General features: G+C 40.5%; 3 protein-coding genes across 4 annotated transcripts in view; all 3 read left to right on the top strand.

Moving 5' to 3' along the window:
* LOC147182533 (protein kinase C beta type-like) overlaps positions 1–6518 on the top strand; it is an 86091-nt gene extending 79573 nt beyond the window's left edge. Inside the window, exon 17 of the mRNA XM_086060256.1 lies at positions 2460–6518. Within this exon, the coding sequence (XP_085916382.1) occupies positions 2460–2612 (153 nt within the window). The 3' untranslated portion in view covers positions 2613–6518. The remainder of the gene's footprint in view (positions 1–2459) is intronic.
* Positions 6519–15539: 9021 nt separating this feature from the next.
* cacng3b (calcium channel, voltage-dependent, gamma subunit 3b) lies at positions 15540–46736 on the top strand. Its single transcript, XM_086060055.1, has 4 exons — positions 15540–16534; positions 33512–33595; positions 34986–35126; positions 40663–46736. The coding sequence occupies exons 1-4, from the start codon at positions 16318–16320 to the stop codon at positions 41166–41168; spliced, it is 948 nt and encodes a 315-aa protein (XP_085916181.1). The 5' UTR covers positions 15540–16317; the 3' UTR covers positions 41169–46736.
* Positions 46737–51454: 4718 nt separating this feature from the next.
* On the top strand, positions 51455–71396 carry LOC147182531 (uncharacterized). Of its 2 annotated transcripts, none has more exons than XM_086059847.1 (19): positions 51455–51936; positions 54567–54663; positions 55283–55331; positions 58223–58267; positions 58379–58461; positions 58540–58636; positions 58745–58881; positions 58969–59141; positions 62513–62616; positions 62945–63097; positions 63191–63240; positions 63412–63514; positions 64407–64440; positions 64549–64573; positions 64648–64956; positions 65044–65154; positions 66221–68041; positions 68345–68459; positions 69514–71396. In XM_086059847.1, the coding sequence occupies exons 1-19, from the start codon at positions 51771–51773 to the stop codon at positions 71041–71043; spliced, it is 5202 nt and encodes a 1733-aa protein (XP_085915973.1). In that variant the 5' UTR covers positions 51455–51770; the 3' UTR covers positions 71044–71396. The 2 variants fall into 2 exon arrangements, with proteins under 2 accessions (XP_085915973.1, XP_085915891.1); XM_086059765.1 differs by having other exon boundaries at positions 68342–68459.
* Positions 71397–72089: the final 693 nt, after the last annotated feature.

The raw sequence follows: 72089 nt of genomic DNA, 5'->3' as shown, positions 1-72089 counted from the left end.
AATATTAGGATGTAGCTTGTGAATGACGGTCAGTGTTTCTGATAGTGTTTAGGCTGCCACATTCATTGCGTCATTCACTGTGAGGCAGCTGCACTTAATGCAAATGATTTTGAACAGAATACTGTAGGAGAGGATGCTGTCTAAAGTTTGTATTGGCGTGCATGTAATAGCTGGTGTACACAGTAAGCCGCCGCAGTGCCGGAGCGCGTGTGATAATTAATTCCAAATGTTGCGGCCCTAAAAAATGAAAGCCAGTGGCTTCGGCACAAAGCAGCCAGCGGTTATCAGCCCAAAACAGGTCAGCGTTCGATACCCGCCTTTCATTCACCCTCCTCTCCTCACTGCCTCCCACACACACACACAGTCGCTAATCCTCTGCTTCCTGAAAAGTGATGGCGGGAGGCAGGAAGTAGAAGGACAACTTGGAATAATGACTCTCAATGTAATAATCCTGTGAGGCTGTGGTTTGTACGTGCGTTCTATCGCCACATCTCCACCAAAGGCCACTGATGTTTATCTCTTCTCTCCTTCTTTCTCCTCTCATATCTCCATCTTTCTGCCTCACAGCATTAAGCGACATTCAAGCGTGCTCAGACGGAACACATTAGGAGCTGCCCTACATGGCTGCCAGCTGTGTGTGTGTGTGCGTCTGTGTGTGTGCGTCTGTGTGTGCGTGTGTGAGTGTGCATGTTTAAAGTCCTTGCTGTGTAGAAACTGAACGACAGTAAATTGATGAGCTGACACATTCTTTAGAACACCCCTGCACAAATAACAGCTGAAGACACAGTCAATGTTAATGTTGTCACAACAACCATTTTAAATGACATGCAAGTGTATTTATTTTGTGCCTCCTGCTACACTTAAGGCTACCTTTGCGAGATCTGAAAAGGCTTCCCTCTAAAAGCAGCAGTCAAAAAAAAAATGATTTAAATATGCACTCACATGTGACTACACAGATGATCCAAATGTTTCAAAAAATTGACACAGTGGAACCTCTGTCAACCGCAAGCAATGTCTCGGCACACCACCTAACTAAAACCACCAAAAGCTGAAATAAGGATGATCTTGTCTCAATATACTCAAAAATGTACGTAGTTTAGTTGACCACAAAGCCAATGTTCTGTTGTCAAGAGGATTTACGGGTTAATTGTACCTTCTGCCATCTGGTAGAAGCACAATTGTTCAGCCTGTTATTATACGTTTTGGTCCATTAGTTTTTCATCCATTCATAATTTACTCCATATCCAATAAAAACTCAATTCAAGATGACTGAAGTGATCCTGGCTACATGGTTAAAAGCAGAAGAAGTCAAACCAATGAATGCTCATGCTTAGTATGAGTTTTAAAATCATGTCTTTTTGAATGAACACTGTTTCATCAGTTGAGTGCAGGCCAGCGTTTGTGTAAGTACAACAGCAGCTCTATCACCCTTGCTAACATTTGCACGAAATGAGTGGTCCACCAAATATTCTTTTTGGTGATCCAAGGTCTCCAGTGCAAGCCATCATGCTATGGAAATAACTCGGGGGGCTTTTACTTTAAAAGGAAAGTCAACCCAAAAAACAAATCTTGATATGTTCTATGCAACCACATTAGTCTTTTTAAGTATTTTGGTCAATATTGTGTTAGTGGAATATGAGCTAAGCAGCAAAATCCAGCAGTTTTTATCAATATCAGAAGGCAGCCATTTTGCCACTTGCTGTCGAGTGTAAATGACATCACAGTTGTTCAGGTCTCAGGTAACAACCAATCACAGCTCAGCTTCAGAAAACAGGTGAGCTGTGATTGGCCGTTGCCTGAGCCCTGAGCAACTTTGATGTCATCTTTGGTCGACAGCAAGTGGCAAAATGGCCGTCTCCTGCGATGGATAAAAACAACTGGATTTTGCTGCCTAACTCATATTCCACAAATGCATCCAACACATTATTGTCAAGAAATGTTTAAGGTTGAGGTCAGAAAACTACAAACAGTTCTCCATGCATATATACCTCTTTTAAAACTCTCCTCTCAGGTTATCCAGCTTTTTAGTCATTATCTGATCAAACATACGAAACATAAGGAACAGAAATCATACAGAGATCAGATTCTGTACATGCAAAAATACTTGCCCTTTTCTAAAAAAAAAATATTATTATTATTAACTAAATTTCTTAATGTCAGACAGACTTGCATTTGAAAAATATCTGTAGCTCAAAATGTCATCAAGACAATTATTTAGTTATCAGGATATTCTTGAGTCAAAATTGACCTGCAATGTGCTATGTATGTTAGCTATAATAATAATAATATTAGTGCCGCTGTAGCTGCTCACTGTCAGTCTCTTCAGAGGGTGCAGGTGTACCTAATGAATTGTCTTTCTTCTTCTTTCCTTTCCACTCATCCCATCGTTTAATCACATTTCCGTCCACATTCACTCTCCCTCCACATCCGTGTGCTCTCTTCTCCACGTCGCCCCGCAGAAGGCCCGTCGGGACACGTGCAACTTTGACAAAGAGTTCACCAAAATGGCGGTGGACCTGACGCCCACAGACAAGCTGGTCATCATGAACCTGGATCAGGACGACTTCATGGGCTTCTCCTACACCAACCCGGCATACGAGGCTCCTAACTGAAGCCAAGTGGACTGTTGATGAGAGAGGTGACCCGCGTTAGGCTAGTCCATTCAAAACACATAAACGGTATCGTCCAACTCAAGTTACGCAATACACTGAACACCAAAGACTTTCAACGTATTGTGTAAAAATAAATCATGAATCTTTAAAGAAAATGTGAAATCATATTGAATGTAATAATGAATATGTTGTTAGTCTTAAAATGTTAATTGGGTAATGGCTCCTTTTTCCCCATCCTTATGTTCTGACTAAATTGTAATAAGAATAGAGGTTAACAGCATCGGTCAGCTTTTTTTTTTTATAAGTTTTGTCTCAAAGTAATGTTACATTTATCCTGCGGTTGAGCAGGTTGGTCCAACTTGTTATTCTCCAAACCTGTGAGCCACTCAAACGTAATGTGACAGAGGTCAAAATTGAAAAAAATATATCCATTCCTAATCGTTTGATATCCTCACTTGATGGCTTTTAATAGCCGGACACTCTACTGGTACATGACGCCTCTCATAGTAACCTGCAAAGACATGACAAAGTGTAACCCAATACAGTGAAACCTACAAAGTGTAACCTATTCCATTGCAAGACGTTGGTCGAGTTGTTCCAATTAGAAAATATTGGAAATGATCAGTTCTGTGGTCAAACATGGTAGCGAAATCAGAATGGTCAGCAAAAGACGAAATCGATGGCAGGAGATCTCCCAGACAGAGCTTTCCCTTGTAAAAAGGCAAAAGGTTACTTGCTGTTCGGTTGCTTAGCAACCAGCAACAAATACGGCAAACTTGAGCCTTGCCCGCCATCCTCCCTGCACTGTCCTGCGCATTACACTGTGGCACACGCCATTCAAAACAAGCATGATGTACAATTTTCTAAATTCAGCATCTTAGTGATGAAGTGCTGCCTCCACAAGTGAAAACACACTTTAAGTTTGCCTCTTTTTTTTCTTCAGGACTGTGGGTTGCTTTAGATCAATTCGCTACTTGACTTGTCACAATGCTATAGCTCACCGGTGACCATGGTAACAAAATCTATACTGCAGGAGAGTGGGGCGGTGTGAATTGCATGAGATAGGACTGCCCCTTTTAAAGCAGCCTTATATAAGAGAGGCAAAAATGGGGCATGTGAAATATGCTTTTTGATTCTCGGGGTAAAGTTCGGAAGAAGAATTGATCAGTTAACTAAAGGTCAAACTTGAACATGTAGCTTTCGTTGTTCAATTCTTGTATTCTCTGAACAGTATACAGTATGGTAAAGCTGCTGCTTCTTTTCTAGTTAGTATTTTAAAAAGGCAGAAAAAGCACAATGAGGTCTCACATGATGTTTTTTTTTTTTTTGGAAGAGCTTCAGTCGTGTTCAACTTTTGAGGTTCTCACTGTGTCACGAGGCAGCTTTAAAGTAGCAAGTTGTAAATGCAAGAATAGTGGAGAAAGTTCACGTTTAGGGTGTTGTTCATGCCGGTGGATCTGCAGAAACTGAGCGCTCAGGCTTTTCCTTCACTGTCCACATAAACCATGACTGTGCTCATTTGTGCATCTTGACCATTGTTGCCTTTTTCAATCAGCAGTCATTCATGGCACTGTGGAAGTGCTGGCACATCACTGAGGAAAATGCCTAATGAGGAAACTTCTTTGAAACATTTTCTCCTGTTTTTTTCCCCCCGCCACTTCTTTCTCCCAGCTGCCCTTTAATTATTTCCATTTGCTGGGTAATCCTTGCTTCTGTCGATGCCCACTGGGTAGCCACAAATGATGTGATGTCAAAAGGTTGTGGCAGTCACCAATGGGGCGCACGAGCACACGCAGCGGCTGAGGAGATGCGTTGACAACTCCCAAATGAGCCATTTTTGCAAGCAGCAATAACATCAGCAAGGCTGCTGATCCTACAACCAACACATTTGTGCGTGCGTGCGTAAAAATATATGCATGTATTGAGTAACTGACGTTTGTAAGATGCAAAATGTGTGCGGATTCAAGGCCACATTATTTCAAATTCAGCAAATCTGCCCTCCAGCCTTCCGCCACTTTACAGTATAATGCCAGCATGCCCCCCTGCATTGCACTGCACTGGATTGCAGTGTTCTTTATACACTGCCACACTGTACTGGCATGATTGAGACTTCGAATTATTAGGTGAAGCGTAACAAGGCAAACGATGTTTTCCCCTGGAGGCACACGACACACTGCAGGTCTGATGCACACAGGCACACGCAGCCTTACTTAACAAGCGCATATGTATCATGCGTAGATTTAAACCCAAACACATAGCATTTCTTAACGCTGTCGTCAATATTTTTTATTTTATTGAAATGTTATGTTCAATCTAAGATCCACTACAGGATCGCCCCCAAAACTTCATTTTTTCCAAAGACAATGATCACTTTTGATTGACAGTATCATATATGATAGGTATTCATTTAACACAACGTTGATTATTGTGGTTGTAGTTTGCAGTGATTTGGAATAGTGACAATGGAATCAGTAGCAATGATCCAAAGTACAGAAATTGTGCGATAATTGTTATTGATAGCGGAAGGAAAACCCAGTGCAGCCCTATATCCATGTAATTGAAGAAAGGGACTGTCAGACATGCACATTAAGCAAAATAAATAACGCAAAGCTGCACTCATAATATTACCCTAAAACCTAGTCCAAGGAAAATATGATTAGTTTTTAGGATTAAGGAAATTATTTTTAATGTAACGGAAAATAAATGTATTTTTAATAATAACTAAAACGATCGAAAGAGTACACATATGAGTCGTGTGTACATACATATTTTAATGATAGAAAGCAACGTCGGCACTATTTTTCCGCTTATCACACGATGTTAGCAAAGCATTGCATCAATATGTTTGCACTGCATGATATGACCATGTGTTTAAGTTCATCCAGACTAAAAGCATCACAGTACTTTCTGATACAACTTTTTGTGGTTGGACGCCGATGTAGTAGTTTGCTCAATATACAGTAAAGCTATCTAATGTAATAATTTGGCCAGTTCTCAACCACTGAGCCACATTGAGTTGCGAGGCATTTAATCTGGCCCGACCACCTTGTGTGGATGTACTGTATATCAGCTAAGTGCTGTACAATTTAAGATGTACCAGTCCCTTAAGCTTAGAGGAAGCTAATGTACAGTTCCGCATATACACTCTCCAATTATGTTTTGTCTGTGTTCCTTTCGGTAGTTCAAAATCATCTCTGTATATTCCCCTAGTTATTATAGACCTATAAGCACACTTTAATGTTATTTCTAGAGTTATACTATGCATGCATGTGTTTTCTCTCATTCATATCTTGTACTACATGAGCTGAATCGGTCCTCTATAAAATGGTGGTTAATTGATGATAACTGTGTGGTCCATGTATCAATAACTATTAAACAAGGGCAGTGTTGTTCTTCTTTTGTACATGTATACATATTATGCATTACATGTTGTGTGTACATATAGGTATAGGTAAGAGTCTTCCATGATGATAGGAGACAATTTAAGGGTAATTATACTGCGATACAGAATTGCTGTGAATGATAATGACATTTGAGCTAAATAAAACTAAACCAAATGTTAAATTCCCCACCGGCCTCTTGTTTTAGATTTAGTTGAACCCTCTATTCCACGGTGCTGTGCTCTTCCCTGCACCTTACAACCTCAACTTAATTCCTCTCATCAATCCTTCCTGCCCTCTTCTTCCGCATTCTCTCCACCTAACATGAACTCCTGAAATACTGCCAACTTTTCAAAGTCCACGCCTGCCTCATGTGCTTTGATTCGGGCAAGTTGCACATGCTTAACGCCAAGTAAGGATAGCGCAAAATTAAAGTAGAGGTTTGCTTTGTGCCATAGGTCACGAATCGGAAAATGTGTACTGTGATGTTTATGATTGTAGAATAATAAATGATTGTGAAAGGTCACACATTTGGCTTTCTTTTTCTTTCTCTTTGGTGCTCGAGAGAGCAATTTAAACACACATCGTAAGAACTTGGACAGCGTTGAAGATCAAGATACACAAGCTTTTAATGTAAATCTGATGATATCCCATCGTTAGCAAAGTTTTTGTCCAATGTAATTTAAACTACAATGTATTATTAATGGGACAGAAACTGCTACAGATTATGTAATTGTTATGTTATACAGTATGGCATTTTTGTATGGTATTCCTGGTTGAAATAATTGCAATGTAACCGGGCCAGTGTTAAGTCAGTTAGGTCCCCACAGAAATGCAAATCCTTACTTGAACTGCTCTGTGTAATTAGAGCACAATTCAAGATGGTGAAGTTTTGTTTTACAGGACATGGTGGACACGTGCATGGACAAATTGGTGATGACTTGGTGGAAGAATGAATGGATGATAAGTGTATAATAAGGAGTTTAAAGAACAGCAGGTTTAATTATCTTTGTTGTTTGAAATTTCCCAAGTCAACTTAAGTAGGAACCACCGCAAAAATACAAATCATCGTGTGTGAAGCTCTTCAGTAATTGAGGCTGATACCTGAATGTGCAGCAATATAAAGAGAAGCCCCCTCCACCTGGAAGAAAGCTTTGTGCACTACATATTATGGCAGATATTTCTCCAATCTGCAGAGAAGACCGGACGTGATCATTATTGTGTTATTAGGAGGAGGATGTTATATCTTCCAGCATATTGGTGGAAATAAGGCGCACCTGCTTTATGCTACGCCTCACTGCGCTGGGTGGCAATAACAGCTCCCCTGCTACGTTAACAGTGCTATCGAGCAGAGCTCATAAGCCACTAATTGCTGCCTTTTTATTAATTAACAATCAGATTTTTCTCAGAGTTGATCTGGACAACAAATGAAGCATTATTTCTAATGAATTATTTAAAACATGTCAGATGTTAAGCCCTACTAGGTTCAAAATGTTAACAAGACATCAGTGATGAGGGTGACCTCTGATTGATGTAAAATTACCCAGGTGAAATGGTGAGGGGGGAAACAAACGAGGCCGGGGGCTGTAAAAGGCAACACTGCTGCACATTGGGAGGAAGCGGTCGAGAAAAAGATGACAAAAGCAAAGTGACAAAAGCAAAAGAATTGTATTTATTTCATTCAGCGGATCTGGAAAACGCTCAAGAGCATGACGGAGAAGCTTATTGGATTTATTTCACACTCTCGCTCTCACTCACCCACACACAGCCCAACGCACACTTTCATTAACCACAACATACACTGTTTCACTCTACCAAACATACAGTATGCCTTCACCATTAATTCACTCTGTGCTTCCTCTCTTAATCAATATGTCAGTCTTTTGTCTGATCGCACACTCACTTACACACATTATCATTTCCCTTTGACATGATCGGCCCTCGACTGTATTTCCTCAAACATAAGCCTCAATTAGCCGCTGGGTGAACAATTTGAACAAAATAAACGACTCTTGCCAAATAGATTGCTCTTTCAAATGCAGTTGGGTAAATGAACACCGCTGGCCACTATTATTCAGCATCGTGACAAATCTTGTCTTCCCATTGTGTACGTTTGTTGTTTGGGGAACAGAGGAAAAGGTACATCACATGACCTAATGAGATCCAAGAGCAGCAGCAAAAACATAATAATGCTCTGGAATGAAATTTTTTCGATTTAAGTCTCGACTGATGAGAGGATACTCCCCCATCACATGCACACGTACGCATGGTTTCCTCAGGCCGTGTCTCTGGCCATGAACGCCATAAATCACAGCTCTGACATATTAGCTTCACGCCAGAATCATGCCACACATCACCATATGTCCTCTCTTTGCCCTGGAGTTATCCCCATCTGGTATAGCACACACAACAACACAGGGCTGAGTGCACGCACATTATTTCTCCCTGCACAAGCAACAGTATACACTGCAATTAACAAGCTACAGATGCACAACAGCGCCCAAATTGGAGTCTACTATATTGTCTCCTTGCAGGGTTGGTGTTTTCAGTTATCGTGGTCCTGCAAGCGGTTTATTGTTCACTGTCTGGTCTCTCTGAGGTTTACTCGAGTGCTTCTTCATCTCATCTTCCTCCTCCTCCTCACAGCCTCAGAGCGCTGGCCTGAGGCGTGAGAAGGTTCCAGCTCACTGAGCACCAAGCCTGCAGTCCTACTCTCTTCAAGAACCGGGCGAGCAAGAAGGATGGGAGACTGTGTCAATGTTGGTTTAGACATGACGCCTCCATTTTGCAACTATGCTGGAGTGACTGTGGACTGGATAGTCACACACACACACACACACACACATCAAAGTAGTCATTAGCTGTTTTGAAGCACACTTTCTGTGACAATTTCCCCAACAAATGTTTCACATAGTATAGTCATTAGTCATCATTCATCAGTTTTCCTAAATTGGTTAAGTAAAATGTATTCATTTATTTATTTATTCATGTATTATTTATTTTAATTGGTTTGTCTAATTATTAGAGCTGTCAAATGATTAATTGTATTATTTTGATTAATCGCAATTAATCACTACACTTTTTATCAACATTTTTTTTCATTTGAAGAGCACCAGTTATGTGTTAATTCTTTCTACATTTAATGTTATGAGAATGTCTTCCACATTTTTGATCCACATCGTCCTCTTTTTCTAATCAGTTAATTACTTGCATAATTGAAATTGGGGGAAAAAATGACCCCAATATTTTTGACGAGAACAAATATTCTGAATGTCAGACGCAATCACGCAAACATTTGTTAAATGCTTTACTAGCTAAAGGATCATCTGTAGTCAAAATTAATAGTGTGGTTAATCTGCGTTAATACAACTTTGATGCGATCATTTTTTGTGATTAATCAATGGGTTAACGCTTTAACAGTGACAGCCCTAATCATCCATCCATCCATTTTCTTAACCGCTTGTCCTCACAAGGGCGCCCTAATCACTATACAGTATAATAAATTATAATTATAGTAATTAAAAAAGAGCAATAATTATTTTATTTACCTTAACTCTTGTCGCATCAATTTAGTTTTTTTTTTTTAAATGGATACTTGACATACTTGACATCCTTGACTAATTTAGCCAGCAGTTTCAGCAGTAAAGGGTTAATATTTTGTCCAGAATTTATTTGATAATTTAATTGTTTTCCATGTACAATTAATGCCTTTAAAAACACATTTTTTCCACTTGCTGTCAACTGAAGATGACATCACGCGTGCTGAGGGAATAGGTAATGACCAATCACGGCTCACCTGTTTTCTGGGTTTGGTCAGCAAATGGAGCCATGATTGGTCGCTGGGAGGAAACACGAAGCTAAATCCATTGTTATAAATAATGTGATTTCTATATAAGGTTTGTCACCATACATGAAACATTTCTGTTCTATCTTCACTTCCGCCATGTCCTCCTCTACTCCATCATTCCTTCGGCCAACTTCCTCCCTTACTTATTCGTACTCTCCTTCCTTCAGTCCACCTCTTATCTGCCCCGTCCCTCTCTCCCTTTTTCCGCCTTAAGCACTCCTATTCCCTCCTTCCTTCCTGAATCGCTCTCACATCTTCCTCCCTCACTTTTTGCCTGCCTTTCTCCCCTCCCTGTCACTCCTTCAACATCCCACCCGCCTGTCTCTCACTCGAGGTGGGACGCCATGCTTCTCTTCCTGAAGTCATTTCTATGTTAATGAGTCTCCTTGTGAGATAATGCGGGCAGCGAGGGCCTCGTGCGTGCGTGCGCACACACGCACGCACGTGCACACACGTACACACGGCAAAGGGGGATAGGATAGGACCTGTCACTGCTCTCTCTCTTGTTGATCTGCTCCTGCGTTTATGTATCTGTAATCCCTTTCTTTTCACTTTCCCTCCCTCCTCCGTGTTTTTGATCCTTTAAATTCCTCGCTTTCCTCCTCACTGTGACAGCTGCTGTCAGTCAGAGCATCATCTGGAAGTTAGTGCACCAGACAGTCCGTTAGTTGGAGCGCTAAAACATTGAATCAGATTGGCACATGGTATGTGTGTATAATCGGAAAGTGGACAAAGACTCTGGTCTGCTGCGGCCAAAGATGGGGCAGGGTCTCTGCATTTTGAGTGATCTGTTGAAATATAATCACTTTTGACTTTTATGGGTGTCTTTATACACATACAATAATGGTCGATAGAGATTTATGGACATCCATTATCAACGTCAGTACAGTGGAATAGTTATTTTCAGGTTGGATGACCAGCCATTTATTCAGATTTTGGAGAAAAAAAAATCCCATTGTACTTAATGGGGACAGAAATGATCTGTTTTGTTCCAGGCAATGTTTTAAGTGTCATTTTAACATTCTTAACTTCCGTAGTTCGATTTTTTAACCACTCTTAAATATTAACATTTCACATTTAAAACTGTTAAATGTTAACATGTTATAATGAATGATGTAGATTGGCACAATGCGAAACTGATTTGTGTCACAGAAATGATCCATGCCAGACGTAAATTTGTATTTAAATCTATTTTATTTTATTAAAAAGCATTAAAATTACATTCAATCTGCATAATTCAATCAATTCTAACATTTATTAAATGTAATTAGTTAATATTTACTAATATGGTTTAAATAATCAAAGTGGTAAAACAAACAAGATTGTGTTGTTTAAAATTAATGTGCTTGGTTTTCATAAGAGTTATGAGAAGTGAAATGAGGAAACCGGAAACAATTTAGTGCGCAGTCTGCTGGAAATTAAAGAAGAAGAAGAAGATTTCCTACACTACTCTTCTTCAGGCACTTGTGGGTAGACGCAGTCGTACATGTTGGTAAGTAATCCGAGACAATCCATGTATAATTAATCCCAAATGTGTCCTCCACGTGCACTTTACAACACATTACATCAATATCAGTTCATTTATGATCAAATTGACGTAGCTCGAGATTATTTTAAGCAGTTGTATCTTGGTCACGTCGTGGACATGCGGCGCTCGATAGCATAGCTAACAAGCTGGCTATTTCACAATTTCCACGCTCGCACGCGTGAGCTATCTTGTTAGGTATAAAAAGATAACTATTTCACAATACCCGCGAGCATTATATTTAACAGGCTCGCTACTTCACAATAGAGGCGCTCACTAGCGTCATAGCTAACAAGTTAGCATTTTGGCTAGCTTGGTAATACAGCTTGATAATGGACTAATTTAACCCTTCGGAGTCCGTTGTCATCATAAAATGGCTACTAGTAACATCAGTAGTTATTTCATCCCCCTTGTCCACAATAATTAGCCTATTCATTTTGAAACAAGTTAGGCTCTGAAACATTACATGCGTGCGCTGCTCAGTGAGATACGGGCTTTAAAGAGTACTATTAAATACTGGCCTGGAGTATAAAACAATGTTATATGTTGATGAGTTTAATTCTCTCTTATATATCCCCCCAACCCCAAAAAATACCTTACCTAACTCTTGGTGTATTTTTCTTGTTCTCCTCAGGTTTTGCGTTCTCACCTTCTTGTTGCAAGATAGATTTTGTAAGTATAAGTTAAAAGATGTACTCATCAAACTGTTTAAATGTAGTTCATATCAACAATGAATTCATATGAATTACAGTTCATGTGATGTTAAAATAGTTCACAATATCAAGCTAAAATGTTTAGCGTAAGCATGTTAAAAGCATAAGTTTGCTTTGCATTGCAATACAAAAAACTCATTAGGCCTACAATGTCTGATATTGGACAAGGTTTGAAGTGTAGGTTTGTCAGGTATTGTTGTACATTATGAACTTTGAAAAGGATCTGGCTTTTTTAAATGCAACAAACATGAAAGCTGTTAAACCATAACAGCAGCTCATCCAACAAATAACCAATTTGATTTGTTGTTCTTTGTCTTCATTCACAGGTGCTGTGAATGTGGCCTTGCAATAACAGTTTGTTATCTACAAGGTATGAGCTTTTAAAACATTTTAGGCTGAGACATTTTCACCAGAGCCTAACAGGCCAGTATCTGTGTATTTCTCATGGCTGTCCTTGCCTATTTACAAGCTGGAAGACATTTATTTTTGAGTCATTTATTGAACTTGTTTTTTGTCTAATGTCATGTTTTGCATGCATTTTTTTTTACAATTGAAAATTCAACTTTATTTTACTGTTATTCAAAGGTTAGTGGCTATCCCAGGTCTGAATGGACAAGTGTGACTTATAATAAATCTGTTAAATCAACAAGGTGGTCTAATTGTTCATTTGTACTGAATGGAAAATAATTACTAAAAGGTCATGTATTTTGAATAATTCGGTGTATTGCATAAGATAAATAAAATGTCATTCGAACAAGTATATGCTATTCATTTTGTATAGTTAACCTGATTACTATGCAATTCAAACAATATACTTTATGTATTTTAAATAAATACGCTCATTATTACTTAATTGGAGTAATTATACTTTATTAATACTAAATACATAAATCTGAGGATTATGCATTTCAAATAAATAGGCTTTATTACACTGATAAGTATGAATCACATAAGTTTTATTTGGTAAGTTTGTGTTAAAATTATGTTTAAAAAAAAAAGTAAATGGGAATTTGTCATGTGAAAAATAAAAATAAACGGATTTTGTTTGTAATTTAACATTAAAGTTAGCATAAATTATTCTTAAATGTTTTTGCAAAAAATGCTCACATTACTAAACCATATTAATAATTTCTAATATTTAATTAAATGTACAGTCTAATGATCATGCTAAGCAGGGATGATATAATATCTTATGTTTTTGCTAGAAGGGCAGGAGGGCTTTAACGGTGAATGTCTGATGAGGCAGCACTTTTTCTGCCAAATTTTATTCTCTTCATGCTGCTCAAGTCAAGACAACAACTACGCCGAATGAAAAGGTGTGTAAAAAGAATTACTTGTTCGTGCCGTGTATTAATTCATAATCTGTTTCAAATGTAAGTGATGCTTGGTAAAGATGCCGCCATTGTTTTTGAAAGTATGTCAGTGCACCGTATTGGCTGTTAGCCACTGGCTACTAGTTCGCTAAAGCCCGTACCACCTGAGCGGCGCAGGCTTGCGAGGGTGCGCATGCGTACTGAGTGTTGCTTTTTTGGCAGGCTTCCTTCAGTGTTGCAAAATATTGCAAAGACACTTGCGACACTCCTTCAAACCCTCTCTATACTTTCAAACCATTTCTCTTGTCGCCATCAAATTTTGAACATGTTGGAAATGTGTCTGTTTTTCTCTAAAATGTTCTGTATTCTTCTGTACTGTTTATTTTCAGCTAATATTGTGTTTATTTTGGGGGTATTTTAGTTAATATTTTTTATAGTGGATCATTTTTGTCTGCTTTTGTATTTTTTTCTCATTTTTGTCTAATATTGCTTTCTGTCTAACATTTTTGTCTGCTTTTGTATTTTTGTGCATTTTTTTTTTTTACTATTTGTAATGTGCTTTTTACTACTGGCTTGTGATATATTAGGCTTACATTGAGTTTCACTTTGTTTTGAATGTGAAAGGAGTTTCTTGCTTGCACATAGGTAACAAAACAGCTCCATGTTACTATTGGGGCTAAACTGTGAAAAATATGGCAACTGTGTGCTGCCTTCTAGTACTGTGGTGACATTCTCAAATTCTACTAGTTAACATCTAGCACTTCACTATTAGTACTAGTCTGCATGTCAGCTGGTGCAAAGTTTTCCTCAATAGTAACATGTAACAATACGGCCTTGTCGTAGCGTATTGAATTGTCTTCCGAGTGAGGACAAAAGAATGCTACGTGGAGCTTAAACTGATATTTATTATATTTACTACATGCTCAAATGGCTTTCCATAGTAATATCCCTGCTACTTCTGGAATACATTTTTATTTTATTTCATTTTTAAAAAGTCACGCTAGGTGCGTGCTGAACTGAGCGCTCACGCAATGAGCTCATTATTTTTGTTGTTAGAGGTCAAAGAAAAAGCAAAACACACACCGAGGGATGGAGGAGCTCAAAAGTTAATCATTTAATGGTCTGCTTAACTGAGTTCTTGTTTGACATGATGATGTCTTGAGTATTTGTCATTATGCTTGACTTCCATGCAGGCATTGTGGGCTCAAATCCGACTCAGTGACTGTGTGAGTGTGAATGGTTCATGTTGTAGTCTAAGTCATCTGGAATAAGCTTCGGATCATCAGTCACCCTGAACAGCATAAGTGGAACAAAACAAGAGTTCTGAATTGTATAATTTCAGGACACACCAACCTCTGAGTTTCCACTGTAACTACAAAAGACTATCTAGTTTTGTTTGTTATTTAAATGTATTTTATTATGTATGTGTGTGTTTATGCATTGGGGGTTGAGATAGTCATATCTGTTCTTTTAGACTGCTTGTGGCATACACACACAATAACACTGACTATGTTAACTGAACTGTGAAGCTCACACCGCCTTGTGTAGAGGCCGTGCAGGAGTGGAATCATTAAAAACGGTCCGTGGCTCTTTAAGTGGCGTTTCTGCTTCTCTCCCGGGTGCTATTCTTCATGCATCACTTGCTTCTCGCTCTCCCTCTCTCTCCTGTTCCTTATTCGTTCTCTCCCTCCTGGTACTGGTAAGAACAGAGGCGCGAACTCCCACATTCAGTACCACGGACAGCTATCCAGACGCATGCGGCAGAATCTGGCGCCGCCGGCTAGGGGCGCGGCACGAGCGTCAAATTTGCACTTTGCTGCTTTCTGACGAAAACATTCTAATGACCTTTAGTCATGCTCTATGGTGGCTCGGAAAAAAACGCACCCACGCGCACACACCATCATACAAGTGGCCTGTTTTCAGTCAAACTGAGTGTTCCTTCTCCTCCTCATTGACACAAGCTCCCCCTCGTGGGTTTTATAGTCTTGCAATGGTGGGCGGGATGATGAGCAGAACTCGCACGCAATTGGCTACTAAACGACACTTTCCCCCCACTTGACCAATCAGGAGCGAATGGCGTGGCCCCAGGCGGACTTTGAGGAGACGCGCGGTTAGTTTTAGTTTGCGTTGGTTGGACCAAGGGGAGGAGGGGGAGGAGGAGGACGAGTACTAGGAGGAGGCGAAGGCTGTCACTGTTATTTTTCGCCCCTCTATTTGTACCAACAGGCACGTTTGTTGACGAGAGCGAGGATCTGTTCTCCGGCGGGAATACTGCACCGGTGTGCCCACCGTGAAGACGTCTCCATTTTGGTGCCTCTTTAATGAAAAACAGCCGCTGTGTGTCAAGATCAAGAGTGGACGAACCTCTCATGTGGATTTCGAGGGAGAACATGTCAGCGTGTCAACAGCTGGAGAGGAAAATACGACTAAACTCGGTGCGCTCTCACAGTAGCTGACGTGTGGGCTTCGTGTGTTGGGAAGGGGGAAAACCTTGAATTTTGGTGCTATACGACGTGTTCCACATTTACAGCGGTGAGTTGTCGTTTAGAGGAGAGGGGGGGAAAAAAGGTGAAGATCCTAGCTGTGCCGGCTGCTAGCTGAGTTGCTAACTGTAGGCGAAAGGAAATAAATGACTGAAGAAGGCGGACAATGTGTCGTCTTTTGGGCTGAGTGAGGACAGTGTGGGCTAGTCGAGGACTACCTGTGGTCGTTAAAAGCTCCGGTGTGTATGTGTGCGTGGTGTTTTGATGCGCCACCTTCCCGCCCTTTGCCACCAGCCTCACGGGACAGCAAACCTCGTCGACATGTCATCCCAGGAGCCTGTTTGTTAAATTTACCCCCTCCCCAAATCTCGCGTGGAAATAGCGGAGGGGGAGCCCATAAGAGAGGAGGTGAACACAGATTAAGCCCAAACAAGAGTCGCCTATATGAAGATGCTGATGTGTGACCGCGGCGTCCAGATGCTCGTGACGACGGTGGGCGCGTTCGCCGCCTTCAGCCTCATGACCATCGCAGTGGGGACAGACTACTGGTTGTACTCGCGTGGGGTCTGCCGCGTGAAAAGTAGCGGCGACAACGACACGAGCCGCAAGAACGAGGAGGTGATGACGCACTCCGGCCTCTGGCGGACATGCTGTCTGGAAGGTACGTGACCAGTCTGGATGACCTGTATGCGTGCGCGCGTTCATCGTTTGTCTTCCACTCGCAACGCTTCAGCTACAGCAGTGACTAAGCCCGTATCACAGTTTACTCATATGTCAACTAATTACCCCCTTTGAAGAAATGCCATTAATCCGTTCCAGACTCCCAAAAACCACCAAATAAATTTTTCGATAGGACTGAACAGTTAATCGAATTCAAATCAACATCATAGTGGAGTAGAATTTAATTTTCAAAACGTAAAGGCTGCAATTTGGGGGGGAAAGGAAAACACCCGTCGGTATGATTTGTTTTTTCATTAAGTGCCTAGATAAATTCAGTGTTTAAGAAGTGCAGTGCAGTTACCGGTACATATTGTTTCATAGAACATGAAAAGCGGAAGTGATAAAGTCACATATTTGTTTGCCTTATTGTTGTAATCTGACTCATGTCTTCCTGATTTATGTTTATGTCACACTTGTTTATCTGAATTATCTGAAGTTGTCATAGGGTAGGGTAGGATTGTGTTTGGGGGTGAGGATCCAAATGCAGGGAAGCAGGAGAAGCAAGGCAGGTGTGCTCACAACAATATATGTAATTACAAAAACATAAAAGATAAACAAGGTACTTTGGAATCACCAATAAACAAAATTAATTAAAGTAATAAAAAAAACATATTTAAAGAAACACACAGTAAAACTTACATGGAAACGTGACAACCGAAATGCAAATGATCTAACAAAGACTGAACAGAAGGAAGGAGCTAAATACAAGCAATCTATGGAGACAATGACAAACACCTAGACACAACACAAGTGGCTGAGGGAGCTGATTGGTAACACAAGGGAGCTGGGGGGCTGATGAGAATAGGTGGATACAAAACCAGTGGTGGGCACTTTAATCTCTCTGTCGGTCTGTCAATAGGTGGGTTTCCATCTACCTATTTTTATTCGAATTTTCAAGAATTGCAAAAAAGAATGGAAACGCCAGAAATTCGAAAAAAGGCCCAAAATTCTCCAAAAAGTTTTTACGCTTGGAGGGGGTGGTTTTTGAAGCGTATCGAAAAAAGGAAAATGCGCATTTTGGCGATGGAAACCGTTTTTGCGAATAAGCGACTACAAAACCGGATATACGTTGCACGTTTTGACCGATACTACGTCACACGCACATTTGTAGTCACAATAAATGGCGGATGATACAGTATGATATGTTTGGGGAGATGAAGAAACCCGATTTTTTAAATAATTAATTAAAGAAAAAAACACGACGGTAGAGATGAGAGACGGAAGTGACAAACTCTGCACAAAACCATAACAAGACAGACATGACCCGCAAGAAAATGAGACAAAACCAAATTTAAATCTAAACAAAAAATACAAATTATGAATTTAGTAAATTGTTATTAAATTATACTCTAATTGAAGTACATAAAGAAAATGTCTATTAATTTGTGGTTCATTTGCCTTTTTTTTTCTTTAGCATAAACCCAACCTATAAGACAAGAACATGTATTAGAAATCTGATATTGTTATACAAATGAACTTATTGCCCAATGCCCATGTTTGTTTAAAAAAAGACATGGGACGAGGACCTTGAAAACATAATTGCTTAACAAATCGCAATATTTAGTGAAAAAAGTTGCCATTAGATTATTTTTCCAAATTATTCTCCCTTAATTTTTTGTTACATGTTTAACAATAGAATAAAAAAACAGCACTGTTATAAAAAAAAAAGAAAGAAAAATAAATACACTGGTATCTTTAATGACTTACCAGTGACCAGACTCAGACAGAGTTTTTTTAATTACGCGTATGTGTGTGCGTGTGTGTGTGTGCGTGTACAGGTGTGTTAGAGGACGAATTACCACTGTGCAATGATGATTATAGCTTAAAGTTGATAAATCATCAATCATGTGTTTTGGCATGAACAACATGTGCAAGTTCCAACTGTCTGCGAGGCAATGAAAGTATCTGAATGTGCGCGTATGAGTGAGTATAAGAATGTGATTGGATGAAGGACTGGAGGGGTGGAGCCAATGGAACCGAGGACAGTGGAGAGCGTGACTGAACTATCAGTGATGTGATCGATTAATCAAGGTCAACTCAATTATCATTACCTTAGCGTTGACTACCCAAAAAAAATTCGCCCCATGAGAGGAGTTGCTTCAGAAATCCAGTCAGCTTTCTGCAGGCGTGCAGCTACGAAAATATCAAAAGAAAGAAAACTTTACCAATGCGCACATTTAGACCGCGCTTTGCGCTAGATATGCGTGCACTGGGAACGAAAATAGGGCCACTAGTGTGTGCATATGTGCAAATTGCCTCTCCACTGTGTCCATCATTTGTGTGATCATCTTTTCTCTTCCACTCTCAGACATATCAGCGGCCCCATTACATCAAGTGGTGTGCGTGCGTGCATGTGTTTCTGACTATGCAATAATCCTATGGATCAGCCTGTGTCCGCTATCACAGAACAGACTACGTTCCAGCCTTGTTTAGTTGTCGCTGCAGGTACAAAAACGTGCAATTGACTTATATATTTAGGCAAAATCCTGATGTGTACTTGACCAAGAACATGCAGATCTGTTTGACAGCCACATTCACACACACAATGTCAAAATTCCAGCTATTTTAGACTAGATAATCTGCTGTCTTTATTTATCGTTGTTTTATTAAAGGTCTACAGTTAAAAAATAATAACAGTATAAAAAAAAAAAACGTCCTAATGAAAACGCTTTTACAGGCTATCAAGTGCACGCCAAAGCAACAGATGGCACTATAACCCTAACTGTGGTTATTTTAGCCAATCAGTCACATCTGATACTTGATATACAATAATAACAGTGGCAAATTGAAGAAGATTTCATGTTGGACTCGACTTTAAAGTCTTAATAAAATATGACTTTTGTTAAATATGAACCAAATGTATTAATTTTTTTAAGTGTTTACGTGGACAATGTGCACACAACCAACAAGCATGGTGAATAAACAAAACAGATGTGCGGTCAAGTCCATCGATGACAACAGGTGGAAACACTGAAACCTGTCACAACATCAGCTGTGGTGAAACCTGCTCAATCCGTTTTATGGCTGACATCGTCATGACCCAGGGTATCATTTTGTATTAGTGTATGAGGAGTGGTAAGCACTGTTGTCTGACAGCAAGGAGGTCCTCATTGGTTAGTTCTTTCCTGTGAATGATTTGCATGTTCTACCCATTTTTTCTGTGGCTTATGGTTGTCTATCGCAACGTGTCAGCCCAGTGATTGACAGGCGATGCAGGGTCGGAGGCAGGATACACCCGGGGCGTTGTGTCCTGTGCCGCCTAAATCAGCGAGGATCAGCTCCAGCTTCCCTGTGTCCCTGAATAGGACAAGTGCAATTGAAAAATGAATAACCTTGTATGGCATGTCAAACGCTGTGCTAAATCCTGTGTTTGAGTGCTGTGGTATCTCTGTTTAATATGGCTTTTACTAGCAATCTTTGGGAGGGCCGGCTACAAACCTCACCTCACCTCACCTCAGTCTCACTTGAGAAGCAGTTTGTCACCGAGGCAATGTAAGAAGCAAAACAGCTTAAGTCAGAAAGTCTGCAACATTTAAGCTACAGTAGATCCCCTTCAGGAATCAAAGCAGAAATAAACAGGAGGCCTTTTGTATACTGTTATTGGAGGAGTTCATATGACTTATTCTATAGGAGGTCCATGTAACGCCCGTGGAAACGGACTCTCATAAACAATGATGACATTGATAGCATTATACATTGTTGTAGTTTCGATTAAAGCCTCTCGGAATAGTTACTGTTGAGGGGTTAAATATTTTATTTTCAAAGCGACTTCCATCCTCATATGCAGAGAAGCTGCTGAAATCGACATGAAAAATGTAATCCTTCACCATGACTTGAACATTAGAATGTCCTGTCAAATACTTGACTTTGAGCTGTCTTCTAACAATTTTCTGCATTGGCGCAGGTCAGCTTTGCATTGCCTCTAGATAAAATTTGTGTGTATGTTTTGTGCGCAGCCAAACATAACCATCTCATTCTGGGGGGCATAGGAGGCTATTACAGGGCCAGATGGTGCAGGTCTGAGGATCCACTGATGCACAGACACACACACTCTTATTCGTGTAATTGGATGAGTAAATAGACAAATTCAAGGATATTCCCAAGCTATCACATAAACAGAGCAGTGGGGGCAATACAGAAAGTTAACACAATGTCAGCACAATGTCAGTGCACATACACACACAAACTCTGGCTCACATGCAAAATGGCATGCGAGGGAGAATGTGCTCAGTCTTGTGCAAACACACGGTCTCTGGTCGTCACTGTTTTATCGTTCACACCAGCTTCATCATTTGACAGGAAATTGACATCTCTGATTGATGTGCTGTCCATGTGGCTTCAGAGACAGACTAAGTGGGAGACAAAAAGTAGGGGGGGGTGTATAACATTTTGCGTATAAAGCATTCATGCATACCCAATGCAGCACATTTGACCATGCCATAGTCTCGCCCTCCCCGTCACACAAGACAGTTAAAGTACATTGAATTTGTTCTCCTCCACTTACAAATGAAGTCAAGATAGTTCTCATTTGGGTTGAGCTGAGCAAAAAATGGAGTGGTAAAATTCCAGACTTAAAATTGTGGGCGTTCATTTTAACTCCCAAGTAGTAGTCATTTTAACGTTTTCTGAGTTAAATGGTGCTTAGAGTAGGTGTTATTTAACCTAGAGTTAAATTAACTCCACAGAGTGTTTTAGCCTTTGCACCTTTCCTCCTTGCTTATCACTGGGACACAATGACATTCAAACAAAAGGTGTTTGGGCCCATGACGTCATGATCTCTTCAAAAAAGTGTTCTGAGCTAGTTGATTGTCCTCAAATCAAAGTTTTGCTTCTTGTTTGTGGTGAAATGAATGATGCCATACCACTGTTTGGTCGAATAACTGATGTAATATTGATCACATTGACATTATTTTCAAAGACTAAGGGATGTGGTGACTGGATGGCTCAGTGGGTAGCACAGCTGACATTGTGCTGGGGGTCAAATCCTAGTTAGGGTGAACTTTTAAGCGGGAGTCAAAAAATTAACACTGACTGAGAGGCATAACGGGTGTGTCTGAGATGTTACTTACTAACTCTGCTTATAGTGAGTTAAACATCTCTCCCAGTGTGAAATGTTGAGCTATTTTAAGTGGTGATTTAACTTTGGAGAGTGTGAAGCTATATAAAGTCTGAAAAAGTGCTCAAATCAAATCTGTGGGAGTCAATTCAGCACTGGCCCTTTTGCTGTGAACCGGCAGCTCCAGGGAGTTCCCACCTGCGGAGGAAGATATGGAAGTTCATATGGTCTACTTTGGAGCTTTTTCTGTTGCTGGTCCCATACTTTGGTATGACCTTCCACTGCTCATTAGACAAGCCCCCTCCCTCACTGTCCATTTTTACATTTGGTCTTAAATCCCATTTGTATTCTTTGGCTTTCAAGTTGAGTTAAGTTGAGATACTTATGTTGTTGTACCATGTATATATAAATATATATATATATATATATATATATATATATATATATATATATATATATATATATATAAGTAGATGTAAACGGTCTAAAGTAGCATAACTCAGGTGAGAGGTCGCCTGGATGTCACCGCTTAAGATATTTCTGCCACTGGCCAGGTGTGTGTGTGTGTGTCTGGAGCTAGCAGGCCAGTTAACCAAGATAAAACAGCAAAACGTACTGTTGTAGTGTATTTTTATGAAAGAGGATAATTTTTTGATTATTCATAGGTAACTACAAAAAATTGATTAACTTAGGCCCCGCCCAGACGGAAGCAAAGCCGGCTTCGTTCCTCAAACAAATCTCGTACACACAGAAGCATTACAAGACTTGCGTGTGTTAAAAAGAAGACGCCGAGGACGTTAAACGGCTGTAATGTATATGCCAAGTCTGGAGTGGCAAAACAAAACAACATGAAAAAGTTGAACACAGGAGAAGTGACAATGGCGGGTGATTCAAGTACAAAACTGCTTGTTGAACGTGGAAATAAAGAAGCAAAATATTTTGCTGCAAAAGCATAAGCAAGCTAAGGAGGCTGCGCAAAACGACTTTGACACGGCTATCCGCCATTGTTGTTGACAGACTGATGGTTCGAGCGCATCACGCGAGAATTGACGCATACGTCATCATCCTGCGACGACGCGTCGTCATCGAGCTGCGACCATTACGTCATCGCTGGAGGAGTATCCTGCATATGGTGTCCAGACGGAGGCGTACGCGGCGTGTTTTGAAATCTTTCAACTCTGGTGCCCGTTTTCAAAAGTGATCGCTTTCAAGCTCCGAAACCGCGCCATGATGTGGATGACCGGCCTGAACTGTAAGAAACTTGTAAGGATACATTGAAACTGGCTTTCATGTGAACGAGGTCTTCATTGATATTATTAATCAGCCCCAATTAATACCAAGTGTGCTGATCATTACGAAGCAAACACATAGTTTGCAGGTGGTTTCCTTCTTGCGTGGTATGCATTGGATGTTTTATTTGTACAAAGGGGCTGAGGTGATGAATGAGCACAGAAGGCAAGGATGGAAAAGGTTAGGGGACGGAACACACATGAGTGGAGACACAAACGTGAATGAATGACGCACATGGCTGGAGGAGGAAAGGAAGGTGCCAAGTGATGGATGAGCGGTGCATGGCCTCTGTTTGGGATGAATCCATGGGGAGTGTGTAACCCTGCTGTAGACCACCTGGTAATAGAGGCACTTTTTTTTTCTAAAACGATAGAGACAAAATGATCTCCCAAGTGGTAGAAAGAGGGAGGAAGAGAATCGGATGAATTGGAAATAGGCAATCAGTCAAGATGTGGGGTGCTGTCTGTCTTAAAAATAAATGTAAAATAATCAACTAACTGATGTAGAAGGCAGGAAGCAGGCTGGGTAAAGACAGAGACAGCTTGTCTAAATTATTGTGTTAGATAAATGAGGGAAAGAAAGTGTTGAAAGGTGTGTGTGTGGGGGGGGGGGTGAAGATGAAGACAAGGGATGCATCACTTTGCTGAGGAGTGAACGGGAAGAGAAGGAAGAGCCACACTTTTACTGTCAGAGTCCAAAATAGTCACACTCAATTTGGTGTTTTGTCTTTTGCCTTTTTGAAGGCTCACTATGTGTTCATGGTTATTTTTCTGTGTAGGGATTTTTCTCAATAGAAAGAAAAGAAGGCTAAAAAGAAGTTATATGATAATAAAAAAAAGTGCCTGGTATCATTGTTTGTTGGACCAGACCAATAGGAAAAAAATTTTTTTTTTAATTTTAATATGTTTGGGAAGCCTTGAAAACTATTTAGAATGAATGACATCTCACCAAAGATTCAGAAAAAGTCTTAGTCAAGGGAGACTTAAGGATAAATAACAGAGGAAATGATGGTGGAGGAAGAAAGGTATAGAAGGGGAGTGGAAAATATATCTCCTTTGGTTGAGCCCTGGGAGTCAAATGATGGCGTGAGAAAAGGCAAGACAAAGCTGGGTGGCAGAAATGACAAAAAGATGAAAACCAGGATGGAAATGGCTGACCGGAAATGATAGGGAAGGTGTGTGCGAGTGAATGACAGAGTGATGTCCTAGGCAGCAAGAGTTGTGACTAGAAGAACACAAACACATTTAAAAGGGGTTGAAGAGGCTCGATAATTTTAAGTGCTGCGTGTTACGCGGCTTTGTCGAGACTTTTTAAGTTCCAATCTGAGGAGACCATTTGGTATTCTAAGTGCGCTCTCACACTCGCACTCACTGGTTCATTTGAATCAAACTCTAGTAGAAGCCCGCTAAGATAATACCAGTAGAGGGGCTAAACATCAGAAGCAAAAGAAACAACACTCGGGCTCTGTCATCAGTCATAGCTACTGGTAAACATCTTCCCCGACCCTAACCCTGTTATGGCACTGAAACTTCATGGTAACTTCTTCTCTTCTGGTGCATATTCTTCTCAGTCCACCGTCTTTATGAAAGAAGACTTCCTAAGGTCACTTTAAAGAAAATAATTAGGTGTGTAAAAATGAGTTTTTAGTTTTGTTCCCAAAAATTTTTAACGTTCGATTGATGCCCCTTACTTGGAAAGCCTTTCCTGGGGGAATTCCAGTCGCGCATCAAATTTTAGCAGTAATAAATGTAATAATAAATGCATATATTTGTGGAGACCGAGGTCAATTTAAAAAATGTGCAGAATTTCACAAGTTACTTCATGTTAAAGATTAGATAGCACTTAATATAAAAAAAGAAAAAGAAGAAAGAACTGAGCTGTCACCGCCGTCTTGCAAATGCAATTATGCCATCTAGTGGCAGAAAATTGACCTCAACACAAATCAATATCACTCTTCTTCTTTTTTTACAGTGAAGCACATGTTTTTTTATTTTAACTAAATTTTATGAATTATAATAATGAATTACTGGAGCAATGACTAAAATATGTAGCCATATTTAGTTTAGTTATTTAGTTTAGAAAAAAACACTTATGTAAAGAAGGGTATGTAACTTAGAAAAAAGAAATATTGTACATTTAGAACAGATGTAAAATTTGCGATTAATCGTGAGTTAACTATTAAAGTCATGCAATTAATTATGATTAAACATTTTAACCCCTAAAAATAATACATATTTTGTTGGTATAATGCCTTATGATTCCAAAAAAACACTTCTATCATTTCATGGATTCCAAATCAGCGTTTGTTTGTTGGCGGTAACAGCCAGAACACTTCTAGAGTGTTGGCGGGCTCGAGCTTTACACATAGTAGTTGTGTTCCTGTTTCAAGTTTGTTAGATATTGGATACTGTATTCAACAGATCACTCCACTACCGAGTGAATTATGAATGAATCAAACATGAATATGCATTGGAAGGGCTTGTATTTTCTATAGGGAGTGTCTCTACACTTGCCAGAAAATACTTTGAAGCCAAAGGTCACACAGCAGCTTGTCTCAAAAACGTTCTGTTGATTTGTCTTTCAGAAAATATTAAAATACAGTTAGAGGAAGCCAAGGATGAATTAAAATCCATTTATTAATGTTTGCCGTGTTGTGTTACCGAATAAATGCACCCCTAAGAATTCAGGTTCAAGTACCTTGGAACTGTTGATTTGTATTCTTCAAAAGCAGTACAGCATAGCCCCAGTTTAAATGTCTGCTTTTGAATTGAGGGAGGGAGTCAACCTAAGGGGATGCGATGAGAACATTTGGAACAGAAAAGTGTTTTGGCAAGAGAGGGGTGAATATGTGTGCTTGAGGATGAACAAGCTGAAGAAAAAAATGGGGGGGGGGGGGAGAAAATGTGAGATGTGCATCCAAGCACAACGCACCTCGCTCCCTTTCATCAGCCATCACCGTGGAAACTAGCTTCTTCCTGCCTCTCCCTCTTTCCCTCTCTCCTTCTCCTGAAAGAAGTAAGAGAGAAAGCGAGGTAGACGCACATTAGGAGAGGAAGAGAGGAAGTGGTTCCGTCACCCACGCTGCGCTGTCAGAGGCGCTCGGAAGAAACAAGGGGCCCAATTTGATCTGCTTTTTAACTTGCTTTTCCTCACCCTCGCTCACCGCGTCCTCGGCGTCTTCTTCTTGGTCATGCATGTGCTTGTGTGTGCATCTGGCTGGTTTGGATCGCACGCAGCTTTTGGAACACGCACCATCTGATTAGGGACAGCTTGGAGGCTTGTTATGCCTTCATTAGTGAGCGTTATCGGTGGAGGGGAAGAGATGCGACAAGAAAAGGTCCCTTGCTGGATTTTTGAACAGATGTTGTTTGCTATCGTAGACTCCCAAAGCAACCAGGTTGGGGTGAAAGAAATTATTTTATTCCGCCAACTTTAACGTTGGGTATGTTACCAGACATCCCTTCTGATATTCCATGTACAGTAAAGTCAAACTTCGGTTCACGAGCTTAATTCATACCGAGACACACCAGCTGCCATTATTGCTGCTTTGTTCTTAGGAATAAAATAGTACAGGTGATAGATTTCACCTGACCGAACGACATAGCAACCCTTGTTCTCGCGAGCCACTGTCCTGCCTGTTTTTGAAGTCTCCCTCTACAAACACACCTGACTCAATGAACAAGATCGTTATCAGGCTTCTACAGAGCTAGGATAGGACAGTGGCTCTTAAGGAACAGGGTTCCCTACCCCTGACTTAGTGAGATCAAAAAACACAAACATTGATTCTAGGGGTGTGCCAAAAAATCGATTGTCATTAAGAATCGCAATTCTCATTTAGTACGATTCAGAATCGATTTTAAATGTCCCAAAATCGATTTTATTTCAATTATTTTGTACTGTCTTGCCTTTGTCTGTGTGTGCCTTTATTTGGAGCGCTGTTCATGTTGTACCCGGTGTGGCCACTGATGGGCAGTGTGGTTCCACACACTGTTAAGGTGTAGCCACATTAGAGAGTAAAAGGAAAAAGTCACGATCAAGTTATTTCGATAAAAGTATTTTTTTTACAGCGTGGAGCCGTTCTTTTGAGTGATAAAAGTGCGCTAATTAGCGTTAGCGAGTCAGACTGGAGTAGATCATTACAATTCCTTGCACATCTTTAAATTGAAGCAAAAATCATTGTCAATCAAATCATTTTGAATCAAAAATCGTTCTTAATCGAAAATCGATTCTGAATCGAATCGCAGACCCAAAAATCTGAATCAAATTGAATTGTAAGACATTCAAAGATTCCCACCCCTAGTAAGCACAATTAGGCTTCCTTATAGCACTATCCCTTGCACGTTACACTTTCTTGGGAGCTTGAAAGCAAAAAAACAAAACAAAAAAGTAGCTTTGTACATTAAAAATGTGATGCATGGAGAACGATATTTAGGCTGGGGGTGAGAAAGCACGGTTGAAAACCAAGACTTTTGTGTGTGAGAGTTGGAGCTTATCTGCGAAATCTGAGCAAGACATGTGTGACATCCTTGGACTGGTCTCCAGCCAATTATAGGGCACATCGGAATAATCTTTATTGAGCCAGCATGGAATTTGTCTCGGTATTATGAGTCATTCTGGGCAAGGCAAGGCAATTTTATCTCTATAGCACAGTTCATACACAAGGCAACTCAATGGGCTTTACACAAGCAAAGACACGACAACACCTATAAGCATCAACAAACACAACAGATAACGACATTCGGAAAAATAGCGGAGAAAACAATAGCATCATACAAAAATGACTAAAAGAACATACATTGACAACAAAACACCGAAACAAGAAACTTTAAAAACATTTAAGAGTAAAGAAAAAAAGAAAGATTTTTTTTTTTAACTCAGTGATATAGCATCAAGAAACTATAAGATGAACATTTAGGGTGTAACATATTGTAACATATTGTGCAAATAATGCAAAAGTGCCAAAGCTATTATAATGAATACGGTATAGCAGGGATGTGCAAACATTGGCACACATTTGCAAAATGCCACTATCAAATTGTGAGTCAACTGTTTAGGGAGTAAATGACAAGAGGGAAGAAGTGATTGGAATGTCTGTTAGCTTTAGTGTGCCATGTGCATACTTGTAGCACCCGAGGAAAGGAGCTGGATGTGAAGGGTTCCAAACAATTTTCTCTGCCCTTGTCGTAGTTCTTGCAGATGCACTTACTCAAGAGTGGTTTGGAGGATAACTGATGATCTTCTCGGCAGTCTTAACTGTCCGTTGCAGGCGGATTTGGTCCATCTTTGTGGCAGCACCAAACCGGACTGCGATGGCGACCACGGGACTGATTCAATGACAAAACATTCACACTCGTTCATTCGCACCCAAGGACAGTCATAAGCACCATATAACCTGCTATACCGTGCCTGTTTTAGCAAGAACCCGAGTACCCGGAGAAAAACCACACAAGCATAGGGAAAACATGCACCTCCAATAGAGTAAGGTTCAAAGGTTCGACTGTGTCGCTTGCTTGTGTGAACGCCACAATACAATTGGCGAGATGTTTCGATGTTATTGCTTTGTCTTTTAAATAATTAAACCGTTTGCTTGTACCAGTTTTGTGCGTGCATGTGTGTGTTTATGTGGGTAGCGAGAGAGTCATGTGAAGGGCACACAGCTGGCACCTCATACGCAACTCATCACAAACGTTGGAACATTTGGGTGCTCACACTGTTGTTTTGTGTTTGTCTTCTGTTTAACCTTGTTTGAAGGCACTGCGTTTGCCTGCTTTCGGTGCATGTGCAGCCTGTTACCGTCCAGTAATTTCACAAGAGACACCGACAACACTGATGATGCACATGACGCACCGTGACCTTTCTTTTGCAATCATAAGATAGTGTTGAAAAGGCTGTGACAGGGGTGGGCAACGGGAGGCCCGTGGGCTGCATCTGGTCCATGACCACACTCTGGGTGGCCCCTTGTAGAATCATGTGTTTATTTATTTATCTATCTATTTATTTATTCATTCATTCATTTATTTATGTTGTCTTTGATTTGATCCGTACGCTTTCTAAGAAATGTCCAATTGAGGGAACATACATGTTCATGTGTTGTAATTTCACCCTGGAGGACAAAGTGTGCCAACATGACACATGAGATAAAACACAGGAACACTCAAGCAAAGGAACACACCGAACTCTGAGTTCCATTCTCTGAATTCCCATAATGCCATAGTGCTGCCCTTGGGCCACGCTGACCTTTGGGAGGCACATGTGTCCAGATAGATGTGTCCGCTGCATTTATGTACTGTGTGTGCAATGCAGAGATGACATGCAGTTTCCTTTTGAATTCTTTATAGTCGCTGCGGGTTCCTCAGTTTATCCGAATAGAAACACAAAATAATGATGGAACATTTGCAGTCGCGTACACGGGCAACGTCCAGCGCACCGGGCCTTAATGAATCTCTATTATTCCAGTGAGTGTGTGCGCGTGCGTGTTAGCATCAGGAGGATTCAATACCAATCCGTCCACTTACAAGTCAGGAGGTGTAATGAATTTCCAGACCGCCAAAGCTGTGATTGATGATTACTTATACCTTGACGCACCCAACAGGAACGCCTCAGACCTCACTTGCCTTCTGTGACGCTACTGCAACTTTTATCATCCAATCAGATGAGGCCTAAAGAGTAACATTCAAATATGGAAATCGTTTGCCAACAAACCATTTTTAAAAGTAAGGTCAGTTCATGTTATTTTACATGTATGTCATGCGAGATATTTCGAGACGTGGAGAAATACTGTAACTTTGCTTCATTTCAAAAAACAACAACTTTGAACTTTGACAGGGTCCACCTTGGCTCCTGTCACTTGTTAAAGAATAAATTGTATATGAAACCTCAAACACAGCCGTTCCGTGACACCAAATGAGGTTGTTCCATGGGGATTCATGTGCATGAACTTGGTATTCTGATTAATATTGTGTTTGTGGAATATGAATGAAGCCGCAAAATCCATCTGGGCCGGCAGCCATTTTGCCACTTGCTGTCGACTGGAAACGACATCACTAGAACTCAGGTAACGAATCATGGCTCAGCTTGTGAATGTCACATGACCAAACTCAGAAAACAGGTGAGCCGTGATTGGTCGTTATCTGGAGCCCTGAGCAACCGTGATGTCATTTTGGCAAAAATGGGTGTATTTTGATGCTTCATTTATATTCTACAAGTGCAATATTAATCAGCCGACTGTCTGTGTTTAGACTATACCACAATCCACACCACACTTTTTGTTTTTTGTTTGTTTTGTTTTTCAGAGACACCGCACTTAAAAAGCATGTGTATATCTGTTCGGGGGATGAAGTTGTGGAATGGTCAACCTGACCAACTTTAAGCAAGTAAAACAGCTAGGCCGTTTTAAAAAGCTTTAAAACTTAAGATATTACAGAAATACAGAGTTAATGACTAACCTTCTTTTTGGTTGTGGTTTGTTTTTCTTTATGGATTTATAAAACGATGTATTTTTTGCTGATTGGCAATGATGGAGGATTGGTTACTAGATACTCGGTTCTATGGTTACCTACATTTGTATTTATACTCTCTCTCTCTCTCTCTCTCTCTCTCTCTATATATATATATATATATATATATATATATATATATATATATGGATGGATGGTATATGGAAGGTATATCGGCCCTTGCTTGGCAGTATAAGTGCTGGATAATATCGTAACATTCCCAAATGCTATATACAAGTATAAAGAGAAGAGCCCCACTGTATGATATAACTAAGTAAAACTACTCCCCCTTTGAAGTGTGCTTATAAAGGGGAGGCAATAGGAAAGTGTTACTGGCACCTAGTGGTGTTTTTTTAGAAGCGGCTGGAATTATTGCGATTTGTATGTGTCAGCATGCAGCGTAAAGAACACTTCTTGAGCTTTTTGCTTGCTTCATTGGTATATGCAGATTTAATTCATCCTGTGTTTTACGAAAGAAAAAAAAAAGTCAGATTCTCTGCCAACTGCCAAAACGTAAACACATCTTACAGACACTGTGGCCACGCTAAAAAGCAACGCGCATACTGAAATAATTGTAGAGCACCCGGGTGGATGTCAAAACGTATTCCTTGAACTGAAGATGATAGCGGCGTGCACTGATGTGCAGCAGCTGTCTGCAGCAGCGGCAATGGAAGAGTGCAAGACATCAAACGGTGCGCAGGCTGTCAGATGGACGGCGCGCTACATCAAATGTTTGGTCCCGTTTAATGAGAAGTCTCAAGTCAAGTCATTAGCTTCACAGGGTTTGCACTTTAGCTTGTTTCCTCTGAGCCACATTTGACCAATTACAGCGGCCACAGACACATTTTTGTTACTTCCTGCAGGGAATCGGGTCTCTGTTCAGAGAGGAAATTAGATCAAATTATCTCTGCTGTGAATGCGTTTGTAAAAGTTCAACATTTGAGTTTGAGAGAGAGAGCTGAAAAATGTGTCCCAATGTGAAACGACCAAAGTAACGCACCGCTTTTTGAAACATCCCAGCCAATTTAAAAGACGTTATACTGTAGTTGTGACCTGTTTTAAAACTAGCTCAGTACAACTCTGGGATGAGTGCCAAAAGAATAAAGAGAACTACTGAGACTTGTTTTTTTTCTTCTCTCAGGCTGGGATTTATTGTCAAGTCCGGTAACAAGAATAACACATTGTGCTGCAAATGGAGCAGGATGGGAAACTGTAAGACACGTAAATGATCTGCATTAATTGTAATCATTAAAGCCCTGAAATGTGTCAGTCAGCGTAGCAACCATCAAGCCATGACTGCTCCTGCTGGATTACTCAATTTACGGAGGATGTGAAGTGCGAGAAACTCTTCATATGCAAATGCTTCAGCAGCACATTTCCTCCCGGTCCTCCTCTGCCGTTCTATGGCCAAACCTCTTTCACAAGCACTTCCGCTCTTGCCACCCTCCTTCATCTCACCCCCAAACCATCACCTCCCCCCCTCATCCCCTGTGGCGTTGACCATGTGTGAATGGGACAGGATGATGGGAAGGAATTAAGCCACATGCGGCGAGCGCGTGCACACATTCCCACCTGTGAGTGTGCGAGCACTGGGAGGAGGACTTCTTCCACAAAGGAGGATGAGTCACTCTCTGGCTGACACGAGGCGTGCTCGTAGCATCCGCAGCCCAGTCGATATAACACAAACACACACTTGCCCCTAACAAACACAAAAACACACTATATAAATAATCCAGAAGCTTTCATTTACATGCGTGATTGATAGTGTTCATGTATCGCGTTATGTAGGCTGCTTTAACGTGTGCGTCCGTAATTGTGTGTATGGGCGCGTGTGTGCGGGGCAGGCATGATAAGACTTTTCATTAGTGTTTGCCCACAAATAGCCTGAAGTTTACCTGTCCGCTATCATCTGCCATCCTTTTTTTTTTCTCTCATGCTTTTTTTCTTGTATGTCTGATCACTCTGTGTAAGATTGTTGTTACGTACATGTATGACGCACACACATACGGTGCCGCTGCCACCTTAACTCAATTTAGTCGACTCGTATATTAGAGTCAAAATAATAATGATAATAAATACGGACAACGATAATAAGGAGCTTATTATACAAATATTTCATTGTTATTTTTTACAAATAAAACATCCAATGCATACCTGGTATTGCCAAAAATTACTCGATTCTCTAATTGCTAATTATGCTGTTGATTGATTAATCATTTACTGCCTGTGCCTTGTTTAGTTTCAAATTGTTCAAATACTTGAAATTTCAGTTTCAGATTTCTCTAGACTTCCATGAAAGCAGCATTATGATCTTTATGTGTTTTCAAAATAAGACAGTTGCAAAAAAATTGCTTTTATGTTACAGACCAAACCAAAAACCAGAACCTGAATCATAATTATTTTTTAGTTGTGCATTTTCTGCACTCAGTTTGAAATAATGTCCTGTATTGGAATAAAGGAATGGAAATTCAAACGTGTTTTTTTTTTTATCTGATTCATTAAAAATCGACAGAATATTTGATTATTAAAATATTATTTTAGTTACATGCCTATCCTATATCAAATTAATTTTAAACAATGCAATGAATTAAACTACCATGCCCCTAAAAGCAACACATTTGTTTTCATAGTTTTATTTTAACAGAGAAAAGGCACTGTGCTGTAAAATATGAATATTAAACATAATAAAAGAGAATGCAAAGAAATAAAATGTTTTTATAAAATGTAATTAAGCTAAAAAGTCCAACACTTTAGTTTGTGTGTTAATGCATACCTTTAAGGGGTGTGGCCTACTGAGTGACATCAGGAGCTGGAGACAGTCTGGTTGGCCATTCACCTGTGAAAGTTCATCAGCAATTGTGGCTCTCCTTTTACTGCTATTTTTTTCCTCTTACCTCCTATTACAATATTCCAGAATTTTACCACGGGTAGAAAAATAATAGACTGGAGGAATAAAGCCTCCAATGGGACTGAACACAATTAAAGCCTGGAAATCAATGTCTGTGTTTTACATACAGTTAATGGCAAGTTAAACAAATGCTATTTAACACTCAACACTCCTGTTCTGCCTCTCTAGGAACTTTCCGAGGTGTGTGTAAGAAGATCGATCACTTTCCAGAGGATGCTGACTACGAGGCAGATGCCGCCGAATACCTCCTGCGTACGTCTATCCATAAACACACATCACATTGCACCATACTTGATCCATAACAATGTTGAACTGTCAGTACAGCATCTCATTTCATTTTTAGACTGTGACTTTCTTTTCGACGGGTTGACATATACAGTTAGATTTCCCTGTGATGTCTATGCTCCACTTGTAATCATGATACCACATATTGAAATAATTGTGACAAAACCTACTGTATGAATGGCAACTAATAGCAAAGGACATCCTGTATCTAAGCTTGACAGGCCTGCCGTACTTGCAATTACTGATTGGACAGTTGCTGCTCGAGGCAGCAGCCTGGCTGGCTTAACAACATCAAAGCACTGAAGAGATGGATAGACCACTCTTACAGTACGCTGCCTTGATTCAGATAAATGTATATTGTTTTCTTCTCTTTCCCCTGCAAGGTGAAAGATTCTCCTAACCCGAGAGCGAGTGATTTTAACCAGCGTACAGGCTTTTATCATCAACTGCAGTTTGTTGGGGGTGGGGGGTGGGGGTGACAAACCGTCCTGTTATTTCCACATACATCTATAAAAGTATTAGAGGAGAAAATGGTCGGAGGGTGTGTTTTTGTCCTCTGATTGTTAACTGTAAAGATGGATGGAGAGGAAAATATTAACAGCAACAGGGGGGTGGGAAAAAAGAGGGAGACAAATCAGCTGGAGCCTCTTTTTCATTGCTCCATTGAACACAGAGCAACATCCCCAGAGGCCGCCAATTCGAGCACAAGGTTGAGAGCCGGCCAGCCAATAGGGAGCCAGGACCTAGTGACCGGCATTTCATTCAGCCCAGGGGCGTGGGCTACGGGGGCGGGGCCTATATGCTCAACCCCGTACAACCATTGGCCACTGCTCTTTCAGTAATGCTGGTTATGTTTTGTAATCAACAAAACAGTTGATAATTGCTTCCTTCAAAGCAACTCAGCCCAGTATGACGGGCTGTTTGCAAGGACCCTTCACTATGCCATCACACTGAGTGCACATATGGGATCCTGACAAATATTTCTCATTATTTGGCCCGCATATGTGTCAGTGAGTCTCTCCATCTGTCTTGCCTTCATCCAGTTTTCCTTTCTCGCTTTGCTCTGCTTTAACATGTTCAAGATCACTTGTTTTTATCATGTTTGGATGCCAGTCTGTAAACATGAACCTTTATGACGTGAAACGGGCGCATATCAATGCCATCGATTTATTGACTTCAACTCAACTTTCACCACATTAGCATGAAGTGCAAAAGAAAAAAAATCTCTTGTGGTTAAACAGCTCGGGGGCACTCACTTATGCGCTAGTCATTGTGACATCCATTGCTGCTATTTTGGTAACCTGTACTGCGGGACTGCCAAATTTCATTAAGCAAACAGCTTGTTTGAACCAAACAGGTGCAGTGCGTGCCTCCAGTATCTTCCCCATCATGAGTGTGGGTCTGCTGTTCTTGGGAGGACTCTGTGTAGCCGCCAGTGAGTTTTACCGCAGCCGACACAACGTCATCCTCAGCGCAGGAATCTTCTTTGTCTCCGCAGGTCAGTGCGCACTGCAAATGTGTCCCGGAAGTGGCATCAAGTCATTCCGAGTGCATCCTTTCTGCTTTGCACATTTCTTGCATGTTGCATATTAATTAGTGCTGTCAAAGTTAAAGCGTTAACTGATTAATTAAGCACGAAAAATGACCATAGATTATTCTTTAGCGTGACAGCGGATGGCTATGTTTAAGGTAGCGCAGGCATTTAATAAATGTTTGCGTATGACATTTAGGATATTTGTTCATGTCAAAATATTGGGGTCATGTTTCTCCTTTTGAAATTATGCAAGTAATTAACTGATTAGAAAAAGAGGCGGATGAGCGTGTGCAGTGGATCAAAAAATGGTGAAGACGTCCTCATAACATTTTCAAATTTGGCGGGACAAAAATGTTGATAAAAAAAAAAGCGACTAATCGTGATGAATCAAAATTCCGAGATGGGATTAATCTGATTTAAAAATGTTATCGTTTGACGGCTCTAATATTAATGTCAAGTTCCTTTCCTGTACAGGTGTTCAAATTGAATTGTTATTCAGCTGCCCTCTTTTAAGTAATTGGAGCGGGTTTCCCTTTTGACCTTGTCATAATAATGAACATCAAAATAAGAGCATGAAAGTATAGTGAATGCTATTATTGTAGTGTTAAATGGATACTAAAATATTAATTAATTTGTCAAATGTGAATGAGGGCCCATCTGGATATAATGAGTAAAGGCCAAGATTGGTTCGTAATGGATAATCCATTATCGTGATCCTCAGTCATTTTGATGCAATATTGATCTTTCAAGTTCACACAAAATGAGGCTGAACAATATTTCCAATTCAATCAACATTGCATTGTTGTAGAATGCAATTTGGAAATTGCAAGAGCTGAAATTTGGGGCGGGGGAAAAAATTATATATGTGCATATTTTATTTGCTTATATAGTGTCTCGATAAGTTCAGTTCACATGTTTGCATATCATTTTGTGAAAAGTTGAAGTGCTTAGAGGCATTTGTTTGTGTTATTGTTACAATCACTTGAACATTGTGAAACTGTCGTGATGACTGCAAGTGTTCAGTGAATTAACACCTATGTAGCATATTGAAAAACGTTTTTCATAATAATGCATGTTGCATTTGCCTTTATTTTAGCTTAAGCCTAACACCAAAAGATTTATACAGTACAGGCCAAAAGTGTGGAGTTATATACTTAACAACAAAACAAAAAGAGGTGAAATAAGTGAAAATATGTTTTAGATTCTAGTTTGTTTAAAATAGTCGCCTTTTGCTCTGATGACTGCTTTGCACAGTCTTGGCATTCTCCCCTCTGGGAACTCTTTCCATACTGTTGGAAAACCATTTGGGGCGAATACTCTTGAAGCTCATCTAGGGAATGCCAAGAGTGTACAAAAAAAAATCATCAGAGCAAAGAGTGACTATTGTGAAGAAAATAGAATATAAAACGTGTTTTCAATTATTTCACCTTTTTTTACGTACATAACTCCACATGTGTTCATTCTTAGTTTTGATGCCTTCAGTGAGAAACTACAATGTAAATAGTCATAAAAATAAAAAAAATTGACACATTGAATGGGGTGTGTCTAAACTTTTGGCCTGTACTGTACATAATAAATAATTTTTATTTATTTATTGCGATACAGACAATGGGGGTGATTGCAATAAGATGAATATTCAAAATCATTCAGCCCTAACACAAATACACAAATACTGCCAGACTTAGCTGAAGCCCCAAATATGCTCTATCATAATGAATTACACATTCAAATATCAGTGTCAATATGTGTGTGATGCTGAACAGCCGCATAGATTAAGCAGGTTCAGCTCTAACCATTTACTGTATGCGTTGAGGAGCATTCAAAGCTCACGGAGGAGAAGAAGGCCTGTGGAGTCCGATTGCGGAGATTGGACACAGCAGCCGAGCCCATTGAGATTTGAAGCACGCATTGACACAGACGCGCATCATCAGCCTCTGTCTCCAGACACATAGGATAGCTCATAACACACACACACACACACACACACACACACACACACACACACACACACACACACACACACACACACACACACACACACACACACACACACACACGTCTGCTCTTGCCCCCGACACACAAAAAGGGCTGTAATTGCTGTTCAGTCGGATGTGGAGGGCCCCACTGGGGTTTTGTAGTAAATTCTTCAGGCCAAATTGGTAATTATTTACCACAAAAGTGTGAGGCTGATTGTGCTTAATTACAGGCGGCTAATTGTCCCCATTCTGTACGTTCCACCACTCTGCATGAGCACTATATTCTGGACTAATAATATGGAATAGGGGAGACCAGCTGTATGTGTGTGTGCGTGTGTGTGTTGTCTCTTTCCCCTGCTCCATGACCGCTCTCCTTCACATACTTCTTGACTGCGATTCCTTGACTGGATGTCCATCACATCTCTAGCTTTACTTTTGAACCATGAACCAACTCGAACTAACTGACCAACTAATTTGAAATATATTTGCAAACTCAGAAGCTGTCAAGTCAAACCAAAGCATTTGGCAGCGATTGAAGTAGAACACCGGCAATCCCGTTAAACACATTTAAATGTTGATATCGTGCTCACGCAGGATTTTGTTACATTTTGATCTCTGAGAAGACATTTTGGATCAGGATTAAATGGATCGCAGCTGTTCACATTGATTTTGCATGTGACCTATTTAAAGCAGAGGTTCTGAATTAAAATTTACACAGATGAAGGAAATGTCCTCAAGGCAAAATCCGAAGATACAACAATATTTATAGCAACTACATTTTGTCACCTAATTGAAATGCCCCCCCCCCCCAAAAAAAATAATTAAAAAAATAATCGTAAATTGTTTTTGAATAAATCTTGTGTTTTTGATTATGAACTAATATTAAATGGATGCTTGACTGATTTAGCCATTTTTCAGCAGTGAGAAGTTGATATTTTGTCTATAATTTGATAACAACATTATTTTCGTACCTTTTCGTACCCATTTTTATCCAGCTCAGGGGGTGGCCATTTCGCCACTTGCTGCCAACTGAAAATGACATCACAGGTGCTCAGGGCACAGGTAACGACCAACCACGGCTCACGTGTTTACTGGGTTTGGTCATGTGACGTTCGCAAAATAAACCAAAATTGTTCGTTACCTGCGCCCTGAGCACATGTGATGTCATTTTCAATTGACAGCAAGTGGGAAAATGTGTTTTTGAAGGTCTGTATTGTACATGAAAAAATAATGAAGTTATCAAATTTATTGTAGAAAAAATATTAACATCTTACTGCTGAAAATGGCTTAAAGCTCTTTTTTTATCCTCTTTTATTCATTTTTTCTCCATTTATATATATATATATATTTATATATATTAGGGGTGTGAATTGCCTAGTACGATTTGTATCACGATTCATACGTCACGATTCGATTCGATACCGATTAATCCCGATACTAATCTATAAATTTATTATTGCGATTTTTTTTACCTCAAATTTAGAAAATATTAATCTGTAAACTTGTACGTGTACACTGTAAGATTTGTATGAACATTTATTTATTTATCTGAAAATTCAGGCTTATAACTGAGCCACTGCATTTAACAAACAGGTTGCAGTCTGTTTCATGTTTGAACAGCACTGAAATCAAATATTAAGGCTTAATGTTTCATTAACTCTTTGACTGCCAGCCGATTTAAGCATTTTGACTGATCTTTCAAGGTCCACAGAAAATGTTCTGTTTGGACTATGGAAACACACATGCTACCAAATGAAAGATTGAACTTTCATCTTTCATTAGAAAAAAGTAGTTTGTTTCTACCTTATTCCGTTCTTTAGTAATCAACAATAGAAAATGGTTAGTTTCACCCGATTTCGCTTGTTTTGGACCAAAATACGGAGAAATCAAGCTTTTAGTGAAACGATATTATTTCATGCACTCTAGTGAATTTTACACTTCTTTTTGTCCATGAATGATGCCACAAACACCTAAATAGTGCTTTACTTCTATAAAACACTACCACCAAGAATGAAAAAGTGTTTTTTGATAGCAAAATACGTTTATTTACATTCAACAGTGTAACAATTTGACAACAATTTGGCAAACTATTTACAAATGTGTGCAACTGTGGTGCTATTTACAAATATGTGGATGTTTCAACGACAGTTTTTCTTTTTGTTTTTTCTCCCCTGCGTGCAAGGAGACGCAACAGCATTTGCACAACAGATTGCCTCTTCGCGTGCAGAAGCTACACGTTCTTGTAGGCCGTTTTTTCCGGGGAATAGCAAGTATATACTGCAGTGTGTGTTGCCATCAAGTCTAATATCAGGATCATTTTACGGTTACGTTACGGTGGTGTTACGTCTGGCTTCCTCATGTCCTTCAGTTGCTATACCGGGTGGTAAGAGATGTTCTGATTCATCTTATCCACTCCATTCATGGTGGCATCGTAGTCCAGAACCAGTGTCTTCTCCGTGATCAGACTGTACCCGCTCCTCCGATGAATATGCATTGTACTCGGGGTACTCTTCATTGTCCGACCGAAAGTCCGCATGTGCAGCTCCGGCGTTAGCAGCGCTAGCCGGTGATGCTTTATGACGTGAGAATAAAGGCTGCGTCCAACTGTGGCGTCAACCTCGGGATTCACCATCATCATCATCATCAATGCGCATTGGTCGATGCTTTTCGACAACTCTCCATCGCCCGATCGAATCTCCGCTTGTGCAGAAGTACCCGGTCGGTTGTGCTGCGCGTTTTCCGGCGTTAGCAGCGCTAGCTGGTGAGGCTTACTACGTGATCATAACGGTCGCGTCAAGGCTTCCAACTTTGGCGTCAAGCTCGGAGTCATCATCATCGTCGACATCAATGCGCTTTTTAGTATTGATCGATGCTTTCCGTCTTTGAAAAAAATGCTCAAGCGTGAGCTGCTTGCAACCGGTCGCCATTGTTGCATCATCAGCCATTGTCTCCTCAACACTCTAGCTCCGCCTCACGTCTTCTACTGACGGCCACGGTGGGCGGCCCACCCAACCTTGTGCAAAGAGAGTCATCGCTGCCATCTAGGGGCCAAAACGAGTCATTAAACTAACTAGATCTGCTTGATACTTGATACACAGCTGCCCAAGGCTTTCCTCCACCCGTTTCCCAAAAAAAACAAAGAACGTAGTGAACGTCTTTTAACGTCCTCGGCGCCCCTCCGTAGGTTTTTACTAAACGTTTTATAACGTTTATGGCGGTCAAAGAATTAATATAACATTCTTCCAAGCTTAATGTGTGAATCCTAACCCTAAATAAGACTTTTTGTTGAATATTCCCATTAAAAATGTATGTTTAAAAATCGATTCGGCCGCATATCGAATCGATTCGAGAATTGCGCATATGCATATATGTATATGTATATGTATATATATATATATATATATATATATATATATATATATATATATATATATATATATATATATATATATATATATATATATATAATATTTAAGTATATGTTTCTATATTTTTGTTTCTAAGTATGTTTTTTTTCCTTGCAGGCCTAAGTAACATCATTGGAATTATTGTCTACATCTCGGCCAACTCAGGCGATCCGGGCCAAAGTGACAGCAAGAAGTCCTACTCCTACGGATGGTCGTTCTACTTCGGCGCCCTATCCTTCATAATAGCCGAAATGGTGGGAGTGCTGGCGGTGCACATGTTCATCGAGAAGCACCGCAAGCAGCGGGCCAAGTCCCGCACCGAGCTGATCAAGAAGTCCGCTTTCAGCCGCATCCCCTCCTACCGTTACCGCTTCCGTCGCCGCTCCAGTGTCCGCTCGTCGGAGGTTCCCAGCCGTGACGCCTCACCGCTGGGTAAAGTTGGTTACACTGGGCCCGGCGCCTCTGAGATGCCCATGTACACGCTGAACCCACGCGAGGCGGGCAACGCCGCCACCAAATCCGGCCTGGGCGGGCTGCTCAACTCTGAGAGGGAGTTCCTTCAGAGTAGCACGCTCACTAAAGACTACACGAAGGACCCCAACCGCAGGACCACGCCTGTCTGAGAGGCGTTGCCTGCCGATATCAACCAATCACAGTAGCAAAGAGGAGAGGGGGAGTGCTCGCTGAAGCAGGCAAGGGACAAGTGAGGTTAAAGGGGAGCGGTGGGTACAGGGGGGTCTGAAATACCTTGACTGTGAACTGTGAACTTTTAGCCTTTGAACTGTGAATCCTGAGCCCAGAAAGCATTTCAGTGTGTGTAGCACGAGCCGATTGGATGGAGAACTTGTTCCCATCTCCACTCAACCTCATGTGGCACATTCATTGATTCTATTTATGATCACTTTCTACTCATTTTGGGCTTTTTAAAAATGGGATTGTCCCATCTTGCGTGATTAGCTTTTTTGGCCCATTCGCCTAAAAGATCAATGTGAGGAAGGGGGCAGGGTAGGACCCCGGTCCGTCTTTGGTAGCAGATCATTCAGATGAGTGCGGCATTCGGTTTCAGGTCAGCTGACTTCAAAATATCAATGAAGGATGTCTGTGTCCGTGTACAGTATATACTCTATGCTCCTTTTTTATTGCTTTAATCATGGACTGGCTTCTGTCATGACAGACCGACTCTACTGAAGGTGAATTGAGTTCATCCCTGGCGAGATACAGTAGCTCCTTTTATAGCTGATCTCTGGTCAGTCGTTTGCTTGTTAGGGGTGTCATCACTTTTAGATGGTCATTTTTAGATCATTGGTGCTTCCTTTTACTTCTCTGTTCTCTTTATTTCTTGACTGAGAGAAAGATTTGTCTTCACTTTTCACCTACCACATTTGACCTTGTGCTGCTCACCTCACCTTTTCACTCTCGCCACTTTTCACCCTCTCACTTCCACACTCGTCTTCCATCCGTGCCACTGATAGACTAGCTGCATCGAAGAAACGGGCGGAAGGGTTGAGACCACTTAGCTGTGAATTTGGTTCTAGACAGAGCCATAAAGACATTCAACAGAGACGGAAATGCTCGTCCACTACCTCCCGCTCAATATCGTTCAACAATTGTCTAAAGTCTCTCTTGTGCAATGGGGGGAAGAATTGGCTGGTGGCACGCGATGTAAAGCAGACTGGAGGGGAGTAGCATGCATTATTCAGAGGGTTTGTGCTCCATCCATTGAGGTGCCAGTCAGCCTCCCCTCCTCTCCTTATCTACCATACATGTATGTCGCCTGTACGCACATTTGACTAACACACGTCTTCTATCTGGGACCCCCACAAATGTGTGTCCCCAATACATTTACATACTTCTCCCCGCTTACATAGACTTCAATGTACTGCAGGTTGCTGTCACGGCATAATTGAAAGCCACTGATACGCCTGCATTATCATTTCAGTGTCGGCTAAGCTTTTCAATTTATCAGGATCAAAGTTTGCAAAGCCTGATTTGACGTGATTTATTGCAGGGAAAACTCTGTGGAAGATGATGCTGGAGGAGAATGCGGCCATTTATTTATTTCGCTACACCTGAAGACATACACAAGCAGGGACAGCAACGGTCGACAATTTTGAAACATAGCAAAACAAAATAACTCAAATATTTCAAGACATTTATCTACAGTATTTTCCCATCCACTTATGTGCGTAACACTGTATGAAGCATCAGTCCATGGTAGCCTCCTGTTGTGGTTGCAAAAGGCATAAACTTATAGTCCAAAGAAAGATGCAAATAGATTCATATTTTATTTATTATTATTATTATTTATTTATTTTGCAGCATGTATGTTTTTATTTGTATTTGTTTATATTTTTATTATATATACTTATTTAGTCATTGTTTTATTTATTTATTTATTATTATTGTATTATTATATTTTTAATAAATTATTATCGCCAAGCACCACCTAAACACATCCTGCAACAGGGTATAAGGGAGGAATGTGAATGAACCCGCAAAATTGCACCGTCAGAGCTGTAACAAACAGCAAATGCAGGATTTATCTGTCTTTGCCTTTTACGCAGAACCCAGCCAAGTGGGATGTTGCCGCAACTGGATGTGCTTTCACGCAGTGTCACAGCATCCTTCAATCAGACGATGACATGCTTGACAACGTCAGCGTCTGATGTAACGTATAAACTACGGCCAGAATAGCGGAAAAGTGTGAAAAAAAAAACATTCCCCATAAAGAGAGCTTCGGTATGTCGTCGCGTCGGCTATCCTTCACATGTAAATATTAATTTTACAACATCAGCAGTTGTCATGGGCTGTGAAAGGGAAAATGTGCTTTTCTCTTAAGCAAGGGCTTTTAATTTTTAAAGAAGCGGAGCACACAAGGGCTCTCTATGCTCGGCATTGCACCAACATTGTTCAAAGGGTGTTAAGTGGATGGGATGGATGCGTGAACGCGGGAAGACGAGGGAAAGTACATTTGCACGGGAACAAGCGTTTATAAACCAGCTCGAATAGCTAACAAACAACACAGTGTCGGAGCAGCGTTCCAGAAAAGAGTGTACTCACTGGGCCACGTTCGCTACAACTGAGCCTTGACGAGATGTTTTTCTCTAACTTTAGAGTAGACGACTTTTCAAAGTAGTTAGAGGGTTAAACCTTACGCACACGTAGGATAGCAACGTCATTTATGGAAATGTTGTTCATCATTCTTGGTGCCAAATATTACTGAATATATTTCCTCCAGTAGGCTGCTCTGAGTTCTCATTTTAGACTTTGCAGTGGTAGCAATGTAGCCGGTCTCGAGGGGCCCCTCATATCCGCACGGAGGTCCGTCAGGAGTCATTCATGAGCCATGCCAAAAGTGACGACTCAAACCATGCATATGCCACATATTCGTCTGTTTTCCAGCGCTTCCTTTGCTCTCCAATTGCACCCTGAACGCCACACTGCTCCTTGTAAGACAGTTTACCGGGTGCTTTTGACGCCTGCCATCTTCCTTGTACTTTCACACAGCTTTGACTGGATAGAAACAAATAATTGTGTTATTAGTAATGCTATATATACTATTCTAAAGGTGCCACTGTGCAGAGGATGCCAACCTCTGTCACATATTTATCAATCTATTGATGGCCAGATTTGGCCATCTGGGGTGGTTGTCTATGTATATTAATCGACTTTCATTTTCTCCTTTAATGTGGATTTCGGACTGGTTTGTATGATTCACGTGTGCAGCCTCTGATCGAGGTGAACTGATTTACTGAATACGGGGGTCAGTTAGTCAGCGGGACGATCAACACGATACACAATGAACAACACTTACATGGGCTACTATACCTTCGAGGACTCACTCATTTCTATCCATCACAAAAGCTTCATGTAAACAGATCATATGAATAATGTAAGTCTGTAAAGATATGCTTTGCTATTTATTATTATTATTATTATTATTATTATGGATAAATATGGTATTACCTTTCCTTGTTTTTAAAATGTGTCAAAAATGTTTACGCTTCCCATACACCACCATGCAGCCCCCCCCCCCCCCCAATTGTCCTCGTAAGTATAGCAATGCAGGTAGCGACACACACAGCTAAAACTTCACACAAACGATGATGGGAGAGAAAAAAAATGTCTTCAAGGGATTATTTTCTTAAGGGGGACAAACAACTTTTAAAATATAAATTGAGCCAGTTAATCAAACACAGTGGAGCATTTTTGTTCTGAGAGATGGCGACAAACATGCTACGAACTCGACACTTTGCTCTTATACAAACACACAAATACTTGTGAGGAGGACTTATGTGCCTGCATGTTTGTGTGTGTTCATATCAACAAGTGTGTACAGTCTGTGTGTGCGCAGCTCGCCTCTCCTCACTTGTACACGGAGTGCCTGCCTTGTCCTGCCTTCAGACAGCTCCCAGATCAGCCGAGGGGCTTTTCCAGTGTGACGTCCTACAGCTAATTACACGTAGACTTCCTAGAAACAACACTGATAGGCAATTCTGAAATCCAGTGAGTATGTTGCTGAATGTCTGAATGTTGTGTTGTGTGATTGCGTCATGTAGCCTACTCTTTGAGGTTGATAGGGGACTGGCAGAGGGGCGTTCACCAGGGTGGGAAACAATCTGGTCGCCCTAATGACCGCTCGTCTTGAATCAGCACACGTGGTTGTAGACTTGTTGCTCATTCTTTATAATCTTGCCCAAGAATGACTGTGTTTATTTGTGCCTCTGTGCGTGCGTGTGTGTGTGCGTGAGGCTCATGAGGTAGAGAAGCCATCTGCTGGTTCGCTCCCCATCCAGACTCGGAAACTCGGATTGCTCGTGATGACCACAATTACGGTTGTATAAAAGCATTTGAACACTTGGACATCCTGTTCAGATTCTGTTGTTAATGGTAAAATGTGTACAGATGTAATCCCCCCCCCCCCCCCCCACCCCACACACACACAAAAAAAACGTTCACAGTTAATCCATTGATTTTCTAAACAATCCTTTTTGTTGCTGTTCTGGTGCGTTATCTTTGGTTGTACGTGTATTTTGACAGAGCGTGATTATGTTGTTGTTGTTTTTTTGCCTCAAGCCCTGTGCTCACTGTTGTTTACACGCAGAACATTTCCGTGGCTCTTTACGCTTGACCGACCAAGGATGAAAGACTCCAAATTACAGGGTGTGTTATCAAGCTTCGACCATCAGGTGCGTTCAAGTGGCATCTTGGGAAAATTGTTGACACTGTGGCAAACTTAAATGTAAACGGATCCTCCACCAAGGTGTTTGCGTGAAATAATAGCCTGCCAAGAATCAGATCAGATTTCTTCACATATTTTTGAACGATTCCTTCAGACTGTTATCTAACAAAGCCATCCCTTCAAAAGGCTACGCTGACTATTGTCATCCGATGCAATGAGAGGCAGTTGTAACCAAACTATGAATGGGGTTTTAAAAAAAAACACACACAAACGTATATTATTGTTATCTGGACTAACTTGCATTTATTAAAGAGGATGGGTGTGCATTGTGTTATTAGTACAATTGTGCAGTGCTTCAAAATGACAACAACAACAAATATCCAAGTGTGCATATGGAGCCTCCAGTGAAGCTGATGCAATGTGTGCTGTGAAAAAGTTGAACTTGTGTTGGGTGGGACGCAGACTTTGACCCTGCTGTATACCTCTGAGCCCTATCATGAGCTAAAAACACACGCACGCGCGTGCTTACAGACACGTGCGCGCGCACACACACACACTTGTCTTATAATATCCCAGGCAAACCCACTGGTTTCCCCTCACAACTTAACACGCACACAAATCTGTTCTCAGCAGAATTGAGTAAGATTTTGTCCAAAATGCACTCTAACCAACATTTTGTTTGAACAGAAAAATATCTTTTCCTAATGAATTATATATATGAATGTTGCAAAATAATAATTATGGCAATCACATTGTCAAATATTTGTCCAATTCGATTTCTTACTGGGTTCTGTTGAGGACAGGTTGCACAGACACATATCTGTCCGCCTGAATCTCTGTACACTTTATAACGTAAACCTCCAACTCGCAGCCGTCTGACACGGACAAATGCTGTGAATAAAAGCACACTTTTACTTACATTATATAGATATGATTACCTATATCTAGAGAGAAAGACTATTATATACAGTATGATGAATAGAAAATAAAGAGACACCTTTTCAACGCGCTTGCGTGTGTGTCCATTCATTTTGTGTTCTATTTGCATGTTGCATCGTGGAACTCCCATGGTCAAACACTGGTACGTTGATTGAACCTCTCAATTTGTCGTTAGTGAACAAAAAAACATAAAAAGCAACACTTGTATTTGCTCATATTTTTCATAGACTCTGTTAGTGAGCACTTCTCCTTTGCCAAGATCCACCTCACATGTGTGGCACATCAAGATGCTATTTAATGGGGAAGTCAACTTTAAACATTTCTTGTTTGAATAATTTTCTTGTCTATACATTAAAGTGCGTCAAAGCACACATTGACAATAATATGTTATATGTGACCTCACTAGTCTAAACATGACATCGTGATTAATATTACATTTGTGGAATATGTGTTATGAAGCAAAATCCAGCCTTTTTTTCTTTTCTTTTTTTATCCATCTCAGGGGGCGGTCATGTTGCCACAACTGAAAATGACATCACAAGCCAATCAGATCTCATCTGTTTTCTGAAGCTGAGCTATGATTGTTTTTTACCTGAGACCTAAGCAACTGTGATGTTATTTACATTCAACATCAAGTGGCAAAATGGCCACCTTTAGATATTGATAAAAAGCAGCTGGGTTTTGATGTTTAACTGCTGGGGCTGCATAGAACATATTATTGTCAAGATTTTCTTTTATTTTATTTTTTTTGGGGGGGGGGGGTGACTTCCCCTTCAAAGAGCATGATTGTTGCACAGGTGTGCCTTAGACTACCCTCATTTAAAGGCCACACTCATATGTGCAGTTTTATCACACAGGGATGCTCTGGATCGGCACATGCGACAGCATGCTACAGTTCCTGCCAAGGAAGAGGAGCGGACCACCAATTGAAAGGCCCGGTGATAGTGGTGGTAACGCACAGCCCAACACTGCTGAAATGATGTTTTTATACCCACGCTATGACGGGTAAAACACTTCAAGATACTCTTCAAGTAAACGTAACGTGTCTGAGTATCTCTGTTGGGTGCCCATTTTCAGAAAGTTGCATTAATAGTTGTAGGCACTTAGGATGATGAAGCACACCTTCCACTTAGCGCAAAAAGCACGAGAGAATATTTAGTCGCCTAACGAGGCTCCTGCAGAAACAAACCAATGCAATTAAACACTTACCGTGCTGTCTATTTATGCTGATGGCGTTCGGGAGGGAGACTAAATGTGTGCCAAGTAGATTTGCATTAAATAAGCACAAGTGGTTATGACTTAAATAAGCATGCAAGCAAGCAAGCATCCACAAGATGCCATCCAGCAACTCAAATGAGCACATTGGCCTTGCAAAACTGTGTTTTTAATTTTGATTTTTGATTTTTTTTTTTTACTTCAGTGGTTGCTGCACTTCATTGCACTGCTTTTGTTATTATCGAGGTTGAACAGCAAGCCAAGCTATGAGTGTAGGAAGGAATGAATGAGGAGCTCACAAACACCTGATGAATATTCATCATCATCATTCATACGGAGCTCCGTGTCATCGTCATAGAGATTAGAGTGGATGTCAGGATTGTGGGGGAGACTGTGCGTCACTCTGCGTTTTCTTACCTTTGACTTTCTCTAACATGAGGTTGGGTCACTCGCATCCAAGTGCTTCCCAGATTTCCTGTTGCTCAGATCATTTCCACCGTCTCACTCAACACTTTCCTCCATTCTCTTCTATTTGTTTATTTTCAAGACTCTGTGATCCTCTAAGACCTTTTCCGTCACATTTGTCTGTTTGGAAGCCTCCCATAGAGCAGTATGGCACTGTAGTAATTGCTTTCTTCAGCTCCATTGGCCCAATAAGCGGAAATTGCCTTTTATGCAAATAGCCCATAAAGCACACTGAGCGTTACCCAGCATGTATCCCTCAAGAATCCCACATCAGATGATTTTTTTTCTCTCTCAGAGCTGACAGCAGTAACTCAGTGCATTCGTAAAAGAACAGACATTTTGATTGAGAAAAGAAAAGGTTTATATTGTAGAGTAACTGTCTATAGATGTCACATGATGGTGGCAAAGCACTGGTTTTGTCCAAACTCATCAACTTCAACATAGTTCCTTGGTACCAAGATGATGCGAGATTTGGCAAAGCATTACTATTGCTTAATTGGAGCTCCTCAATTCACGTCAACGTCGTTCTTTGAAAGTAGGATTGCGTCAAAATGAGTGCTGTCAATGTTAAAGTGTTAACTGATTAATTAATCACAAAAAATTATCGCATTAATCATGAATTAACGCAGATTAATCGCACTATTAATTTTGACCATAGATGATCCTTGAGCGTGACAGCGGATGGCTACGTTTAAGTTAGCACAGGTTGTGTTTAAGCAATAAACATAAATACATGCATTAAAGTAAAGCGTTTCATAAATGTTTGCGTTTAGAATATTTTTTCATGTCAAAATATTGGGGTCATTTTTTTTCCATTTTAAATTATGCGAGTAATTAACTGATTAGAAAAAGAGGAGGATGAGCTTGCGCAGTGGGTCAAAAAATGTTGAAGACGCCCTCATCACATTAAATGTCAAAAGAATTAACACATAAACGGTGCTCTTCAAAATTTGGCGGGACAAAAATGTTGATAAAAAATATATACTTTTTTAATCGTGATTAATCAAAATTCCAAGATGTGATTAATCTGATTAATAAATGTCAGCGCTAGTCAAAATATTACTTTTATCTAAATTAATCTTAATTCCCTTTAACATACTGCAGTTCCTTGTCACAGGATGCTACACGGTGGCACCAAAGCACTACTTTTGTCCAAATGAAACTCCTCAACTCACTTCAGCAATGCTTTTACTTCTTTGTTACAATCACAAAAGTTTTTCATTTTGTACTGACCTGCCAGACCCTTTCCCATGTTGCAGATTTCCGTTTTCTACTATGGCTATGGTCCCATATTCAATTTGACCCTTTCGGTACCCAAAATAGCAAAACAAAAATTCTGGTTTCAATTCCAAGGTTTGTTTCCACTGTAGCTGTATTGTTAATTTTGATTCTACTTGTGTTAAATCTCGTCTCGTGCTCCTGCCTAACAGCAGTACTCCCATTTCATTCCAACCCATAATTCCTGCAGGCATTCAAACGCTGAATGACTTAATCACACTTTTGCCACACCATGATGCTATATCGTCTATCCGACGAGTCCAGGGTCTTCCAGAGCAAAACTGATATGCTTCCCATGTCTTCCTTGATTTACGCATAAACACAAGTGCGCGCGCGCACACACACATGCGCTCTTTTGATAGCTGAGTCATGTCGTGTATCGTATAACGATAAGAAGAACATGAATTTAAAGGCAGCAGCTGCTTCCCCTTCATCCCCTCTCTCTCATTCTCCTGCTGCAACTTTCCATCCTCCCACTGCTTTCACAATGATGTGCTAAGCCAGCCAAGATAGGGGCAAATCCCTCCTCGGAGCAGAACAGGCAGGAGAGGGAGAGAGAGAGAAAGACAGAGTTGTGTGCAAAACACTTTCTCAAACATCTCTTTCTCTCCAATTGATCTCCATCCATCTGTGTTTTGAGCTGAATGCGACCAATCGCTTCACAGGATCCCCAGTAACCCACTGTCCTCTGGCTTGCTGTTGCCGCCATAACGAATTAACCTACAGTAGGCGCAATGCTCAATGGACCTTTTAGCAGGTACACACCATTCTTCCTCAAATTAGTTCTCATTTGTTGATGTACGGTCCTGACTTACTTTGTTTTAATTAAGCAATGCAGATCAGTTCTGTCCAAAAAAAAAAAACTTGTGAAGGGTACCAAGAGCGGTGGTAGAGTGCTGAATGATTCAATACCCCACATTATGGGGTATCATTTCACATAACCACCAACAAATGGTGTATTAGAATAAGTGTTTGCAATAACATCAGTTTCAGTTTTTTTGAAAACATTTAAACGTTTTATAGTAAATAGCTATCAGACATATTGAAACGACGTTTTATCTTGGCCCATGGAGTAAAAAAAAAAAGGTTCTCAGCGTACTGCAGTGCAAAATACTGTACTCACTTGGGCACACGATAAATAATGTTTTGTCTCCCTCCAGAGGATGATTTAAAATGAACGAATAAAACTGAAGCCAACAAAACAAGGACAAAGCAGCGTATAGTACCAAATGTACATTTTGATGACGAAAATACACAAATGAGAACGTTCTCATTTTCTTAGATCCATGCAGCTAGTGAATTCGAAAATACTTAAGAGACCTTTAAAAATAAAAATAATAATATTCCAGTTAATAATGTGGACAAAAGAAATCTATTGCGTAAACAAAACAAACTTGATCCGGTAAATGATTACCCTTTACTCACCATTTGACTTTCGCTCTAACAGGTGCTCCTCTGATGGGAACTACGCTGTGCTGCCTTCGCTGCCATGGGAAAGTTTCAAGACATTAGTGTCATGAGTTAATAGCCCAATAATGTCATTATTTTATGGTATGATGTGGATACATATGACCGTTTTTGTTTCAACACTGGCTAGAAATAAATCTCGTTTTGCATTTTTCTTTTTTTATACAAACACCCTTAAAACAACCAACATCGATTAAGTATTTTGATGATTTTGAAAATAAAATCAAGGATGTGTCTCTCAAATATTCATGATATTAGAGCTTACGATGTCGATCAAGTCTTTCATCAGCACCTTATCAGAGAAGGACGTTCTTTATAACACCTACGTGTTCGGGGTCACTTGAACGCAGCATCGACCGGCTCTTTGCCGAGTGCTGACGAGCCGTGGCTTGTGGAAACAGCTGGTAGTTTTTGTCAGCGAGCAACTCACCTCGAAAGCCGCATTTAGTGCGATGAAAGCTCAAATCGGACCCGAAAGCGACTGACTCAGCCTCGACTTAACTCCCTGCTGGGGTTCTACCAAGGCTTGTGAGATGGCATGTCTTAGTGCCTACTTTGCCAGACACTTGTTAGCTAGCCAAGTGAAGCTGCGGGCAGCTAACGATAGCTAAGCTAATTCCCGAGCACGCATGGGGGGAGTTTCCTGTCTGCGAGGTTGAAGCGATTGCTTGGCGTCAACATGACTCATATACATTACAAATTCTCCTCCAAACTCAGCTACGCCACGGTGGTGTTTGACGGGCCGCACGTCACGTTGACGGACCTGAAGGAGCGGATCATGGGCAGGGAGAAGCTGCGAGCCGGCGACTGCGACCTGCAGATTACCAACGCGCAAACTAAAGAAGGTAACGTGACAATATTGCGATGTATGGAGGTGTGTATGTTTTGTTTTACTTGCTTACGCATGTTTGCAGGGTTGGGGGATCCAGGTCCAGAGAGAAGAAGGGTTTTTAATTTCTGGACCTGGATTCCCCAACCTTGCATGTTTGACAGCTTGAAGGCTCATAGGAAAACGATTATATACATAGATATATAGATACAGATAGATATATAGGGGTGTGAATTGCCTAGTACCTTTCGATTCGATACCGATTAATCCCGATGCAAATCTATGAATTGATTATTGCGATTTTTTTTTTTTTTTTTTTTACTCAAATTTGGAAAATACTAATCAGTAAACTTGTACATGTACACTATAAGATTTGTGTGTAAATGTATTTATTTATCTGAAAATTCAGGCTTATAACTGAGCCACTGCATTTAGCAAACAGGTTGCAGTCTATTTCATGTTTGAACAGTACTGAAATAAAATATTAAGGCTTAATGTTCCATTAATATAACATTCTTCCATGCTTAATGTGTGAATCCTAACCCTAAGTAAGATGTTTTGTTGAATATTCCCATAAAAAATTGTTGTTTAAAAATCGATTCGGCCGCATATTGAATCGATTCGAGAATTGCGCGCTGTAATATCGCGATATATTGCCGAATCGATTTTTTTCTAACACCCCTAATATATATATATATATATATATATATATATATATATATATATATATATATATATATATATATATAGACACACACACACCCATGTTTGAAATAAAATTAAACAAGAAAACGCGTGGTACAGCGTTGCCAGCTGTCTGGTGTGTCAAGATCAGTAGTGGTGCGTTTAGAATCCCTAAAGTGCTGTTTGATCAAAGGAAAGAAAAATAAAATTGATCCATTAGAATTTGTCATCCCAAGAGCTGTTGTTTCATCACGTGGGTTTGTTGAGAGTTTAACAGCAAAAGAGAAGAAGAAAATTCAAGTTATTAAACAGCATAAAGTACGTTTCCCCATCATAAAATGGTGGTGCTGTGTTGTTATTTCTGTAGGAACACAATGGTTACAATTTAATTAACTTCATTTTATTTACCTTTGCAATAAAGTCAAGTAGTATTGAGGAAGAACAAAGTCAAAAAAAAAAGCCATTTAAAATAAAATAAAAAATTAGTTAAACATTTAATTTGCTAATTTTTCAAACATTTTAGTCAACTCATTTCAGGTACCTGCATTAAGGACTTTCTCGACATTTCATATATATATTTTTTGAATTCAATAATCTGCTTTGCACGTTTTAAGTTATTTATGTCTTTAGTCTAAAGTGAATTTGTTTGTTCATGCTATTGCACTTGTTTAGGCCTAGTCCAAATGATACTGAGTATCCATCCCACTTAGTACTTTATCACTTGGAATGTTGGGGAAATCAACCGTAACCCACTCTTGTAGTGTGATTGTTTAAATTATTATACTCTTTCAAAGGGAAATTAATCAATGAATGTTCAAAAATCAATATTGGCAGAAATAGAGGGCCCCAGAATCAAATTTCTCTCAGGGTGCCCGTAGGTTTAAATCGGCTTTGGGAGATCAAACCAAATCTCAAAACGGTGCAATACTTTATCTAGTGTAGTAAGGTTGTGCCTTGGCTCAGTAAAAGTTGGTAAACACTTGGCTAAAGTATATCACATAAGATCATTTTGCTGAAGAATGAAAACAGCAGAGTGGAAATAAACGCAGTGTCTGTGTGACAGTTTGAAATAACTTTTACAGTATGTCCAGATAGATTGTTTTGGACGGACATCAATAAGTTAACGTTGTTTTGCACAAACTAAATATAAATGCATGAGCTGAATGACGAACAGAGATGTGAAACAGGAAACAACTACGGAGCAGCCTTCCAAATTAAAAGAATATGTTTCAAAATGAGATATTTAAACATCACACAAAACAGCTTGAAGAATACTTAACACTTAGTGTGTGTATATATATATATATATATATATATATATATATATAAATAATTGGGGGATTTAAAACCATTATGTGACTGTAAATAAAGTAGTAGTATGGGGAACTTTTTTTTTTCATAGGGTGTGTGGAAAACGAAATAAGGGGACAAAATGTGACTTGTTCCTTAAACAAATTAAACTAAACAAGTGTATGAGTTAAAATTTCATTTATGTTAAACTCTGATGTTTATTATTTCATAGACTTTGAATGTTTTTGCACATTGTTAATAAACAGCACATTATGTGCAAAAATCTCCTGCATGCTTAATATGTACTTAAAAATATTTAAACATTTAGACACTCCGATTGAAATTAATTTATTATGAAACATTATTTGGCATAATCTTTGGATACCCTGAAGCATCGTTGGCCTCCCTCTGAGGCCCTCCATTTATAAAAGTCTGGCTCCGCCAGTGCCTGAATGGTTGCTTTTCGGCTGTTTTTTATCTAAAAAAATGCAAATATTAAAAGTTGAAATAAAACCCAATCTCATCGACATCATCGGGTTTCAAGACAGACCCGACTGTAAAGTCAAACGTCTGTGTTGCAGACAAACGCAATGTGAAACGACAAAAAGAGGTTTAGATTCAATTCAAAAATACATTTTGGAACTTCTCTAAAGCCTAACTTTTATTCCTCAGAGTACACAGATGAGGAAGTGCTCATCCCCAAAGGCTCTTCAGTGATTGTCAGGAGAGTCCCCAGCACCAGAGTCTCTGGCAAAAAGACTCGCAACATGTAAGTGTCAACAGTATTACAAATTGGATTCAATTCCGTATTGCTTTTAATAGCACGTGTTTACCTGTGACCACGTTGTTGTCATTGTGTGCATGTTCTTTTTCAAACAAAAGTATATGAAGTTAGGTGTTGTAAGGAAACTTAACTTTGTTTATACTTGGAGGAGGAGTAAAAGACATCAGTGGAACAGTCTGGTAAAACAATAATTTAACTAAGAAATGTCAGTTTTAATATGTAACCGAGAGGAAGTGTTTATTCCTAGTGGTACGACCAAAAAGAAAAAAAGGAACATAATGGTTTTTTTCAATTCATTTTTTATTATTGTTGGATTTTTTTGTTGAAATTTCATCCAGAACATTGATCAGCTCATTTCTTTTATTTAAGACTTTAACCATGTGGTTGTTTATCCAACGCAATTCTTGTATAGCTTGTTCCAAATAACTAACAAGTTATATATTTATGATCACAAGGTTTGCCTACCGTTTTAGTCGGGAACATCATTGCCACCGTGGCGTTTAAGAATGTGGCCTGATGAGAAAGGGAAAGTCATCCCACAATGTGTTTTCATTGTAACACCTCATCGTCAACTGTATTAATTGTTTGTTTTTTCATGTTGTAGTGAGCGCTCAGATGCCCATTTCCAATTTGCACCTGGAGCCATCAAAGCAGTATGTAACCAAACCACCACACTCCTTCTGACATATCGTTGTTGAGGACCAAACCTAATAGTCAAACAAGCGCTTATTTTTGCAAGTAGAACGTTATGTAAATGTCAGTCAAAATGAACGCCTAGCTACATTATTAAGGGAGGTAAAAGGAACTGCTTATCAAGAGAACTAAGATAGATCATACCCTATATAATATTCAAAGAGTAGACCGCGAGCCCCAATTAATCACTGATTCATAAACATGAATTATTGTCAAAGCTCAAATAGAGGGCCCGTTATTTCCATACAGAACAAAAATAACAGCTGTTCTGTGGGTGTTAATTTGTAATCAAGAAACAAAAACTAGTGGCACACAAATCCTGAGATCTTAATAATAATAGTAGTAATAATAATAATATGGAAAAAAAAACTTACATCCAGGCCAGTATATTGGTTCATTATGTCAATATTTCTTCTTGTTTGTGTTAGTTGTGACGTAACCCAAATCTTAGATGCAACTCTGATTATGATGCTGCAGTTCTACATCACTGCACACTGCGTTCACATTAATAAACATTGTTTGAGTTTGGCTCGTCTGTGTCTGCATCATCTTACAGTAGCAAGTGCAAACGTGAATAGGCTAGAAAGCTGCGAGAATTTGTCTGCATCAGCCCTGCAGCTCGGACTTCATGGTCTGTTCTGAGCGCGATCGTGCAAAATCAAAGGGGGAAGACTAGTTAGGTCCACCTCGGCTCCAACTGCTCTGCATTACTGATTGAAACAATAACACAAGGACACGTGAATAGAAAATACTTCTCAATTACACATTGCATAGCCATTATTTCATTGACAAATCTACAAATAGCTGCATGTCTTGCTCCTTATACAAAGACGTCCTTTCAAATAAACTAAATGCCTAATGACACGATTTGCCATTGGAAAAAGAAACATTCAATTCGAGAACATGTTTGCTACAAACAAGGATCCGATCACAAGATGCGCTTCACTTATTTCCACATTCTGTTTGCAAGTAGTTCATTGAACTAAAGGGGTGTGTAGCGTTTGTCACAGTTTTCAGGCTCTCGCAATATGAAGGCGTGCCAAGTTCAGCCTGGGTGGTTCAAACTTTATCAGGCAGGCCGTTATTGCTGGCTGATAAAAAGCCAACTGTTGCTTCACCATGCCGCATCTGGCGTCAGCCAATAGGCTCGCATCCAAAAGTCGATTATTAATTATTATCAAAATCTTACATAGAGAAAACGCGCTTTAAAAATGTGGGTGAAATAGGCTGCTGTGATATCATGTTTTAAAGGTAGCACTAATGGCTTTTTTGCCTCCCCTATACAAATTTTTTTTGGGGCTTTACCAAATCTAAAATGCACATGAGATCATTCCTTCCCCGTGTTGAAATAACAAGAGGTCTTAAGCTGTTAGTCAGTCCTATCAAGTTGGGTTTTGATTACTCTATAATAATTAGAGTAAACTAATATATTTAGTGTAAGGTTGTACAGAATTCTATAAGCAAACTCTAAATGCTTTTTTATAAAGCTTTTAATTGCTTTCTGACCTGACTTGATTTTTCTCTTATTTCTCAGTAGGAGAAGTGTCTGCCTCTCTCCTTAGCATTGATTCCGTTTGGATTATATAAAGCTTCCTCTGTTTTTCTTCAAATAAAGGTGTTCTGATGAAGCTGCCCAATGTATTACGTGTTTGATTTCAATTGAGTTACTTCATGTTGTCGACTGTTCTATCTCGCTTCAACCATCCTGGTATAACCAGCCAATTTTCTTTGTCATTTTGATGGGAAGAAGAAAAAAAAGTATCGATACTGAATATAAAATAAAATAAAAAAATCTTTTTTTTTCTCCCCTTTTTTTTGAGTGAGGTTTTTGTACATGACACAGTTTGACTTGGCGGTAAATAAATAACCAATAGCCTTGCAAGAGTTAAGTTGTGAATGTAATTGTTTGCGGGTGGCTATTATGGGCTGTCTTCTCTTTTTGTGTTGGTGGCTGCTCAGCAAATATGTGGGTCATGTGACTGGCCTATCCAAAGATGGACATTCAACTTTTAGGTGGAATACCATTGGACGCCATTGTCCTGCTCTATTGTTGGAACACAAATCCCATGCTTGTCACCAGTATGTGAGCAACTGACCATTAAAGCTGAAAGTCAGCACTAACACGCATTGTGCTCCTATTCAAAGACAGGACAACTGTCAATCCACAAACGTGTAAAGAAAAATGTTAGGAGTCAAGTAGCATCATACCAACATTTGTATTAATTGAATATTCAACTTTGTGGTGAAGTTTGCATGAGATTATTTTCAAAGGAAGCAAAAATACGAACCAACTTGTATCCATTTTTAGCCATTTAAATGAATTCTAACGCATTTGACTGGTTGTAAATGTCATGTTTGAGCAGACCTTCCAAATGTGCTGCTTAGTTTTAATTGATGCTGTTAGGGAGCCATTATTATAGCAATGTTTATTACTGCGGTTGTAGTTTGCAATTTTGTAGAAACGCACCGAAGCATCATACAAAGGTGTGCCTGCACATTTGCTTAACATGGTAAATAAGTGGCTTTTGGTCATTAAGATTCAAAAATCCAGTAAAGTAACTGATGTGATCCAGCCATAGATTTTTAAGAAAATCTAAAAGCGCCACAATTTGGACTTGTAGTTTTCAGCTTAGCAGAGTGTGCAGTATCAGGAGAAGTCCCGGAATGAGAAGACAATGGCCATTAAAAATGTGTGTAACCACTGAACAAAGGGATACTTCAGTCCCACAATTGAGCACATACTTTTGCGTTGAGATTTATCGTATGCAAATGAGCTTTTATTTACATAAAAGGCCTAACTGTCAGAATCTGGGGTTTTTCAGTGAAATGGGTTTGTGTTCAATTCTAACAGATGGATGACCACACTTCTTCTAAAACCCTGCCTTTATTCTCCAAGGTATGCTCAAATTCATTCTGTATTTACCCTGTTACTCCTTATACCTGGATTTTTTTTTCCAGTTACATGTCGTGTTACTTTAGGGCACACAAACCTTTCTTCTTCACGCAGATGGTGAACCTGGCATCTGCTGACGTGTCAGAGGATGATAAGATCAAAGTGATGATGAATCAGTCCTCATACGACCCCATGACGTGAGTTATGCTCCCGTTTTGCTCAATGTGCTCCTGTTCATTGTAACCCAATGCTTTTACTTACGTCAATCTCTCTAGATACAACAAAAAGCCAGCTTTGGCGCTCCCTGCCAACTACACCTGTTTCCGCTGTGGAAACGCCGGACACCACATCAGGAAATGTCCATCCAGTGGGGTATGAGCGCGATGTATACACAGATCAGTCTATAAGGCTGGACGAGGGGGCTTGGGTAGTGTGGTGAAGGAAGCTGTCAAGCATAACTTTGTGTTTTACTAACGACAGGATAAAAATTTCGATACTCCAAAGATAAAGAAGAGCACAGGCATTCCTCGCTCCTTCATGGTGGAGGTGGATGGCCCCAACATTAAGGGAGCCATGCTGACCAATTGTGGGCGCTTTGCAATTCCTGCCATAGATGCGTGAGTGTATCTGGTTAAATCGGTACACAGGATGTAAGTAAAAGTAAAATATGCATTGTTTGTTTGCGTTTCACCACGTGGCCACAGTCAGGCGTACGCCGTGGGCAAAAAAGAGAAGCATCCGTTTTTGCACCAAGAAGAGAATGAGCCAGCGGAGGAGAAGGTGCATGTGCCTGAAGAACTCCAGTGTCTGATCTGTCATGACCTCCTTGTGGATTCAGTGGTCATACCGTGCTGTGGAAACAGTTATTGTGATGACTGTGAGTATCTGAGAGACACGCATACACACACTGAATTAGTCTCACCTTGCCACGCCTTACTGCCATAGGTGCATTTGTTCTTACTGGCAATGGCAGAACAAAGGGCTGAAAATAAGGTGTCTGGTGTCACAAATTATATATTTCAAATCTAAACCACAGGGTTGTTGTTTTTTTTGTGACAGTAGCCTATACCCCTGGAACTAAACACTTTCCCAGCCTTATGTGCCATTCCGGCATCCTTTGCGACTCCGTTGTCACGACTGTCTTGATGTTGTCTTAAAGCAACACAAGATTTATAACAAATTTTACATTATTGGATTAGGCATTGTGGATAAAGAATAAAAGTGCAAATATCTCTGGCATCTTATTCCCTGAATTTTCTTTTTAAACCGATTTAAGTTTCAAAATAAGAACATGCCGTGGTGAACGCCATTATCCTGGTCGCGTGATCGTGATGACTTATCCGCTGCGTAAACGACAACCTCCTTCATTCACTTGAATGGGAGTTTGCTGGCGTAATGGGCAATGTGGCTGTACTGCTTTTGAAGAAGTGCTTCTTTGCTATAGAGCGTAATTCCACCTTTGATGTCCACCGGGAGACGCAGTAATTCCTCGTGAGCCTCTTTGTCTCATTGGCACCTGTGTCATTCAATGTGTGTATTACGCACGCGATACGTCACGATGATTACGTGACTGTCCAAAATGGCCGATACTGTACTTAATGCAAAAATAGATATAAAAAGTACTATAAAATCATAATTGCTCAACAAAAATGTAGTTGTTTTTTTTCAGGGAAGTGTTGAAACTAACCATTTCACAGAATATGTGGTTAGTTTTTCATAAGTCTTGTATTCCTTTAAAGGGATACTTGACTCATTGAGCCATTTTCAGCAGTAAAAAGTTAGTATTTTTTTCCCAGAATGAATTTGATACATTATTTTTGTATACAATTAATACCGCTAAAAACAAATGTTGCCACTTGCTGTCGATGAAATCACCTGTGCTGAGGAAATAGGTAACGACTGATCACGGCTTACCTGTTTTCGAGATTTTGTCAGCAAACTGAGGCCCCGTCCAGAGGTTCCTCAAACAAATCTCGTACACACAGAAGCATTTCAAGACTTGCGTGTGTCCAAAAGAAGACGCTGAGGACGTTTACTGGCTGTAATGTATATGCCAAGTCTGGAGTGGCGCTGTAGCGCAGCCACAGGGAGTTAACGGAAAGCGTAGAAGAAGAATCAGCGAAGAAGACGCGAACACTTTTTTTCTAACTTTAACTTTGGAGCCCCCTGTCAAAAGTGATCGGTTTCAAGCTCCGAAACCGCGCCATCGTGTGGACGAGCGGCCTAAACGGTAATAAACTTGTGAGGGTACATTGAAACTGGCTTTCGTGGGGACGGGGCTTGAGTCATGAATTGGTCGTTACCTGTTTCTTCAGTACAAATGATGTCATCTTTAGTCGACAGCAATTGTCACAATTAGTTTAATTAATTAATTGTTGATGAAAAATACTAACGTTATCACATTAATTATAAACAAAATATGTTCTTACTGTTGAAAATGGCTCAATGAGTCAGGTATCCATTGTGAGTGGATGGTTGTTGGGTTTTTGTGTGCCCTGCGATTGGTTGGCAACCAGTTCAGGGTGTACCCCGCCTACTGCCCGAAGCCAGCTGGGATAGGCGCTAGCACCCTTGCAACTAGTGGTGCAACGGATTGGATTTGAGTCACGGATCGGATCGTTTTTCGGATCAGCATAAATAAATAGTACTTTGTCTTCATTCATTTTGTAAAGCGCTTTTTCAAAATGTCTAATAGTCGAATATAGCCGTTTAGGATTTAGTGTCTTCATTTATTTTGTAAAATGGCTTTTCTCGTTAAATAAAATAATATGCAATATTATAATGCAATATGAGGCAGAAACACTTATTTTTACGTGGTTCATGTGTAAAATAAGGTATTATTGGCTTAAAGTTGTGTGAAGTTTGACATTTTGAGTTGAATGTTTTTCTTTTTTAATGGGCAAAAGTGTTTTATGAAATAAATGAAGACAAAGTTCTATTTTTTTTTTTTTATAATGAAAAGACCTCAACGTTCAATTTAAGGCACATTCCCTTCCTTTAAATATGGAGAGTGACTTACAACGTAGCCTTAGGCCAGAATATTAAAAAAAGAATTAAAGCCAGGTACCAGCTATCAAACTTACTTACCAGCCGGCAGACACATTCGTTGGTGATGCTAACAGGTAGCCGCTAGCCACTTACGACGGCGTAATTAATTAGCGGTTTCTTAGCGTCCTAAATTAGCGATTGAACATGAGTGCGGGATAGCGTTATGTTGATGTTGGACGCAACTACGTCAATCAAGTACGTAGGATAAAGAGGGGGAAGTCAAGCTAGCCGTCACGCCACAACGTGGGCGAACTTCAAAATAAAAGGGTCCTAAGGATATTTGCAATGTATTACAGTATTTGGTCAACTTTATTTTAAAGTTAGGCTTAGCCTGTTACGTTGAGTATGTTTCAGCTTCCTTGACATATCAGAATGTTATCGACTGTGAATGCGCACTTTGTTTTGTTTTTTTCCCCCACCAATCAATCCGCTGATCGAGCGTGATCCGAACCGTAGAGCATGAGCTGAACCGACCACGGATATATTGCACTATATAAATAAAGAGGACTTGACTTGACCACTACCCATGACCCTTGTGAGAGGAGTAAGCGGTTAAGAAAATGGATGGATGGAGTCAATTATATCTATTTTTAAAAAAAGAAGAAAAAAAAGAACCCTTTGACATCCCCTTGAGCTTGAGAAAGAGTGGGCGTGGGGGCGGGGATGCACAGAGCCAGGTCGGGTGAGTAGGCATGTTGTCATGGTGAAGAAGCCACAGTTTTTGCCCCAACACTTGCTTCTTCTTGTACACTGAATGTAGCAAATGCTACAAAATGTGTTTGTGTACATGGAAATTGATTTTCTGACCCACATTGAAGGAAGGGGAAAACTTGTAGTTTGGGTTAGAAATTTGGAAACCAACCATGGAACTTTTTTGGCATACCTTGTGTTCCTCATATATTTCAATTCATCCCACAAGCCAAATTTCATTTTTCCCCAGATGTCACCTGTATTTCTTGGTCTTAACAGAGTGGAGAGGTTTTGAGCATGTCAACTTAATACAATAAATTGCTACTTAGTAAACTAGCATTATTCCCCAAGTGTCACTCTTTACTGTGAAGGGCCAATTACGCTGTCTTACTACAGCGTCTTCCATCCGTAGTGACTGAAAACCTTATGACATTGAACCACAAAGCCAGTTGCTGTTCTGTGGTCAGAAACATTCTATTTACATGCTACTTGTCAATTTCTCTCGTTCAGGTATCCGTACGGCCTTGCTGGACTCAGAAGGACACATCTGTCCCACCTGTAACCAATCTGATGTATCTCCTGACACATTGATAGCCAATAAATTCCTCCGTCAGGTAAGCTTGCAGAGGGATGGTGAGATGAAATCATTGGTGGAAGGGTAGTTGTCAGTGCAGTATATTTAAAGAGGCCATTTCTGTACAGTAGAATCTCCAAAGTTGCACACAATCCAACGCATGCTGCTTCTTGACTTTCAAGTTTGTTCAGATGAAATATATTCTATGGTTATTATTACACTCACATTCTTCCAGAATTCACCTAACACTACTGCTTTTGGTGCACTAGACTTTAGAGGTTTCACTGGAGCTTGCTTGATCCAAACTGTGACTCACCTGAGTAGTTTAAATTATTTTCTTTCCCATTTGCTGTTTGTTTATCACACAGGCTGTGAATAATTTCAAGAAAGAGAAAGGCTACACCAGAAATCTGAAAGAAAATTCTGCTGTCCTTCAGTCAGTCACTGCAACACCAAACCCTGTTCCTACTCCGTCAACCACTCATCAACAGAAGATCCACCAGTCCACCCACAGCCAGCAGGTCAACCTATTTATGGCATGTTTATCCAGGAAGCAGCATTGCTTAAAACTTGTATGTCTGTCATCTCATCATCCTGTCTCACAATGCCCGTAGGCTGATGTTAACGAGGCTGCAGCTCATCTTGTTTCCAGCCTACCACCTGTGTGCGTATCCAAATAATTGTTCCTGCTATTAGAACCTTGTTAGGATCAGAAAACTGTCAAATGATAGAAGTTGTCTTTGTTTTCTGTGATACAGTCAACACATGAATATTTTGTGGGTTCCCCTCCACTGGTGTCACTGACTGTATTCAGAATACAATATCTTTTATACAGGGAAGCTGAAGGAAAGACGCAAGATGATTCCGTGGGTCTTGCACCTTCTTTGCTGTTCTTGAATAAAGAGCCCACGGCTGTCCAAACACAGCCAATGAAACTGGTGAGAAGACACACACACACAAATGCATGTCTTCTTCACCTGTATATTGAAGGGACCACATTATGGTAAAGTGACTTTTTCATGTCTTGGGCACATATAGTTGGGTTTCTGGAGTTTATGTATCAAGTGTGAAATCAAACAACTAAGGAAATCTCGAGTTATATGCCTATTTCTGAAAATGTGTCCGTGAGTAAGTTGCTCTGCACTACGACCCCACTGTTACAAAACAGTGGGACTAATAAACATAACCACAGCCACGCGGTTCTCAGCCAATGACATGATCAACTCGGTTAGCAAAAGATCACGTCAAGGCCACACAAAAAAATGCAGAACTGCAGTGTTGGCACACTTCAGTGTTTAGATAAGAGTGTGACTGTGACCGTCATCAGCATTCGCTTGTGATAAAAATGTTCTTATGTTCTGGTAAGTTTTGTAAATGGGAAGAAGGGTGGTATTTGTGTTATAACTAGTGCTGTCAGGTTATTAATTGATTTGTAATTAATCGATTTTAATCTTCGTTTTTTACGGATAGGCCTTTTGACAGTGATCTTACTCCATAAAAAAAACAAGCGGGTGGTCGCAGCGTATCCTCTGCCAAGCAGAAGAGGAGGCAGCAGCATCGGGTGCTTTCTAGCCTGGCGAGATTATTCGAATTGTTTACCTTTGGCCCAGCAGTATGTGGTACAGGATGGGGACTGATTTACTGCATGAGAGATATACGCCCTGAAATGAGCTAATTTCACTGTGGCAAGCTCGAAAAAATATGTCTACAATTCTTGGGTAATTTTGATGAAAGCATGCCACAGACATGTTAAGACCCCTGAGAACTGTTTTAAATTGTGGGAAAAAAATGTATATGTCTCTTTAAAATTTGTCCTTGGTCTCTAATCAGGTTTATAATGACCCAGTGCAGAAAGTGTCCTCAGGTAAGGAAGTGTTTAACCTGTGCTGCTCATTATCATCAAGTATTAATTTAATTTGTTTTCTAACATGCGTATATGACTGCATTTTTTTTCTCTCCCTCAAACTCAAAGGTCAAACACCAACCAGCATGCACAGGTCAGCAACGTTTGTGTGTATGTGGTCAGGTTGGCTCCAACCACAATTTTAAAACTCGACTATCTTTCCCACAGTTCCTCCTCATCCTCAGTTTGTCCCACGGATGTTGCTGTTGAATTCCAGCCCCTCCGCCCACCTCCATCTTCCAATCCACCTGCTCCTCCACCTCTCTTCCTCAGCCACCACTTCCCCTCATTCCCTCCAGGTCAACAGTTTCTAAGTCGGCCACCGGGACACCCAGTGGCTCTGCCTAATTGGACTCACCCAAACCCTCAGGGTGCCCCCATGCCTCCTTTCATCCCCTCTTCCTCCTCCACCTCCTCCTCCATCCCACCTCTCATCCAGAGGGAATGGTTCAGCCATCATGAACACAGGAGAGAAAGGTGAATAATGTTTATAAAGTAGACACTTGCAAAACACTCAAATGTCTTTATTTTTCATTCAATTGTGTTTGCGACTGCGTCCTTCAGGTCTCCTGGCACACGATCCACCTACAGACGGTCCTCTCGTTCTAAGTCCAAATCCTCTCGCTCATCAAGCAGGTCTAGTCGGTCCCGCTCGAAATCCCATGGCAGATCAAGGTATAGCTTTTTAGTGGCTGCAACAAAGCATGGAATTTTATCAAAAAGTGGTCATAATGTTGTACAATATGTCCATGACATAATTATTGGAGCTTGATTGTTTTGTTGAACTTTTAAGGAGACAGTGTGTAGATTTTAGGGGTGGAACGATATCCAAACATCATGATACGATATCACGATATCAAGGTCACGATACGATAATTATCACAATATTATTGGGGGAGTTTGGCAATATTAATTAAAAAAAACAAATCACAATATTTTAAAAAATAAATAAAAAAAGAGCTTATACTACCTGTAAAAAAAACACAATATTGTGCTTTTGTACATAACAGCAATGCATATAAAGCACCTACAATCTCTAATAACACTTAATATTGAGGCACTTACTTGCCAATGCACGCACACATTGAGTTGCTCCATATATTGACCATTAGCCTGGATTTTAAACATAGAAGGGCCAAAACTTGCCTTGTGAAAATTAAACTGCACCAAAAAAACAAAAAACTAGCCACCAGAGGGTGCTAGAACTGCACAAATGGAAATCAACCTGACTTTTTTAACAGATGTGCTGCTTTTAATATCGTGACATGATGACGACGATATTGTGGCAGTTTTTGTCGCGAAATTGCCGTTATCGTTACATCCCTAGTAGATTTTTTCTGGGGGGGGGGGGGGGGGCAACTAGTGGTGAACTAATAGAATGCAATGAAACTAAGTTTGAAGCGTGTGCATCTTGAAACGCGTGCACTCCGGTGCCCGAGTGAAACAGTGATTATACAGTATGAAAATAATGTACGTTGATGTGATAGATTTTTTTCATTTTATTGTCATTACTAGTGTTTGTTTAGTTTTTAATGAATGAACATTGAAAATTCCTAAAATTCTGCACAGTCCCTTTGGTACATCAAATATATGCCCGATGGGATAAATGGTGGTCGCCTTCAGCAAAGCATGTCTCATTCTTGTCCTTTTTAGAAGTATCAACTTGTTTGCCTCTGCTTATAACAGCATTGTATGCATTTTCAAACATGGACAAGAATAATCTGTTTGTATTCTTTACCAGGTCACCCTACTCCCGTCACAGAGTCCCACACACCCGCACCCATCCCTCACGCTCCTACAGCTATGGTTACAAGAGGTCCCAGTCGCCCACGCCATCGTCATCATCTTCGCCCCGAGAGGGTTCTCGTTCTGCTTCACAGTCAGATCACCGGAAAAAACGCCATCACAGCAAAAAGTCCTCTCACAGCAGCTACAAGTCCAGGAGACGAGTGGAACGCTCACCAGATTCTTCCAGACATGAACCAACAAGCAGCCAGGAGCCGAATGCGGATTACTGCCAGCAATGGAAAATACAATATAAAGAGTGGTATGACAAGTATTTCAGTAGTTATGTTAGCCACTATCATTGCCTGCCGCCTCCCCCGAATCCACAGTGGGCGGACGGAGCAGAGAGCCATTGGAGCCACAAGGAAAAGTCGTTCAACCATCACCAACGTATGCGCAGCACTTCAACGCACCGCCATTCTCCTCCATCTCAGTCGTCCAGCGACAGTCGCTCCAGTCGCTCTCAATCTTCCAGCGAGGGTCGTTCCCCTCCGTCACGATCTTTGACGGACTGCAGCTCCCCTCACTCTCGCTCGCCAAGTGACACGCGCTTGCCACCGTCCGAGAACGCCGAGAAGGACAGCCAGGAGCACGGAGCTCCAGAAAGTTCAGAAGCCCTCCCTGCCATCAAACCCGAGCATGAATCATCAAAGTATGATGAAGTCGTGTCAGAAGACAACCCTTGTTCCCCTGATGCTGCTCACTCAACAGGCAAGAAAGACAAAAGGAGGCATCGTAATACTTGCGTTGACTCGATCCCAGACAGTGAGGCCTTCGATGCTGCCCAAAATCCACTAAAATCAAACAAAAAGGAGAAAGAAAAACAACAAAGACCAGAAAGTGAAAATAAACGAGGCAAAGAATCCAACTCTCTGCGGCAGAAGGTCAGGGAAAAAGAAAAAGCCCATCAAGTGGATAAAGACACACACCATGAAGTCTACAAAGCTTCTAAATCTGAGAGAAAGAGAAAGAAAAATGAAGAAAAAAGTCCCATCATACCACCTGACATGCAAAGCAACCTTGAAATCCCCAAGGATGAATGTCCTCACACTGGTGACAAAGAAAAGCAACAAGAGCAGAAGAAAGAGGAAAAGAAAGCACCATCTCCCGGAGTGACAAATATCTGGGAGGAAGGGATGAAAGTCAAACCACAGAAGAAGATTAGCATCAACATCAAACTGGATGCGAGAAGACCGGAAGAGAAAACTGAAATGCAGGAATGGCTTTGTTCAGAGAAGAGTGATGCCAAAGAAGATGGTGAGAATTTAGAGGTGGAAACTCCGGCTACGGAAAAGCAGCAGGCAACCGGGCTTCAAGAACTTCGGGTAGCAGAAGAGGAAGGCGGGACCGAATCTAAAGAAGGGGACGAGAGGCCGGATATAGAGGAGCCAGAGCGAGATGATAACATGAGAATTGATGGAGGAAAAGTGAAAGAGGATGAGATGGTAACATATAATGATGGAGAAAAAGAGAGGCCGAGTGTGAAGGACATCACAGAGGATGAGAGCTTGAGAAACGATGACAAAGAAAAAGAAGAGGAGATTGAGGAGATTGACAGCCTGACAAATGTTGAGCGGGGAATCGAACAAAACAAGCCAGTCGATGCTATTGAAGAGAAAACAACTGAAGAGGAAAATGGCGAAGAGCTGCCAGAAGAATCCAAGCCAGAAGAAGAGCTGGTGGAAGGTGTGGAGATGAAGAATATAAGTGAAGACTCTGACTCTGTCATGATGTCACAGTCCAGTGAGAGGCCAAACATTACAGCGGAGGTTGACAGGTGGGGAATCTTTTTTTTTTGGGGGTGGGGGGCAGAATTTTAGTGTTATCACATAATTGCATATTCAAATTAAATCAAAACTTCAGTTGTAGATCAATTATGTTTTTCAATCCAAAATGGTATCAGAGTGCTGTTCTGGCAAATGTAATCATCTCGGAATCGCTGCGGGAGGCCGTTCAACTATGGAACAAACCACACTGCAATTAAAATGAACGTCTTTACTTTAAAGCCTTCTCAGAGATCGTGATCCCTTAATGTATTATCTTTCTTTTATGCTGCTCTTTTTACTTTGGCCAACAGCAGCACTCGCATAGTGGACCACAGGGGAGGGGAGGAGTCTGTGGAGAGCAGAATCGAGGTGACAACACCCCCGCACCAACAGAAACAGGATGAAGACGACACGGTTGAGCTCATGCAGGTGCGTAACTCTTAATGTCCAATTGCTGGTAACGTTTATATCGTACAGTACAAATAATGACCTCCCCACATAGAAGCTTTGTTGGTTTGTTTGTTAATAAGCAAGCAGCCTCAGTTTTAAGACAGTATGTCCTCATGCATAAATAATAATATACAGAGACTTGGAAGAAAAAAAAATATCTCTGAAGTGATCCACAGTGCAGAGAAGTAAGATGGCTAAAGTAAAAAAAAAAAAAAAAAAGCTGTAAAATATGTCAATCATAAAATCAACTAAATTAACATTTAATAATGTTGAAAAGTTACCCACTTTAATATTCATAGAGAATGTGTCTGTTCCCTGCTGCCCCAAATCTACACAAGTCACTATACGTGTAGATATTCTCGTAGCAACGGAATCGAAACCAAACCGGTCAAGTCACCAGTGCATCACAATAAATAAATAAAAAAGGAATTGTGGACATGAGATTGCGTTCCAGTAGAGCAATCCTAGTGAAAGGTCTTATTTTTAACCTCGACCCTTGTGTTTGACAGAAACCAGACGAAGCCAAAATCAGTATGCTAGCCTAAAATAATTCACTCCCTTTAAACTTATTAACAATAGAAAAAGGGTTGCACTAATATATGCTGGAAAATACAAAGAATTGGACAGTGATTCCAGTTCGCTTGATTCATCTTTTCCCAAAATAGACTAAAAATAAATTATATGACAGCTTAAGCAGCATCTCCCTTGAGAAATAATGTAAAGCCAATCAATCCATTCCAGACACCCAGAAATATGAACAAATTGTGTTTTACGTCTCTTCCACAAGCCAGAAGTCTGAGCTGTGAGAGACAGCAACTTGCCACAGGACCGAGTAAGCAATGGAATAATCGATTCGGAAAAAGATTTATTAGATGTGTACCTGGCTTTACACTCACTGATTTTGCAGATGAGAAATGTTTTGAGTCTTGGCCGGGGTATTTGCTGCTTGCTTAGGTGCTCCTCTTTCAACATCTCTGAAGTATGGAACAAGTTAACAAATGATGACTGAGTCGCAGCCTTTCTATTTTTTTAGGCCCCTTTCTTCACATTGGAGAAAGAGGACCCTAAAGAGGATGAACAGCAAATTCTTTCAGTAATGCCGCCTACGCCACCAGTGACAACAGACCACCGGGAACTTCAGGGTGACACTGAGCAAGAGTGTCAAAGGTCAGATGAGATGCAGACAGATGATGAAAACCGGGAGAGAAACCCTTGTCTGGCTCCCTCTAGTGGCCAATACAGAGATGACGTGAGGGACACAGAGTTGGAGGGAACGATGGGAGATGACAGGCCACTAGATCATGAGATAGGCTGGAAGGTTGAGGGTGACAACAAAGAAAGTCATGAAGAAAAAGAAGAGGTAGAAAAAGAGTTGCCAATCCCGCCAATCCAATCAGGCTGGAAGGTTGAGGGTGACAACAAAGAAAGTCATGAAGAAAAAGAAGAGATAGAAAAAGAGTTGCCAATCCAATCAGGCTGGAAGGTTGAGGGTGACAACGAAGAAATAAAAGAGGTAGAAAAAGAGTTGCCAATCCCGCCAATCCAATCAGGCTGGAAGGTTGAGGGTGACAACAAAGAAAGTCATGAAGAAAAAGAAGAGGTAGAAAAAGAGTTGCCAATCCAATCAGGCTGGAAGGTTGAGGGTGACAACAAAGAAAGTCATGAAGAAAAAGAAGAGGTAGAAAAAGAGTTGCCAATCCCGCCAATCCAATCAGGCTGGAAGGTTGAGGGTGACAACAAAGAAAGTCATGAAGAAAAAGTAGAGGTAGAAAAAGAGTTGCCAATCCAATCAGGCTGGAAGGTTGAGGGCGACAACAAAGAAAGTCATGAAGAAAAAGAAGAGGTAGAAAAAGAGTTGCCAATCCAATCCTCCTTGACATTTCATCGTGTTGAGAGAAATGACATGGAGCAAGACGTCAACATAGATGCAAGCAAGGAAAGCCCTCCAGTCAATCACACTGAGAGTACAAAACAGATCAATTTAATACCGGAATTAAGATCTGATAGCACAAAGGACCACATCCACCAGCATCACAATAAGGACAATACGGAATGTCAATCCAACAACAGAAATAGTCCTCCACCTTCCCTCTCTGGAGAGCTACAAGGACCCCCACAGTCTAGCAAGTCTAGTCTGACATTAAAGCCCTCTGATGAGCCCTTGGTCAACTCTGTGTCCAAGTACCACCGTCAAACCAAGTCCCGAGCTGCGCCTCCCCCCAAACAGTCGGACACAACCACTGTCGAGGTGAAACCCATGAGCAGGGAGCAGCTGTGGAAAAGGTACAAGCTGGAAAAACTGTTAAGAGAAAGTCAACCGGATCAAGCAGGGAGGGAGGAGGCGCAGCCGGAGAAAGAAGCAAGTCGGCATCAGGTCACGCACCCGGCAAAAGTGGAGCGAGTGGGAGGAGAGACGCCCTCCAGTCACAACAGCGGCATCGTGAAGAAGAGTGAGCATGAAAAGAGGCCAAAGAAGCACAAGAGGGACAAACAACACGGAGACGCAGACCCAGAAGAGCGGAAACACAAAAAGTCCAAGAAGAAGCAAGATGGCTCTCATTGAAGAGGCCTCTTCTTTAACTTTTTTTTATTATTATTATTTTTTTTTTTAATAAAGTGCCTCACCGGTTAGGTTATTTTCTTCTTTTCATGTCAAGATTGGATGAGCCATCCAATGATTAAAATGAGTAAAATGTGAAAGAAAAGCACTTTATTCTTTAGATGAAGCTAGCAAATGTTACATTTGGTAAGATTTTTTTTTTTTTTGGACTCCCGGCTAGCAGTGCACAGAAAATTGTGCTGAATTTAATTTATTGTCTTATTTCAAAATGATTGTCATGCTGCTTATAGGTTATAAGGAATCTTTAGTTTTTTCCTGTTTTGTAGGAAATAAAAATAATTACATATGCATCAAAATGCGTGTTTACATTACTTAGCATGTGAATTCCAGTTGTACACAACAATCACCATCGTAAGAATGTCTTGACCGACTCAATCAAAATGAAGAATTGGTATTACCACTCTTGTATTGGATGTCATTGGACAACAGGCAAGGTATGTACTGTATTCACAAGTCAAAGTCTCTTTTTTTTAGTTTCTGCTTTAGCTTGTGTCTACAGCACTGCATGTCTTGTCTCTGTTTGGGGTTATTAAAGGTCATCTCGTCAAAGAAATTTGCACCAGACAGACTGCAGATAGCCAGACGGGTGAAGCATGCAGCAATGCAGAGCTACGTCCCTTCTGACCTCCTTGCACGTGTCGGGGCTCACAACTGAGGTACGCTTTTATCTTCATTCAGCTGTTCTGCATGATATTCGCCCATGTGATATTCTTTTGTTTCTGTGATGTGTTGTGCAGACATGTCAGGGCTTTCTGTCGATTTGTTTGCGCTGTCATGCTGGTGCCGGATTCACATGCCTGTCCAGGTTAGGGGTTCGTTTAAAGGTTCTCCTAGTTCAGTGGTGGGCAAACTGGAGGTTTCCCTGCTGCAACAGGATCCTTCCCTAGCTTATGCAGAGCTTGCTGATGAGCTGATCATATATCAGCTGTGTTGGAAAAGGGAAACCTCGAGGACCGAGTGCGCCCAACCCTGCCCGAGTTCGTCTGTGC

This window comes from Leptonotus elevatus, chromosome 1 (assembly GCF_054856555.1).
Source record: "Leptonotus elevatus isolate MCC_2025b chromosome 1, RoL_Lele_1.0, whole genome shotgun sequence".
In the NCBI taxonomy this organism is placed as follows: domain Eukaryota; kingdom Metazoa; phylum Chordata; class Actinopteri; order Syngnathiformes; family Syngnathidae; genus Leptonotus; species Leptonotus elevatus.
The sequence above is the reverse complement of the archived record's forward strand: the minus strand, read 5'-3'. Positions and strand labels throughout refer to the sequence as shown.

What these genes read in the sequence shown, in the direction of transcription:
- LOC147182531 (XM_086059765.1), top strand. Translation starts at nt 51,771, where the DNA reads ATGACTCATATACATTACAAATTCTCCTCCAAACTCAGCTACGCCACG. An exon ending in TCCTCATACGACCCCATGAC is followed by an intron (nt 58,462 to 58,539) that starts GTGAGTTATGCT and finishes CAATCTCTCTAG; the next exon opens with ATACAACAAAAAGCCAGCTT. An exon ending in GGAAATGTCCATCCAGTGGG is followed by an intron (nt 58,637 to 58,744) that starts GTATGAGCGCGA and finishes TACTAACGACAG; the next exon opens with GATAAAAATTTCGATACTCC.
- cacng3b (XM_086060055.1), top strand. Translation starts at nt 16,318, where the DNA reads ATGAAGATGCTGATGTGTGACCGCGGCGTCCAGATGCTCGTGACGACG. An exon ending in GCGGACATGCTGTCTGGAAG is followed by an intron (nt 16,535 to 33,511) that starts GTACGTGACCAG and finishes CTGCCTCTCTAG; the next exon opens with GAACTTTCCGAGGTGTGTGT. An exon ending in TGCCGCCGAATACCTCCTGC is followed by an intron (nt 33,596 to 34,985) that starts GTACGTCTATCC and finishes TGAACCAAACAG; the next exon opens with GTGCAGTGCGTGCCTCCAGT.